Genomic DNA, 72,089 nt, shown 5'->3' on the forward strand with positions numbered 1-72,089 from the left:
CTTAATGATTTTTAAACGAGACATATATGTAACGATTATCGTTGTAAAGACATTTAATGTATATATATCATATTAAGAGATATTCATACATGATAATATCATGATAATATAATAATTTAAAATCTCATTTGATATTATAAACATTGGGTTAACAACATTTAACAAGATCGTTAACCTAAAAGTTTCAAAACAACACTTACATGTAACGACTAACGATGACTTAACGACTCAGTTAAAATGTATATACATGTAGTGTTTTAATATGTATTTATACACTTTTGAAAGACTTCAATACACTTATCAAAATACTTCTACATAACAAAAATTCTTACAATTACATCCTAGTTCAGTTTCATCAACAATTCTACTCGTATGCACCCGTATTCGTACTCGTACAATACACAGCTTTTAGATGTATGTACTATTGGTATATACACTCCAATGATCAGCTCTTAACAGCCCATGTGAGTCACCTAACACATGTGGGAACCATCATTTGGCAACTAGCATGAAATATCTCATAAAATTACAAAAATATGAGTAATCATTCATGACTTATTTACATGAAAACAAAATTACATATCCTTTATATCTAATCCATACACCAACGAGCAAAAACACCTACAAACACTTTCATTCTTCAATTTTCTTCATCTAATTGATCTCTCTCAAGTTCTATCTTCAAGTTCTAAGTGTTCTTCATAAATTCTACAAGTTCTAGTTACATAAAATCAAGAATACTTTCAAGTTTGCTAGCTCACTTCCAATCTTGTAAGGTGATCATCCAACCTCAAGAAATCTTTGTTTCTTACAGTAGGTTATCATTCTAATACAAGGTAATAATCATATTCAAACTTTGGTTCAATTTCTATAACTATAACAATCTTATTTCAAGTGATGATCTTACTTGAACTTGTTTTCGTGTCATGATTCTGCTTCAAGAACTTCAAGCCATCCAAGGATCCGTTGAAGCTAGATCCATTTTTCTCTTTTCTAGTAGGTTTATCCAAGGAACTTAAGGTAGTAATGATGTTCATAACATCATTCGATTCATACATATAAAGCTATCTTATTCGAAGGTTTAAACTTGTAATCACTAGAACATAGTTTAGTTAATTCTAAACTTGTTCGCAAACAAAAGTTAATCCTTCTAACTTGACTTTTAAAATCAACTAAACACATGTTCTATATCTATATGATATGCTAACTTAATGATTTAAAACCTGGAAACACGAAAAACACCGTAAAACCGGATTTACGCCGTCGTAGTAACACCGCGGGCTGTTTTGGGTTAGTTAATTAAAAACTATGATAAACTATGATTTAAAAGTTGTTATTCTGAGAAAATGATTTTTATTATGAACATGAAACTATATCCAAAAATTATGGTTAAACTTAAAGTGGAAGTATGTTTTCTAAAATGGTCATCTAGACGTCGTTCTTTCGACTGAAATGACTACCTTTACAAAAACGACTTGTAACTTATTTTTCCGACTATAAACCTATACTTTTTCTGTTTAGATTCATAAAATAGAGTTCAATATGAAACCATAGCAATTTGATTCACTCAAAACGGATTTAAAATGAAGAAGTTATGGGTAAAACAAGATTGGATAATTTTTCTCATTTTAGCTACGTGAAAATTGGTAACAAATATATTCCAACCATAACTTAATTAACTTGTATTGTATATTATGTAATCTTGAGATACCATAGACACGTATACAATGTTTCGACCTATCATGTCGACACATCTATATATATTTCAGAACAACCATAGACACTCTATATGTGAATGTTGGAGTTAGCTATACAGGGTTGAGGTTGATTCCAAAATATGTATAGTTTGAGTTGTGATCAATACTGAGATACGTATACACTGGGTCGTGGATTGATTCAAGATAATATTTATCGATTTATTTCTGTATATCTAACTGTGGACAACTAGTTGTAGGTTACTAACGAGGACAGCTGACTTAATAAACTTAAAACATCAAAATATATTAAAAGTGTTGTAAATATATTTTGAACATACTTTGATATATATGTATATATTGTTATAGGTTCGTGAATCAACCAGTGGCCAAGTCTTACTTCCCGACGAAGTAAAAATCTGTGAAAGTGAGTTATAGTCCCACTTTTAAAAAAATAATCTAATATTTTTGGGATGAGAATACATGCAGGTTTTATAAATGATTTACAAAATAGACACAAGTACGTGAACTACATTCTATGGTTGAATTATCGAAATCGAATATGCCCCTTTTTATTAAGTCTGGTAATCTAATAATTAGGGAACAGACACCCTAATTGACGCAAATCCTAAAGATAGATCTATTGGGCCTAACAAACCCCATCCAAAGTACCGGATGCTTTAGTACTTCGAAATTTATATCATATCCGAAGGGTGTCCCGGAATGATGGGGATATTCTTATATATATGCATCTTGTTAATGTCGGTTACCAGGTGTTCATCATATGAATGATTTTTATCTCTATATATGGGATGTGTATTGAAATATGAAATCTTGTGGTCTATTGTTACGATTTGATATATATAGGTTAAACCTATAACTCACCAACATTTTTGTTGATGTTTTAAGCATGTTTATTCTCAGGTGATTATTAAGAGCTTCCGCTGTCGCATACTTAAATAAGGACGAGATTTGGAGTCCATGCTTGTATGATATTGTGTAAAAACTGCATTCAAGAAACTTATTTTGTTGTAACATATTTGTATTGTAAACCATTATGTAATGGTCGTGTGTAAACAGGATATTTTAGATTATCATTATTTGATAATCTACGCAAAGCTTTTTAAACCTTTATTGATGAAATAAAGGTTATGGTTTGTTTTAAAATGAATGCAGTCTTTGAAAAACGTCTCATATAGAGGTCAAAACCTCGCAACGAAATCAATTAATATGGAACATTTTTAATCAATAAGAACGGGACATTTCAGTTATTATCGTCCTTCCACCAATAAACGTGATTAAAGCCTTTTATAAAGTCGACATTATAAGGGTAATTAATTATCTGTGTTTATACATTGGTCAAGGTATGAACCCATCAAAAATACTATAAAGTACATGGGGAATTATCGTAGGACCAAATCAATACATTGGTCAAGAGTATAAGACTCGAGGAAATACTGTTGCAACAGTAGAGTACAGTGTTGATGTACTATAGGACCACTTGAGCATGGTCAAAGTTAGAAGCTATGAAACCACTATAAGTCTAGTACATGGTGGATAACTAAGGGATTTATTGGGTAGATTTAAGTAAGGGCTGGTTTAAATCATAAATGGGAGTTTAACACACTACAATAGAAACTAAGCTTATAAATCTTTAAGGATGACTAAGAACTATTAGAGGTTCTAATTTGTCTACAAACCCTTAGATTTTACCAAACCATTGACAGAAAAGAATTCAAAACACAATCATAACCACTCACTTGGGTGATGCACTAAGGTGTTAAGAAAGGTTGGATATTATATGTATATGGCTATGCTACTTTATTCGTGCACCCATGGTATGCATTGCATCCAAGATGGGCCGCTTATATCCTTAAACCGGATAAAGCATCGGGAGTTGAGCATAGTCCATCCGATCAGAATCTTCAAAGCCTAGTTCCTCGTTACATGCTAACTGAGAAACTGCTTAGTAGGGAATCTAGTGTTCACACCAAGGTATATCTATCCAAGGAGTGTCTGATAATCATCCCGACACTACGTTATCTTAAATCATTGTGAACCACGTCTTCTCTGTCCTTAGATGTTGCATGCTAACTATCTTATTTTAATTATATTACTTTAATATCTTAATTACAATTATATAAACTATTCAACCCAACTATTGCCTTTACACAATTTGATATTCTGCATAAAAGTGGTGTCTAGAATAAACCGGTTGGACTTGGTTGTTGGATTTTCCGAACAGTCACCAATTTATTGGGACCAAAAGGATCCTGCCTCTCCACATTAGATATACCTGGCCACTAGTCATGGATACTGAATTGTGTACCAACCCATCTTACTCACTAAATTATCTGAATAAGCTCCGTTTCAAATTCGACCGCTCAAGGAACGACCCTAGGTCATATTTGCCCTTGCTAACCCATAGGAAGGAATAATAGATTTAGGCCCACCATATATTAATTAAACAATCAACTTCTTCTGTTGATATCTTGAATTAACGTTTTGCGACCTAACGACACCGCATAAATAAACCGTCTGATTTAGGCATATCAATTTCATTCTTCAAATTCCCTTCTTTCAAAACTCCTTGTTGCGCCTCCTTTATTCGAGTATTAAGGTTAGTATGAATAATAATATTCATAGCTTTTACTCGAATAGGTTCTCTGTACTTTCTACTTAAGGCATCGGCCACCACATTTGCCTTTCCCGGGTGGTAACGAATCTCAAAGTCGTAATCATTTAACAGCTCAATCCACCTACGCTGTCTCATGTTCAGTTGTTTTTGATCAAATATATGTTGGAGACTTTTGTGGTCGGTATATATGGTACATTTGACCCTATATAGATAGTGCCTCCATATCTTTAATGCAAAAACAATAGCGCCCAATTCCAAATCATGAGTCGTATAATTCTGCTCATGAATCTTCAATTGTCTAGACGCATAAGCAATTACCTTATTTCGTTGCATTAATACACAACCGAGACCTTGCTTTGAAGCGTCACAATAAATCACAAAATCATTATTCCCTTTAGGCAATGACAATATAGGTGTTGTAATTAGCTTTTTCTTCAACAATTGAAACGCTTTCTCTTGTTCCTCCTTCCATTCAAATTTCTTCCATTTATGCGTTAATGCAGTCAAGGGTTTTGCTATTTTGGAAAAATCTTGGATGAATCTTCTGTAGTAACCAGCCAATCCTAAAAATTGACGTATCTGCGTAGGAGTTTTCAGTGTTTCCCACTTCTCAACTGTTTCAATCTTTGCCGGATCAACTTGAATACCTTCTTTGCTCACTATATGACCGAGGAATTGAACTTCTTTCAACCAAAATGCACACTTTGAAAATTTAGCGTACAATTTTTCCTTCCTCAATAATTCTAGCACTTTTCTCAAATGTTCTTCATGCTCTTGATCATTCTTTGAGTAAATAAGTATGTCATCAATGAAAACAATGACAAACTTGTCAAGATATAGTCCACACACTCGTTCATGAGGTCCATAAACACAGCTGGTGCGTTAGTCAATCCAAACGGCATAACCATAAACTCTTAATGACCGTAACGAGTTCTAAAAGCAGTCTTTGGAATATCATCCTCCTTCACCCACATTTGATGATACCCGGAACGTAAATCAATCTTCAAATAAACTGACGAACCTTGTAGTTGATCAAATAAATCGTCGATTCTCGGTAGTGGATAAAGGTTCTTGATGGTAAGTTTGTTCAACTCTCGGTAGTCTATACATAACCTGAATGTACCATCCTTCTTTTTGACAAACAACACCAGAGCTCCCCACGGTGATGTACTTGGTCGAATGAAACCACGCTCTAAAAGTTCTTGTAATTGACTTTGTAATTCCTTCATTTCGCTAGGTGCGAGTCTGTAAGGAGCACGATCTATCGGTGCATCTCCTGGTACAAGGTCTATTTGAAATTCAACGGATCGGTGTGGAGGTAGTCCCGGTAATTCTTTCGGAAATACATCGGGAAATTCTTTTACGACGGGAACATCACTGATGTTATTTTCTTCGGGTTTGACTTCCTCGATGTGTGCTAGAATGACATAGCAACCTTTTCTTATTAGTTTTTACGCCTTCAAACTACTAATAAGATTTAACTTCGCGTTGCTCTTTTTCTCCGTACACCATTAAGGGTTATCCTTTTTCACGTACGATGCGAATTACGTTTTTGTAACATACGACCTCTGCTCTCTCCTTTTTCAACCAGTCCATACCAATTATCACATCAAAACTCCCTAACTCTACTGGTATCAATTTAATCTTAAAGGTTTCGCCAACCAGTTTAATTTCTCGATTCCAACATATTTTATCTGCTGTAATTAATTTACCGTTTGCTAATTCGAGTAAAAATTTATTATCCAAAGGTGTTAATGGACAACTTAATTTGGCACAAAAATCTTTACTCATATAGCTTCTATCCGCACCCGAATCAAATAAAACATAAGCAGGTTTATCATCAATAAGAAACGTACCCGTAACAAGCTCTGGGTCATCATGCGCTTCTGCCGCATTGATATTGAAGACTCTTCCGCGTTTTTACCCATTCTTATCCAATTCGTCTGGACATGCAGTTTTGCAATGGCCCGTCTTTCCGCACCCAAAACAAGTAATGGCGGCATTAAACGTTCCGACATTATTTGTTCCTTTAATTCTGTTGGCCTTTGGTCCGTAGACTCCACACTTTGCAGCACTGTGACCTGTTCTGCTGCATTTTATGCATAACTCCCTACAATAATTATCCGGATGATATTTCTCACACCTTAGGCATCTGGTTTTCTGCCTTTTGCTGTCATTATTGTTGTTGTTGGGACGGTTGTTGTTGTTATTGGGACGATTGTTGTTGTTTTTAGGACGGTTGTTGTAGTTGTTGTTGTTGTTATTGGGACGGTTGTTGCATTGGTGACCCTTATCACTATTTTCTTCCCACTTCCTCTTGACTTGTTTCATTTTGGCCTCCTCGGGCACCTGCTCTTTAATCCTTCCCTCGATCTGGTTTATAAGTTTGTGAGCCATTCGGCTTGCCTTTTGCATTGAAGTAGGCACGCTCGCACTCACATTCTCCTGAATTCTCTCTGGTAACCCCTTTACAAATGCATCGATCTGCTCTTCTTCATCTTCGAACACTCTTGGACACAATAAACACAACTCGGTGAATCGTCGTTCGTATGTGGTGATATCGAATCCATGCGCTCGTAATTCTCCAAGCTCTGTTTTGAGCTTATTGACTTCATTTCTGGGACAGTACTGCTCATTCATCAAGTGTTTGAATGCTGACCACGGTAGTGTGTAAGCAGTATCTTGTCCCACCTGTTCGAGATAGGTGTTCCACCATGTTAACGCAGTACCTGTAAAGGTATGTTTGGCGTACTTTACCTTGTCTTCTTCAGCACATTTGCTTTTAGCAAAACCAGATTCTACCTTCTCAGCCCATCGTTTCAGTCCGACTGGTCCTTCAGTTCCATCGAATTCCAGAGGTTTACAAGAAGTGAAAGCCTTATAGGAGCATCCTAGAAGGTTTCCTGTGGAGTTAACTCCACTGCTAGACCCTGAGTTATTGTTGTTGTTTTGCATTGCAGCCTGTACTGCGGCTATGTTTGCAGCAAGGAATGCACGAAAATCTTCTTCGCTCATATTCAAGTTCTGTCGAGTAGTCGGTGCCATTTCCTTCAAAAATAGCCAAAAGAGTTAAGTTAATCATATAGAATATTATGAGTAGTCAATAGTATTTCATAGCATAATATGAACTTATTTATAAAAGCCTTTTCTTCGTATTAGCGGTTTATAATTTTAGTTCGGGTTGTACCTACCCGTTAAATTTCATACTTAATAGCTAGCACAAAAATTAACTACTACTATTGAAATAATATTCTATCATGAAAAACTTAATTCAATAACATTTCACGCTTAAACTTTCGATACAATATCATACAATCATACAATACCGTTATTTTACATACAACATGAAATAAGGCGCACAATGACCATAATACCAAGCAGCTGTTAGGACAATTCTAGTGAAACTCAAACTATTCAGTGAAGGAAATAAAGACACATAATTCATAAGACCAGAAACAAGTCATGCATTCGGGTTTCACTAGTACTATTTCCCACCCTTGATCAAGTGGGGAATAACCATTGTGACCGTTAGCAAGGCAGCACGTTGTAATGTTGTTAAAAGGACGGGGGTTACGTAATATCCAACAGTGCCATAATAAGTTAAAAACCTTATCACTTACCCCAACTACTGAATCTGTCACTTGTGGGAATGTTTCATTAAGAAGTTGCAAACCGATGTTCTTTTTCTCAATTTGATGAGAGGCGAACATCACTAACCCATAAACGTAACATGCTTCCTTAAGTTGCATGTTTGAAGCCCTTTTTAATGAATGAAATCCTATATTGGGATATTCGGAGTCAAAATAGGCCCTCAACCCGTGGCAGAAAATTGCATTAGGGTTTCCTACACACATAGCCTTATATAAAATATGACGTAACTTAAGGTTTCCCCAATGCGATATACACCACCTATCGAAGGAAAGCCTTTTATAAACCAAGGCATGCCTGGAACGTCTTTCAAACGTCTTACAAACTAATTTTGCCATAAACAATTGAGCCGAGGAATCCTGACCAACTCTAGACAAGATTTCATCAATCATATCCCGTGGTAGGTCTTATAAAATATTCGGTTGTCTATCCTTAACGTCCATTTTGTATTTTTATACTGTAAAAGAGATGAAAAATTAGATCTTGTAAAGGATGATAGAATACAAACATTACAAACAATTTTTACATACAGCATAAAAATACAAGCACACTAAAGTACATATATTACACAGCATGATTACAATTCTTTATTCTGACTCACTTGTTTCCTCCTCCTCGGACTTGGTGCGTTTTGCTAATTTCCTAGGGATACATGGTGCTCCTCTAATATGAGCCGTCGTTTTCACAAATGGTTTAGAAAAACCTAGTGGCTTAGATGTTCCCGGGTTATAGTTAAATTTTAAGAAATACGGGTGTTTACGATATATCCCATCGGGATATTTCATGTTAACATAAAGTTCATCGGTTTTGGACTCAGAATTTTCTATTTTGATAGCTTTTCCCTATTTGTTTTCTTTTGCTATTTTAAATTGGGTCGGGGTAATTTCTATAACATCATCGGAATCCTCGTCGGGATCTGATTCATCAGAAAATTGGTAATTTTCCCAATATTTTTGCTTCCTCGGCGGAAACACCATTGACCATTTTTAACTTTGGTCCATTGGTTGAGGATTTTCTTTTATTTATCTGTTTTTCTGTGGTTCTTAATATTTCCTCCTCCGGAACCTCTTCTTCCGATTCCTCTTCTTCCAGTTCTTCTTCTTCCGATTCCTCTTCTTCCGGTTCCTCTTCTTCCGGTTCTTCTTCTTCTTTCGGAATTTGTGAATCTTCCCAAAATACATTCGAATCTTCATTATTATTAGGTGAGTCGATGGGATTTGTACTAGAGATAGACATCTATCACACAATAGCAAGCACGTTAAGAGATTAATATATGACATATTATTCACATGTTAACAATATATAGTTTCCAACAAACGTGTTAAGCAATCGTTTTTAAAGAAAAACATGGTCAAAGTCCAGACTCACTAATGCATCCTTACAAATTCGATAAGACACATTAATGTAAATTTCTGGTTCTCTAAGACCAACGCTTGGATACCAACTGAAATGTCTCGTTCATATGAATTATAAACGTTTCATATTAATTGGTTTCGTTGCGAGGTTTTGACCTCTATATGAGACGTTTTTCAAAGACTGCATTCGTTTTTAAAACAAACCATAACCTTTATTTTATCGGCAAAGGTTTAAAGGACATAGCGTAGATTATCAAATAATGATAATATAAAATATAGCGTTTACACACGACCATTACATAATGGTTTACATTAATATGTTACAACAAAAGGTAATTCCGAATGCAGTTTTTAAACAATATAATACAAGCATGCTGACTCCAAATCTTGTCTTTAATTAGCATGCAACAGCGGAAGCTCTTAATAATCACCTGAGAATAAACATGCTTAAAACGTCAACAAAAATGTTGGTGAGTTATAGGTTTAACCTATATATATCAAATTGTAATTAATAGGCCATAAGATTTCATTTAATAAATAATCATACACTCGCAAGTGTATAAAAATCATTCGTATGATGAACACCTGGTAACCGACATTAACAAAATGCATCTAGAATATCCCCATATATACAGGTACTCTCATCTGTATATAAAAATCGAAGTACTAAAACATCCATAACCTGGATGGGGCTTGTTGGGCCTGATAGATCTATCTTTAGGATTCGCGTCAATTTGGGGGTTTGTTCCCAAATTCTTAGGCTACCAAGCTTTAAAGGGTGATATCCGGTATAATGATTCAATCATAGAATATAGTTTCAAGTACTTGCACCTATTTTGAAAAACATTAATAAAACTGCATGTGTTCTCATCCCGAAAATATTCGTTAGTAAAAATGGGACTATAACTCACTTTCACAGATTTTTACTACGTCGGAAATAAGACTTGGCCACGGGTCGATTCACGAACCTATAACAAATATATACATACATATCAAAGTATGATCGAAATATATTCACAACATATTTTATTACGTTTTAACGATTTAAATTTGTTAAGTTAACAGTCCAACGTTAGTAGTCCACAATTAGTTGTCCACAGTTACTAGTACAGAAATAAATCAATATATATTATCTTAAATCAATCCACAACCCAGTGTATACAAGTCTCAGACTCGATCACAACTCAAGGTATATATATTATTTTGGAATCAACCTCAACTCTGTATAGCTAACTCGAGCATTACCGCATATAGAGTGTCTATGGTTATTCCAAATAATATATATAGATGACGTCGATATGATATGTCAAAACATTGTATACGTGTCTATGGTATATCAAGATTACATAATATATGTTAGAATACATGTATAATACAATATAAGTTAGTTAAGTTATGGTTAGTATAGATTTGTTATAAAATTTTCGTAGCTAAAACTAGTAATTTTAACCAATTTTGTTTTACCCATAATTTCTTCGTTATAAATTCGTTTTGAGTGAATCAAGTTGCTATGGTTTCATAATGAATTGAAATTTATGAAACTAAACAAAATAAATATAAGTTTATAGTCAGAAATACAAGTTACAAGTTGTTTTTGAAAGGGGTAGTCATTTCCGTCGAAAGAACGACATCTTAATGACCATTTTGAAAAACATACTTCCTCTTTGAGTTTAACCATGATTTTTGTATATAGTATCATGTTCATAATAAAAATCATTTTCTCAGAATAATAACTTTTAAATCAAAGTTTATCATAGTTTTTAATTAACTAACCCAAAACAGCCCGCGGTGTTACTACGACGGCGTAAATCCGGTTTTACGGTGTTTTTCGTGTTTCCAGGTTTTAAATCATTAAGTTAGCATATCATATAGATATAGAACATGTGTTTAGTTGATTTTAAAAGTCAAGTTAGAAGGATTAACTTTTGTTTGCGAACAAGTTTAGAATTAACTAAACTATGTTCTAGTGATTACAAGTTTAAACCTTCGAATAAGATAGCTTTATATGTATGAATTGAATGATGTTATGAACATCATTACTACCTTAATTTCCTTGGATAAACCTACTGGAAAAGAGAAAAATGGATCTAGCTTCAATGGATCCTTGGATGGCTCGAAGTTCTTGAAGCAGAATCATGACACGAAAACAAGTTCAAGTAAGATCATCACTTGAAATAAGATTGTTATAGTTATAGAAATTGAACCAAAGTTTGAATATGATTATTACCTTGTATTAGAATGATAACCTACTATAAGAAACAAAGATTTCTTGAGGTTGGATGATCACCTTACAAGATTGGAAGTGAGCTAGCAAACTTGAAAGTATTCTTGATTTTATGAAACTAGAACTTTTGGAATTTATGAAGAACACTTAGAACTTGAAGATAGAACTTGAGAGAGATCAATTAGATGAAGAAAATTGAAGAATGAAAGTGTTTGTAGGTGTTTTTGGTCGTTGGTGTATGGATTAGATATAAAGGATATGTAATTTTGTTTTCATGTAAATAAGTCATGAATGATTACTCATATTTTTGTAATTTTATGAGATATTTCATGCTAGTTGCCAAATGATGGTTCCCACATGTGTTAGGTGACTCACATGGGCTGCTAAGAGCTGATCATTGGAGTGTATATACCAATAGTACATACATCTAAAAGCTGTGTATTGTACGAGTACGAATACGGGTGCATACGAGTAGAATTGTTGATGAAACTGAACGAGGATGTAATTGTAAGCATTTTTGTTAAGTAGAAGTATTTTGATAAGTGTATTGAAGTCTTTCAAATGTGTATAAATACATATTAAAACACTACATGTATATACATTTTAACTGAGTCGTTAAGTCATCGTTAGTCGTTACATGTAAGTGTTGTTTTGAAACCTTTAGGTTAACGATCTTGTTAAATGTTGTTAACCCAATGTTTATAATATCAAATGAGATTTTAAATTATTATATTATCATGATATTATCATGTATGAATATCTCTTAATATGATATATATACATTAAATGTCTTTACAACGATAATCGTTACATATATGTCTCGTTTAAAAATCATTAAGTTAGTAGTCTTGTTTTTACATATGTAGTTCATTGTTAATATACTTTATGATATGTTTTCTTATCATAGTATCATGTTAACTATATATATATATATATCCATATATATGTCATCATATAGTTTTTACAATTTTTAACGTTCGTGAATCACCGATCAACTTGGGTGGTCAATTGTCTATATGAAACATATTTCAATAAATCAAGTCTTAACAAGTTTGATTGCTTAACATGTTGGAAACATTTAATCATGTAAATATCAATCTCAATTAATATATATAAACATGGAAAAGTTCGGGTCACTACAGTACCTACCCGTTAAATAAATTTCGTCCCGAAATTTTAAGCTGTTGAAGGTGTTGACGAATCTTCTGGAAATAGATGCGGGTATTTCTTCTTCATCTGATCTTCACGCTCCCAGGTGAACTCGAGTCCTCTACAAGCATTCCATCGAACCTTAACAATTGGTATCTTGTTTTGCTTAAGTCTTTTAACCTCACGATCCATTATTTCGACGGGTTCTTCGATGAATTGAAGTTTTTCGTTGATTTGGATTTCATCTAACGGAATAGTGAGATCTTCTTTAGCAAAACATTTCTTTAAATTCGAGACGTGGAAAGTGTTATGTACAGCCGCGAGTTGTTGAGGTAACTCTAGTCGGTAAGCTACTGGTCCGACACGATCAATAATCTTGAATGGTCCAATATACCTTGGATTTAATTTCCCTCGTTTACCAAATCGAACAACGCCTTTCCAAGGTGCAACTTTAAGCATGACCATCTCTCCAATTTCAAATTCTATATCTTTTCTTTTAATGTCAGCGTAGCTCTTTTGTCGACTTTGGGCGGTTTTCAACCGTTGTTGAATTTGGATGATCTTCTCGGTAGTTTCTTGTATAATCTCCGGACCCGTAATCTGTCTATCCCCCACTTCACTCCAACAAATCGGAGACCTGCACTTTCTACCATAAAGTGCTTCAAACGGCGCCATCTCAATGCTTGAATGGTAGCTGTTGTTGTAGGAAAATTCTGCTAACGGTAGATGTCGATCCCAACTGTTTCCGAAATCAATAACACATGCTCGTAGCATGTCTTCAAGCGTTTGTATCGTCCTTTCGCTCTGCCCATCAGTTTGTGGATGATAGGCAGTACTCATGTCTAGACGAGTTCCTAATGCTTGCTGTAATGTCTGCCAGAATCTTGAAATAAATCTGCCATCCCTATCAGAGATAATAGAGATTGGTATTCCATGTCTGGAGACGACTTCCTTCAAATACAGTCGTGCTAACTTCTCCATCTTGTCATCTTCTCTTATTGGTAGGAAGTGTGCTGATTTGGTGAGACGATCAACTATTACCCAAATAGTATCAAAACCACTTGCAGTCCTTGGCAATTTAGTGATGAAATCCATGGTAATGTTTTCCCATTTCCATTCCGGGATTTCGGGTTGTTGAAGTAGACCTGATGGTTTCTGATGCTCAGCTTTGACCTTAGAACACGTCAAACATTCTCCTACGTATTTAGCAACATCGGCTTTCATACCCGGCCACCAAAAATGTTTCTTGAGATCCTTGTACATCTTCCCCGTTCCAGGATGTATTGAGTATCTGGTTTTATGAGCTTCTCTAAGTACCATTTCTCTCATATCTCCAAATTTTGGTACCCAAATCCTTTCAGCCCTATACCGGGTTCCGTCTTCCCGAATATTAAGATGTTTCTCCGATCCTTTGGGTATTTCATCCTTTAAATTTCCCTCTTTTAAAACTCCTTGTTGCGCCTCCTTTATTTGAGTAGTAATGTTATTATGAATCATTATATTCATAGATTTTACTCGAATGGGTTCTCTGTCCTTCCTGCTCAAGGCATCGGCTACCACATTTGCCTTCCCCGGGTGGTAACGAATCTCAAAGTCGTAATCATTCAATAATTCAATCCACCTACGCTGCCTCATATTCAGTTGTTTCTGATTAAATATGTGTTGAAGACTTTTGTGGTCGGTATATATAATACTTTTGACCCCATATAAGTAGTGCCTCCAAGTCTTTAATGCAAAAACAACCGCGCCTAATTCCAAATCATGCGTCGTATAATTTTGTTCGTGAATCTTCAATTGTCTAGACGCATAAGCAATCACCTTCGTTCGTTGCATTAATACACAACCGAGACCTTGCTTTGATGCATCACAATAAATCACAAAATCATCATTCCCTTCAGGCAATGACAATATAGGTGCCGTAGTTAGCTTTTTCTTCAATAACTGAAACGCTTTCTCTTGTTCATCATTCCATTCAAATTTCTTCCCTTTATGCGTTAATGCAGTCAAGGGTTTTGCAATTCTGGAAAAGTCTTGGATGAACCTTCTGTAGTAACCAGCTAGTCCTAAAAACTGGCGTATGTGTTTCGGAGTTTTCGGGGTTTCCCACTTTTCAACAGTTTCTATCTTTGCCGGATCCACCTTAATACCTTCTTTGTTCACTATGTGACCGAGGAATTGAACTTCTTCCAACCAAAATGCACACTTTGAAAACTTAGCGTACAATTCTTCCTTCCTCAATACTTCTAACACCTTTCTCAAATGTTCACCGTGTTCTTGGTCATTCTTTGAGTAAATAAGTATGTCATCAATGAAAACAATGACAAACTTGTCAAGGTATGGTCCACACACTCGGTTCATAAGGTCCATGAACACAGCTGGTGCATTAGTTAAACCAAACGGCATGACCATAAACTCGTAATGACCGTAACGTGTTCTGAAAGCAGTCTTTGGAATATCATCTTCTTTCACCCGCATTTGATGATACCCGGAACGTAAGTCAATCTTTGAATAAACAGACGAGCCTTGTAGTTGATCAAATAAGTCGTCGATTCTCGGTAGTGGGTAGCGGTTCTTGATGGTAAGTTTGTTCAACTCTCGGTAGTCGATACACAACCTGAATGTACCATCTTTCTTCTTGACAAACAAAACAGGAGCTCCCCACGGTGATGTGCTTGGTCGAATGAAACCACGCTCTAAAAGTTCTTGTAATTGGCTTTGCAGTTCTTTCATCTCGCTGGGTGCGAGTCTGTAAGGAGCACGAGTTATTGGTGCAGCTCCTGGTACAAGATCTATTTGAAATTCAACGGATCGATGTGGGGGTAATCCCGGTAATTCTTTCGGAAATACATCGGGAAATTCTTTTGCAATGGGAACATCATTGATGCTCTTTTCTTCAGTTTGTACTTTCTCGACGTGTGCTAGAACAGCATAGCAACCTTTTCTTATTAGTTTTTGTGCCTTCAAATTACTAATAAGATGTAGCTTCGTGTTGCCCTTTTCTCCGTACACCATTAAGGGTTTTCCTTTTTCTCGTATAATGCGAATTGCATTTTTGTAACAAACGATCTCCGCTTTCACTTCTTTCAACCAGTCCATACCGATTATCACATCAAAACTCCCTAACTCTACTGGTATCAAATCAATCTTAAATGTTTCGCTAACCAATTTAATTTCTCGATTCCGACATATATTATCTGCTGAAATTAATTTACCATTTGCTAATTCGAGTAAAAATTTACTATCCAAAGGCGTCAATGGACAACTTAATTTAGCACAAAAATCTCTACTCATATAGCTTCTATCCGCACCCGAATCAAATAAAACGTAAGCAGATTTATTGTCAATAAGAAACGTACCCGTAACAAGCTCCGGGTCTTCCTGTGCCTCTACCGCATTAATATTGAAAACTCTTCCACGGCCTTGTCCATTCGTGTTCTCCTGGTTCGGGCAATTTCTAATAATGTGGCCTGGTTTTCCACATTTATAACAAACTACATTGGCATAACTTGCTCCGACACTACTTGCTCCGCCATTACTCGTTCCGACACCATTTGTTCCTTTCGTTCTATTAACCCCTGGTCCGTAGACCTCACACTTCGCCGCGCTATGACCATATCTTTTACACTTGTTGCAAAATTTGGTGCAGAACCCCGAGTGATTCTTTTCACACCTTTGGCATAGCTGCTTCTGATTGTTGTTGTTGTTGCGGTTATTATTGTTGTTGGGATGATTGTTGTAGTTGCTGTTATTGTTGTTGTTGTTGTTGTTAGGCCGTTTGTTGTAGTTGCGATTGATGTTGCGATTGTTGGGATAATTGTTGCGATTATTGTTGTAATTGCTGTTGTTGTTGTATTGGTGATTCTTATCACCGTTTTCCTCCCACTTTCTTTTGACTTGCTTCACATTGGCCTCTTCAGCAGTCTGTTCTTTAATTCTTTCTTCAATCTGGTTCACTAGTTTGTGAGCCATTCTACATGCCTGTTGTATGGAGGCGGGCTCGTGTGAACTTATATCTTCTTGGATTCTTTCCGGTAATCCTTTCACAAACGCGTCGATCTTCTCTTCCTCATCTTCGAATTCTCCCGGACACAATAGGCACAATTCTGTGAATCGTCTTTCGTACGTGGTAATATCAAATCCTTGGGTTCGTAACCCTCTAAGTTCTGTCTTGAGCTTATTGACCTCGGTTCTGGGACGGTACTTCTCGTTCATCAAGTGCTTGAATGCTGACCACGGTAGTGCATACGCATCGTCTTGTCCCACTTGCTCTAGATAGGTATTCCACCATGTTAACGCAGAACCTGTGAAGGTATGCGTAGCGTACTTCACTTTGTCCTCTTCAGTACACTTACTTATGGCAAACACCGATTCAACCTTCTCGGTCCACCGTTTCAATCCGATCGGTCCTTCGGTTCCATCAAATTCCAAAGGTTTGCAGGCAGTGAATTCTTTGTAGGTGCATCCTACACGATTTCCTGTACTGCTAGATCCAAGATTATTGTTGGTATGTAGCGCAGCCTGTACTGCGGCTATGTTTGAAGCTAGAAAAGTACGGAATTCCTCTTCATTCATATTCACGGTGTGTCGAGTAGTCGGTGCCATTTCCTTCAAAATAGTTAAATGGAACAAGTTAATCATACAGAATATTAAGAGTAGTTAATAGTATTTTGTAGCATAATATGAACTCATTTATAAAAGCTTTTTCTTCATATTAGCGTTTTATAAGTTTAAATTCGGGTAGTACCTACCCGTTAAGTTCATACTTAGTAGCTAATATACAATTCAACTACTACAATTCTATATGAAAAACTGATTATAATAATATTTCGCGTTCAAACTTTTATACAATATTTTACAAACTTACAATACCGCTTATTTTACATAAAGCATGAAATATAGCACACAATAACTTTGATACAAGATAGTTGTGAAGACAATTCTAGCTAGTACGCAAGTCGTTCAGCAAAGGCAATAAAGACACGTAATTCATACGTCCAGAAACAAGTCATGCATTCTGGTTTTACTAGGACTACTTCCCATCCTTGGTCTTGTGCAACATAACCGTTATGGCCGTTGATAAGACAGCGTGTTGTAACGTCATCAAAGGGACGAGGGTTACGTAATGTCCAACAGTCCCGTAATAATCTAAAAACCTCATTTCTTACCCCAATTACCGACTCCGTCACTTGTGGAAACGTTTTGTTTAATAGTTGTAGCCCGATGTTCTTGTTCTCACTTTGGTGAGAAGCGAACATTACTAATCCGTAAGCATAACATGCTTCTTTATGTTGCATGTTAGCCGCTTTTTCTAAATCACGAAGTCCAATATTCGGATATATTGAGTCAAAATAATTTCTTAACCCGTTGCGTAAAATAGCATTTGGGTTCCCCGCAATATATGCGTCAAAGTAAACACATCGTAACTTATGGGTTTCCCAATGTGATATCCCCCATCTTTCAAACGAAAGTCTCTTATAAACCAAGACATTCTTGGAACGTTCTTCGAATGTCTTACAAACTGATCTCGCCTTAAATAGTTGTGCCGAAGAATTCTGGCCGACTCTAGACAAGATTTCATCAATCATGTCTCCGGGTAGGTCTCTTAAAATATTGGGTTGTCTATCCATTTTGTGTTTTTAAACTGTAAAATAGACAAGAGTTAGATTCATAAAAAAATACTTATTAATACAAGCAATTTTTACATATATCATAAAGCATAAGAACACTATATTACATATATTACACCACACGAATACAACTATCTTATTCCGACTCGCTCATTTCTTCTTCTTCGGTTTTGGTTCGTTTTGCCAAGTTTCTAGGGATATATGATGTTCCCCTAATACGAGCCGTCGTTGTCCACATTGGTTTAGAAAAACCTGGTGGTTTAGAGGTTCCCGGGTCATTGTTACAACTTAAGGACTTCGGGGGTTGACGATACATATAAAGTTCATCGGGGTTGGAATTAGATTTCTCTATTTTTATGCCCTTTCCCTTATTATTTTCTTTTGCCTTTTTAAATTCAGTTGGGGTAATTTCTATAACATCATCGGAATTCTCGTCGGAATCCGATTCATCGGAGAATTGGTAATCCTCCCAATATTTTGCTTCCTTGGCGGAAACACCATTGACCATAATTAACTTTGGTCGGTTGGTTGAGGATTTTCTTTTACTTAACCGTTTTATTATTTCCCCCACCGGTTCTATTTCTTCATCCGGTTCCGATTCTTCTTCCGGTTCCGATTCTTCTTCCGGTTCCGACTCTTCTTCCGGTTCCTCTTCGGGAACTTGTGAATCAGTCCACAAATCATTCCAATTTACATTTGACTCTTCATTATTATTAGGTGAGTCAATGGGACTTGTTCTAGAGGTAGACATCTATCACATAATATCAAACACGTTAAGAGATTAATATATCACATAATATTCATATGTTAAAAATATATAGTTTCCAACAAAAATGTTAAGCAATCATTTTTAAAGAAAACACGGTCGAAGTCCAGACTCACTAATGCATCCTAACAAACTCGATAAGACACACTAATGCAAATTTTCTGGTTCTCTAAGACCAACGCTCGGATACCAACTGAAATGTCCCGTTCTTATTGATTAAAAACGTTCCATATTAATTGATTTCGTTGCGAGGTTTTGACCTCTATATGAGACGTTTTTCAAAGACTGCATTCATTTTTAAAACAAACCATAACCTTTATTTCATAAATAAAGGTTTAAAAAGCTTTACGTAGATTATCAAATAATGATAATCTAAAATATCCTGTTTACACACGACCATTACATAATGGTTTACAATATAAATATGTTACATCGAAATCAGTTTCTTGAATGCAGTTTTTACACAATATCATACAAACATGGACTCCAAATCTTGTCCTTATTTTAGTATGCAATAGCGGAAGCTCTTAATATTCACCTGAGAATAAACATGCTTTAAACGTCAACAAAAATTTTGGTGAGTTATAGGTTTAACCAATATATATCAAATCGTAACAATAGACCACAAGATTTCATATTTCAATACACATCCCATACATATAGATAAAAATCATTCATATGGTGAACACCTGGTAACCGACAATAACAAGATGCATATATAAGAATATCCCCATCATTCCGGGACACCCTTCGGATATGATATAAATTTCGAAGTACTAAAGCTTCCGGTACTTTGGATGGGGTTTGTTAGGCCCAATAGATCTATCTTTAGGATTAGGGTGTCTGTTCCCTAATTCTTAGATTACCAGACTTAATAAAAAGGGGCATATTCGATTTCGATAATTCAACCATAGAATGTAGTTTCACGTACTTGTGTCTATTTTGTAAATCATTTATAAAACCTGCATGTATTCTCATCCCAAAAATATTAGATTTTAAAAGTGGGACTATAACTCACTTTCACAGATTTTTACTTCGTCGGGAAGTAAGACTTGGCCACTGTTGATTCACGAACCTATAACAATATATACATATATATTAAAGTATGTCCAAAATATATTTACAACACTTTTAATATATTTTGATGTTTTAAGTTTATTAAGTCAGCTGTCCTCGTTAGTAACCTATAACTAGTTGTCCACAGTTATATGTACAGAAATAAATCGATAAATATTATCTTGAATCAATCCACGACCCAGTGTATACGTATCTCAGTATTGATCACAACTCAAACTATATATGTTTTGGAATCAACCTCAACCCTGTATAGCTAACTCCAACATTCACATATAGAGTGTCTATGGTTGTTCCGAAATATATATAGATGTGTCGACATGATAGGTCGAAACATTGTATACGTGTCTATGGTATCTCAAGATTACATAATATACAATACAAGTTGATTAAGTTATGGTTGGAATAGATTTGTTACCAATTTTCACGTAGCTAAAATGAGAAAAATTATCCAATCTTGTTTTACCCATAACTTCTTCATTTTAAATCCGTTTTGTGTGAATCAAATTGCTATGGTTTCATATTGAACTCTATTTTATGAATCTAAACAGAAAAAGTATAGGTTTATAGTCGGAAAAATAAGTTACAAGTCGTTTTTGTAAAGGTAGTCATTTCAGTCGAAAGAACGACGTCTAGATGACCATTTTAGAAAACATACTTCCACTTTGAGTTTAACCATAATTTTTGGATATAGTTTCATGTTCATAATAAAAATCATTTTCTCAGAATAATAACTTTTAAATCAAAGTTTATCATAGTTTTTAATTAACTAACCCAAAACAGCCCGCGGTGTTACTACGACGGCGTAAATCCGGTTTTACGGTGTTTTTCGTGTTTCCAGGTTTTAAATCATTAAGTTAGCATATCATATAGATATAGAACATGTGTTTAGTTGATTTTAAAAGTCAAGTTAGAAGGATTAACTTTTGTTTGCGAACAAGTTTAGAATTAACTAAACTATGTTCTAGTGATTACAAGTTTAAACCTTCGAATAAGATAGCTTTATATGTATGAATTGAATGATGTTATGAACATCATTACTACCTTAATTTCCTTGGATAAACCTACTGGAAAAGAGAAAAATGGATCTAGCTTCAATGGATCCTTGGATGGCTCGAAGTTCTTGAAGCAGAATCATGACACGAAAACAAGTTCAAGTAAGATCATCACTTGAAATAAGATTGTTATAGTTATAGAAATTGAACCAAAGTTTGAATATGATTATTACCTTGTATTAGAATGATAACCTACTATAAGAAACAAAGATTTATTGAGGTTGGATGATCACCTTACAAGATTGGAAGTGAGCTAGCAAACTTGAAAGTATTCTTGATTTTATGAAACTAGAACTTTTGGAATTTATGAAGAACACTTAGAACTTGAAGATAGAACTTGAGAGAGATCAATTAGATGAAGAAAATTGAAGAATGAAAGTGTTTGTAGGTGTTTTTGGTCGTTGGTGTATGGATTAGATATAAAGGATATGTAATTTTGTTTTCATGTAAATAAGTCATGAATGATTACTCATATTTTTGTAATTTTATGAGATATTTCATGCTAGTTGCCAAATGATGGTTCCCACATGTGTTAGGTGACTCACATGGGCTGCTAAGAGCTGATCATTGGAGTGTATATACCAATAGTACATACATCTAAAAGCTGTGTATTGTACGAGTACGAATACGGGTGCATACGAGTAGAATTGTTGATGAAACTGAACGAGGATGTAATTGTAAGCATTTTTGTTAAGTAGAAGTATTTTGATAAGTGTATTGAAGTCTTTCAAAAGTGTATAAATACATATTAAAACACTACATGTATATACATTTTAACTGAGTCGTTAAGTCATCGTTAGTCGTTACATGTAAGTGTTGTTTTGAAACCTTTAGGTTAACGATCTTGTTAAATGTTGTTAACCCAATGTTTATAATATCAAATGAGATTTTAAATTATTATATTATCATGATATTATCATGTATGAATATCTCTTAATATGATATATATACATTAAATGTCTTTACAACGATAATCGTTACATATATGTCTCGTTTAAAAATCATTAAGTTAGTAGTCTTGTTTTTACATATGTAGTTCATTGTTAATATACTTTATGATATGTTTTCTTATCATAGTATCATGTTAACTATATATATATATATATCCATATATATGTCATCATATAGTTTTTACAATTTTTAACGTTCGTGAATCACCGATCAACTTGGGTGGTCAATTGTCTATATGAAACATATTTCAATAAATCAAGTCTTAACAAGTTTGATTGCTTAACATGTTGGAAACATTTAATCATGTAAATATCAATCTCAATTAATATATATAAACATGGAAAAGTTCGGGTCACTACAGTCCTTAAGTTGTAACAATGACCCGGGAACCTCTAAACCACCAGGTTTTTCTAAACCAATGTGGAAAACGACGGCTCGTATTAGGGGAACATCATATATCCCTAGAAACTTGGCAAAACGAACCAAAATCAAAGAAGAAGAAACAAGCGAGTCGGAATAAGATAGTTGTATTCGTGTGGTGTAATATATGTAATATAGTGTGCTTATGCTTTATGATATATGTAAAAATTGCTTGTATTAATAAGTATTTTTTTTTTTTATGAATCTAACTTTTGTCTATTTTACAGTATAAAAACACAAAATGGATAGACAACCCAATATTTTAAGAGACCTACCCGGAGACATGATTGATGAAATCTTGTCTAGAGTCGGTCAGAATTCTTCGGCACAACTATTTAAGGCGAGAGCAGTTTGTAAGACATTCGAAGAACGTTCCAAGAATGCCTTGGTTTATAAAAGGCTTTCGTTCGAAAGATGGGGGATATCACATTGGGAAATCCATAAGTTACGATGTGTTTACTTTGACGCATATATTGCGGGGAACCCAAATGCTATTTTACGCAATGGGTTAAGAAATTATTTTGACTCATTATATCCGAATATTGGAGTTCGTGATTTAGAAAAAGCGGCTAACATGCAACATAAAGAAGCATGTTATGCTTACGGATTAGTAATGTTCTCTTCTCACCAAAGTGAGAACAAGAACATCGGGCTACAACTATTAAACAAAACGTTCCCACAAGTGACGGAGTCGGTAATTGGGGTAAGAAATGAGGTTTTTAGATTGTTACGGGACTGTTGGACATTACGTAACCCTCGTCCCTTTGACGACGTTACAACACGCTGTCTTATCAACGGCCATAACGGTTTTGTTCCACAAGACCAAGGATGGGAAGTAATCCTAGTAAAACCAGAATGCATGACTTGTTTCTGGACGTATGAATTACGTGTCTTTATTGCCTTTGCTGAACGACTTGTGTACTAGCTAGAATTATCTTCACAACCATCTTGTATCAAATTTATTGTGTGCTATATTTCATGCTATATGTAAAATAAGCGGTATTGTAAGTTTGTAAAATATTGTGTAAAAGTTTGAACGCGAAATATTATTATAATCAGTTTTTCATATAGAATTGTAGTAGTTGAATTGTATATTAGCTACTAAGTATGAACTTAACGGGTAGGTACTACCCGAATTTAAACTTATAAAACGCTAATATGAAGAAAAAGCTTTTATAAATGAGTTCATATTATGCTACGAAATACTATTAACTACTCTTAATATTCTGTATGATTAACTTGTTCCATTTGACTATTTTGAAGGAAATGGCACCGACTACTCGACACACCGTGAATATGAATGAAGAGGAATTCCGTACTTTTCTAGCTTCAATCATAGCCGCAGTACAGGCTGCGCTACATACCAATAATAACCTTGGATCTAGCAGTACAGGAAATCGTGTAGGATGCACCTACAAAGAATTCACTGCCTGCAAACCTTTGGAATTTGATGGAACCGAAGGACCGATCGGATTGAAACGGTGGACCGAGAAGGTCGAATCGGTGTTTGCCATTAGTAAGTGTACTGAAGAGGACAAAGTAAAGTACGCTATGCATACCTTCACAGGTTCTGCGTTAACATGGTGGAATACCTATCTAGAGCAAGTGGGACAAGACGATGCGTACGCACTACCGTGGTCAGCATTCAAGCACTTGATGAACGAGAAGTACCGTCCCAGAACCGAGGTCAATAAGCTCAAGACAGAACTTAGAGGGTTACGAACCCAAGGATTTGATATTACCACATACGAAAGACTATTCATAGAATTGTGCCTATTGTGTCCGGGAGCATTCGAAGATGAGGAAGAGAAGATCGACGCGTTTGTGAAAGGATTACCGGAAAGAATCCAAGAAGATATAAGTTCACACGAGCCCGCCTCAATACAACAGGCATGTAGAATGGCTCACAAACTAGTGAACCAGATAGAAGAAAGAATTAAAGAACAGACTGCTGAAGAGGCCAATGTGAAGCAAGTCAAAAGAAAGTGGGAGGAAAACGGTGATAAGAATCACCAATACAACAACAACAGCAATTACAACAATAATCGCAACAATTATCCCAACAATCGCAACATCAATCGCAACTACAACAAACGGCCCAACAACAACAACAACAACAACAACAGCAACTACAACAATCATCCCAACAACAATAATAACCGCAACAACAACAACAATCAGAAGCAGCTATGCCAAAGGTGTGAAAAGTATCACTCGGGGTTCTGCACCAAATTTTGCAACAAGTGTAAAAGAAATGGTCATAGCGCGGCGAAGTGTGAGGTCTACGGACCAGGGGTTAATAGAACGAAAGGAACAAATGGTGTCGGAACGAGTAATGGCGGAGCAAGTAGTGTCGGAGCAAGTTATGCCAATGTAGTTTGTTATAAATGTGGAAAACCGGGCCACATTATTAGAAATTGCCCGAACCAGGAGAACACGAATGGACAAGGCCGCGGAAGAGTTTTCAATATTAATGCGGGAGAGGCACAGGAAGACCCGGAGCTTGTTACGGGTACGGTTCTTATTGACAATAAATCTGCTTACGTTTTATTTGATTCGGGTGCGGATAGAAGCTATATGAGTAGAGATTTTTGTGCTAAATTAAGTTGTCCATTGACGCCTTTGGATAGTAAATTTTTACTCGAATTAGCAAATGGTAAATTAATTTCAGCAGATAATATATGTCGGAATCGAGAAATTAAACTGGTTAGCGAAACATTTAAGATTGATTTGATACCAGTAGAGTTAGGGAGTTTTGATGTGATAATCGGTATGGACTGGTTGAAAGAAGTGAAAGCAGAGATCGTTTGTTACAAAAATGCAATTCGCATTATACGAGAAAAAGGAAAACCCTTAATGGTGTACGGAGAAAAGGGCAACACGAAGCTACATCTTATTAGTAATTTGAAGGCACAAAAACTAATAAGAAAAGGTTGCTATGCTGTTCTAGCACACGTCGAGAAAGTACAAACTGAAGAAAAGAGCATTAATGATGTTCCCATTGCAAAAGCATTTCCCGATGTATTTCCGAAAGAATTACCGGGATTACCCCCACATCGATCCGTTGAATTTCAAATAGATCTTGTACCAGGAGCTGCACTAATAGCTCATGCTCCTTACAGACTCGCACCCAGCGAGATGAAAGAACTGCAAAGCCAATTACAAGAACTTTTAGAGCGTGGTTTTATTCGACCAAGCACATCACCGTGGGGAGCTCCTGTTTTGTTTGTCAAGAAGAAAGATGGTACATTCAGGTTGTGTATCCACTACCGAGAGTTGAACAAACTTACCATCAAGAACCGCTACCCACTACCGAGAATCGATGACTTATTTGATCAACTACAAGGCTCGTCTGTTTATTCAAAGATTGACTTACCTTCCGGGTATCATCAAATGCGGGTGAAAGAAGATGATATTCCAAAGACTGCTTTCAGAACACGTTACGGTCATTACGAGTTTATGGTCATGCCGTTTGGTTTAACTAATGCACCAGCTGTGTTCATGGACCTTATGAACCGAGTGTTTGGACCATACCTTGACAAGTTTGTCATTGTTTTCATTGATGACATACTTATTTACTCAAAGAATGACCAAGAACACGGTGAACATTTGAGAAAGGTGTTAGAAGTATTGAGGAAGGAAGAATTGTACGCTAAGTTTTCAAAGTGTGCATTTTGGTTGGAAGAAGTTCAATTCCTCGGTCACATAGTGAACAAAGAAGGTATTAAGGTGGATCCGGCAAAGATAGAAACTGTTGAAAAGTGGAAAACCCCAAAAACTCCGAAACACATACGCCAGTTTTTAGGACTAGCTGGTTACTACAGAAGGTTCATCCAAGACTTTTCCAGAATAGCAAAACCCTTGACTGCATTAACGCATAAAGGGAAGAAATTTGAATGGAATGATGAACAAGAGAAAGCGTTTCAGTTATTGAAGAAAAAGCTAACTACGGCACCTATATTGTCATTGCCTGAAGGGAATGATGATTTTGTGATTTATTGTGACGCATCAAAGCAAGGTCTCGGTTGTGTATTAATGCAATGAACGAAGGTGATTTCTTATGCGTCTAGACAATTGAAGATTCACGAACAAAATTATACGACGCATGATTTGGAATTAGGCGCGGTTGTTTTTGCATTAAAGACTTGGAGGCACTACTTATATGGGGTCAAAAGTATTATATATACCGACCACAAAAGTCTTCAACACATATTTAATCAGAAACAACTGAATATGAGGCAGCGTAGGTGGATTGAATTGTTGAATGATTACGACTTTGAGATTCGTTACCACCCGGGGAAGGCAAATGTGGTAGCTGATGCCTTGAGCAGGAAGGACAGAGAACCCATTCGAGTAAAATCTATGAATATAATGATTCATAATAACCTTACTACTCAAATAAAGGAGGCGCAACAAGGAGTTTTAAAAGAGGGAAATTTAAAGGATGAAATACCCAAAGGATTGGAGAAGCACCTTAATATTTGGGAAGACGGAACCCGGTATAGGGCTGAAAAGATTTGGGTACCAAAATTTGGAGATATGAGAGAAATGGTACTTAGAGAAGCTCATAAAACCAGATACTCAATACATCCTGGAACGGGGAAGATGTACAAGGATCTCAAGAAACATTTTTGGTGGCCGGGTATGAAAGCCGATGTTGCTAAATATGTAGGAGAATGTTTGACGTGTTCTAAGGTCAAAGCTGAGCATCAGAAACCATCAGGTCTACTTCAACAACCCGAAATCCCGGAATGGAAATGGGAAAACATTACCATGGATTTCATCACTAAATTGCCAAGGACTGCAAGTGGTTTTGATACTATTTGGGTAATAGTTGATCGTCTCACCAAATCAGCACACTTCCTGCCAATAAGAGAAGATGACAAGATGGAGAAGTTAGCACGACTGTATTTGAAGGAAGTCGTCTCCAGACATGGAATACCAATCTCTATTATCTCTTATAGGGATGGTAGATTTATTTCAAGATTCTGGCAGAAATTACAGCAAGCATTAGGAACTCGTCTAGACATGAGTACTGCCTATCATCCACAAACTGATGGGCAGAGCGAAATGACGATACAAACGCTTGAAGACATGCTACGAGCATGTGTTATTGATTTCGGAAACAGTTGGGATCGACATCTACCGTTAGCAAAATTTTCCTACAACAACAGCTACCATTCAAGCATTGAGATGGTGCCGTTTGAAGCACTTTATGGTAGAAAGTGCAGGTCTCCGATTTGTTGGAGTGAAGTGGGGGATAGACAGATTACGGGTCCGGAGATTATACAAGAAACTACCGAGAAGATCATCCAAATTCAACAACGGTTGAAAACCGCCCAAAGTCGACAAAAGAGCTACGCTGACATTAAAAGAAAAGATATAGAATTTGAAATTGGAGAGATGGTCATGCTTAAAGTTGCACCTTGGAAAGGCGTTGTTCGATTTGGTAAACGAGGGAAATTAAATCCAAGGTATATTGGACCATTCAAGATTATTGATCGTGTCGGACCAGTAGCTTACCGACTTGAGTTACCTCAACAACTCGCGGCTGTACATAACACTTTCCACGTCTCGAATTTGAAGAAATGTTTTGCTAAAGAAGATCTCACTATTCCGTTAGATGAAATCCAAATCAACGAAAAACTTCAATTCATCGAAGAACCCGTCGAAATAATGGATCGTGAGGTTAAAAGACTTAAGCAAAACAAGATACCAATTGTTAAAGTTCAATGGAATGCTCGTAGAGGACCCGAGTTCACCTGGGATCGTGAAGATCAGATGAAGAAGAAATACCCGCATCTATTTCCAGAAGATTCGTCAACACCTTCAACAGCTTAAAATTTTGGGACGAAATTTATTTAACGGGTAGGTACTGTAGTGACCCGAACTTTTCCATGTTTATATATATTAATTTAGATTGATATTTACATGATTAAATGTTTCCAACATGTTAAGCAATCAAACTTGTTAAGACTTGATTAACTGAAATAGGTTTCATATAGACAATTGACCACCCAAGTTGACCGGTGATTCACGAACGTTAAAACTTGTAAAAACTATACGATGACATATATATGGTTATATATATAGTTAACATGATTGTATTACAAGTATGTATCTCATTAGGTATTTTAACAATGAGTTATATACATAAAAATGAGACTATTAATTTAAGAAACTCGAAAACGATATATATAACGATTATCGTTATAACAACGTCTTACTAGGTACATATGAATCATATTAAGATATTGATACACTTGGTTAATTATGTTAAATAATAAGTAAATATATTATTAAGTGTATTAACAATGAAATACATATGTAAAAATAAGACTACTAACTTAATGATTTCGAAACGAGACATATATGTAACGATTATCGTTGTAACGACATTTAACTGTATATATATCATACTAAGATATATTATATATCATAATATCATGATAATATAAAAATTTAACATCTCATTTGTTATAATAAACAATGGGTTAACAACATTCAACAAGATCGTTAACCTAAAGGTTTCAAAACAACATTTACATGTAACGACTAACGATGACTTAACGACTCAGTTAAAATGTATATACATGTAGTGTTTTAATATGTATTCATAAACTTTTGAAAGACTTCAAGACACTTATCAAAATACTTCTACTTAACAAAAATGCTTACAATTACATCCTCGTTCAGTTTCATCAACAATTCTACTCGTATGCACCTGTATTCGTACTCGTACAATACACAGCTTTTAGATGTATGTACTATTGGTATATACACTCCAATGATCAGCTCTTAGCAGCCCATGTGAGTCACCTAACACATGTGGGAACCATCATTTGGCAACTAGCATGAAATATCTCATAAAATTACAAAAATATGAGTAATCATTCATGACTTATTTACATGAAAACAAAATTACATATCCTTTATATCTAATCCATACACCAACGACCAAAAACACCTACAAACACTTTCATTCTTCAATTTTCTTCATCTAATTGATCTCTCTCAAGTTCTATCTTCAAGTTCTAAGTGTTCTTCATAAATTCTACAAGTTCTAGTTACATAAAATCAAGAATACTTTCAAGTTTGCTAGCTCACTTCCAATCTTGTAAGGTGATCATCCAACCTCAAGAAATCTTTGTTTCTTACAGTAGGTTATCATTCTAATACAAGAACTTCGAGCCATCCAAGGATCCATTGAAGCTAGATCCATTTTTCTCTTTTCCAGTAGGTTTATCCAAGGAACTTAAGGTTCGTGAATCAACCAGTGGCCAAGTCTTACTTCCCGACGAAGTAAAAATCTGTGAAAGTGAGTTATAGTCCCACTTTTAAAATCTAATATTTTTGGGATGAGAATACATGCAGGTTTTATAAATGATTTACAAAATAGACACAAGTACGTGAAACTACATTCTATGGTTGAATTATCGAAATCGAATATGCCCTTTTTTATTAAGTCTGGTAATCTAAGAATTAGGGAACAGACACCCTAATTGACGCGAATCCTAAAGATAGATCTATTGGGTCTAACAAACCCCATCCAAAGTACCGGATGCTTTAGTACTTCGAAATTTATATCATATCCGAAGGGTGTCCCGGAATGATGGGGATATTCTTATATATGCATCTTGTTAATGTCGGTTACCAGGTGTTCACCATATGAATGATTTTTATCTCTATGTATGGGATGTGTATTGAAATATGAAATCTTGTGGTCTATTATTATGATTTGATATATATACGTTAAACCTATAACTCACCAACATTTTTGTTGACGTTTTAAGCATGTTTATTCTCAGGTGATTATTAAGAGCTTCCGCTGTCGCATACTTAAATAAGGACGAGATTTGGAGTCCATGCTTGTATGATATTGTGTAAAAAACTGCATTCAAGAAACTTATTTTGTTGTAACATATTTATATTATAAACCATTATGTAATGGTCGTGTGTAAACAGGATATTTTAGATTATCATTATTTGATAATCTACGTAAAGCTTTTTAATCCTTTATTGATGAAATAAAGGTTATGGTTTGTTTTAAAATGAATGCAGTCTTTGAAAAACGTCTCATATAGAGGTCAAAACCTCGCAACGAAATCAATTAATATGGAACGTTTTTAATCAATAAGAACGGGACATTTCATTCTACACCCTAAATCTAAACCCTAAACCCTAAAATATAAACCCTAAAACCCTAAAATCTAAACCCTAAATCTAAACTCTAACTTAATTTGATAAAAATTGATGTAGAACAAGTGTAGAACAGCATGTTCTACATATTGTTCTTTTCTTTTTTTTTTTAAAGCAAGTGTATTTCATTACTACCCACTGAATGTACAATTTTATGGCCTCATCAAGAGTGCCAATAGTCCTCGAGATACAATACTACCGAAATATTTACATTACAATACAAAATAAAATAAAACTCGCGTATTAGCCGATGCCCTACTTGTTCGATTGTGTGACATAATACCCCGGGTTAATAAGCCATTGACTCCACTCAAGATTACTTTTCTTTAAACGTTTAGAGATCCATTGAAAGCTTTTGAGTTGCACCTCGTTAAGGATGTTAGCATGGTTCCAACTAGCTTTTGTAAACACATTTTTGTTCCTTACATTCCAAATTGAGTATGTGACTACCCACATTGTCGCCTGCCATATAGTTTTACCCATTGCATAGTTGATCGAGCTCGGGACGGCTGAGAGCGCAGCATTCACGGTAGAAATGTCGACGTCTATGTTCCACCATCTTTCTATACCTTTCCATACTTTGTTAACCTCGTTGCAATATAGAAGGGCATGGCTTACTGATTCAGTCTCGGTATTGCAAAGTGGACACAATACCGAATCAAGATCCATTCCCCTCTTATCTAGCTCAACTCTTACTGGAATTCTTTGAAGTAAGGATCTCCAAATAAAAATATTGACCTTTTGCGGAATTGCTTTGTTGACAATGGTTTCGGTAACAGATGGATGACTTGTGAACTTTTGTTGTTCTACCAAAGATGCAAGTATTTTTGTTGTGAATCTGCCATCATTACTGCATATCCATAGCCATTCATCCAATGATTTCCCGCTAGATTGTAGTGATGATAACAAGTTGGTTAATGCATTTAGTTCACCCATTGATCTTCCTCTAGGATAGCGTGACCATTCCCAGCTAAAGTTGCGAGTACCATACACGAATTGAAGCCGATCCTTAAAAGTAGCTTCCTTATTAACCTCAAGTGCATACAATCTTCCGAATTGGTTTTTCAACGAACCGTGACCTGTCCAATCTTCATACCAAGATGAAGTGTCTGCTCCCTCGCCAATCCGTTTATAAAAAGAACCCGTGAAGTCAATCCCCGTCGTGTCTATGCATTTTCCTGCTTGAATGATATGCCTCCATGTTGTTCCCATTTTTGTAATCCTTCCATTGTTAGGACAAGATAGCCCTCCCTCTTTCCCATAGATACTAGTAATGACCCGCACCCAAAAAGAATCTTTTTCGATTTTGAATCGCCGCCACCACTTCTCAAGAAGAGCTAGATTTTTAGACTCAAGACTTCCGATGTTTAACCCCCCCCCCCCCCCTTCCCAATAAGGTAGTAGAACATGAACCCATTTGACCTAACTCAACTTTTTTCCCTCCCCTGTCCCACCCCAAAAGAAAGCGCACCTTAGAGATTCGAGAAGTTTGATCACGCTTGCTGGAGCCCGGAATAAAGAGAAGAAGTACAGAGGTATGCTACTTAACACCGATTTTATCAAAGTAAGTCGACCCCCGAATGATAAGTGTTTTGCTTTCCAATCAGATAGACGCTTTTTAAATTTATCCACCACGCTTTGCCACTCGTTTGATTTGTGCATTTGGACACCGATAGAAATTCCGAGATAGTTAGATGGAAAGTTTCCCGATTTGCAGCCAAATTTGGACGCCATGTTTGCCACGATGTTCTCTTCGACTCCAATACCAAAGAGATTGCTCTTTTGAGAGTTAATTTTTAGCCTCGATAGGTCCTGAAAACACAGTAGAATCTTCATGATGTTTTAGATGTTTTCAAGACTCCATTCGCCAAATATAATAGTGTCGTCAGCGTATTGGAGATTCGATACAACGACATCATTATTACCCACTTTTACTCCTTTGAAACAGCCCGAGGAAAGTGCATGATTGATGAGGACATTAAGTCCTTTCACAGCTAAAATGAAGAGGTAAGGAGACAATGGATCCCCTTGCCTTACACCGAGTTCAGGATTAAATTCTCTTGAAGGTGACCCGTTTACTAAAACTGAAATTATGGCTGAAGTAAGACACACTTTTATCCAATTGATCCAACGGTTACCGAAGCCCAAACATCGCATAATACCTAATAAGAAATCCCATTTGATACAGTCGAATGCCTTTTCAAAGTCTAATTTGAGAATAAACCCCTTAGATTTCTTCCTTTTCAGATCATCTATGGTTTCATTAGCGATGAGTACACCGTCCAAAATAAATCTACCCTTTAAGAACCCACTTTGTTTCACATTGATGAGCTTTGGTATTACCTTTGCAAGACGAATGGAAAGTGTTTTAGCTATGATTTTGTAATAGCTTCCCACCAAACTAATGGGTATGTATTCGTTCAGTCCCAACGGATTGGAGTTTTTTGGAATCAGAGTAGTAAAAGAAGAATTACAACCTCGTGAAAATTCAGCATTTGACCAAAACCATTCCACCACTTTTAAGAGATCCTCTTTGATGAGCCAAATGAATTTTTTGAAGAACTTGAGATTAAAACCTTCTGGTCAAATGAGAACTTTTTGGGATTAAGCAAACAATACATATTGTTCGACTATGTCTATTATTTGTTCGGCTGCGTCCTTTTTTTTTTTGCTCAACTACCTTAGTTCTCATAGTTCACAATCCCAAAAAGTTTTCATTTGATCCTTCTAATATATATATATATATATATATATATATATATATATATATATATAGGAATATTCAAATGAATTCCTGTTAAGATGAGATCCAGAGGAGCAATCAGAGTGCGATATGTGACACGACAATCACATGTGATTGGAAAAAAAAAATTTAAAAATTTTCAAATTTTTTTTTCAAAATTTTTTTTTCAAAATAATTTTTTTCGAATTTTTTTTTCAATCACATGTGATTGGATTTGACATGCAGAATCACATGTGATTCTACATTCCAATCACATGTAATTGTAAAATTCAATCACATGTGATTGTAAAACTCAATCACATGTGATTCTGCATTTCAAATTGAATCATATGTAATTGAAAAAATAAATTGAATTTATTTTTTCAATCACATGTGGAAAAAAAAAATTTCAATCACATATAATTGGATTTGAAATGCAGAATCATATGTGATTGGGTTTTACAATCACATGTGATTTGATTTGACATGTTAAATTTTTTTAGAAAAACAAATTTTTTCAAAAAAAAAAAATTTTTGAATAAAAAATTTAGAAAAAAAATTAAAAAAAGAAATTTAATATTTTTTTTCAATCACAATTGATTGTCGCGCCACATGTCACGCTCTGATTGGTCCGTTATATATATATATATATATATATATATATATATATATATATATATATATATATATATATATATATGGAGAGGATCCAGTAAGAAATTTTTTAGTGTGAGAACTCTAGGAACTCAAAAATACACTGAAATTCGAACAAAAGGGGGCACGGACGAGCAAAAAGGGGAGACGGACGGACAAAAATCACGGTAGTCAAACAACAAAAAACACGGACGGACGTTTTTTTTGTTCAAATTACCAAAATATAGAACACATTTTTGTTCGACTACCGATGTGTTCTACATTTTTTTTGTTCGACTATCAAAAATGTAGAACACATTTTGTTCGACTTTCATTTTTTTTGTTCGACTATCTACTTTTTTATTCGCCGGCCTTTTTTTTGGTCAAATATCACGTTATTTTGTTCGAATTTCCCTTTTTTTTGTTCGTCCGCCAACTTTTTTGCTCGAATTTCCCCTTTTTTATTCGAATTTCAGTGTATTTTTGAGTTCTCAGAGTTCTCACGCTAAAAAAGTTTTCATTTGATCCCTCACTATATATATATATATATATATATATATATATATATATATATATATATATATATAGGGGTAGGATCAATAGGGAAGTAACCAATCGGGGGGAAGCGGGGGGAAGCAAATTTTTTTTTTCGTTTTTTGAAAAAACTTTGTTCACGAACATTATAGATGAGATGAAAATATGAAAATTTAGTAGAGACACTTTGTGATAAATGTTTTTATTTTGGCGGAAAAACGCTCGAAGAAGTAATATATAAAATTATCTTGTTTTTCGAGCGTATTTTGAGGTTTTAGCTATTGTGGTTTAGATATTAGGGTTTAGATATTAGGGTTTAGAAATTTAGGGTTTAGGGTTTAGATTTAGGGTTTAGATTTAGGATTTAGATTGAGTTTTTAACACGAACGGTTTAGAGTTTAGGGTTTAGGGTTTAGGGTTTAGGGTTTGGTGTTTTTGGTTTATGGAATAAACCCAAAACACCAAACCCTAAACCCTAAACTCTAAATCGGGCTAAATTTTACTTCACAAAACATGAAGGAAAAAAAAAAAAACGTTCATATTCTTCACGAACAATATTATCTTGAATGTTATTTTTGTCGATCGTTTTCCCGCCTAAATAATAACATTCATCACGAAGTGTCTCTTCTAAATGTTCATATTTTCGTGTGATCTTGATGCCGGAAAAAAAAATTTCAAATAAAACGGAAAAAAAATAAAATTTTGCTTCCCCCGCTTCCCCCGATTGGTTACTTCTTCATTGATTATGCCCATATATATATATATATGATTTCACGAACAGGGCATCTTTTAATTAGTCAAACCATTATATATCCAAGATCATATATGTACTCAAATTTCTATATTAAAATGCAAACTTTTGTTGGTCTTATCTGCATTTATGTTGTTCAGGACAACCTTAGACGAATACTCGAGCGCTCTAAATGGTATTACAATGGAATTACTGAAGTTAATATCTGTAAATCTTGAACTCGGTCACGAAGAAATTCGCAAAATGTATGAGAATGGGATACAGGGTTTCAGAATTAACTACTATCCACCGTGTCCTGAAGCCGAGAAGGTTTTAGGATTGACACCTCATTCGGATGCAACGGGGCTAACCCTATTGGTTCAAGTGAACGAAGTTCAAGGGCTACAGATCAAGAAGAATTCAAAATGGGTGCCCATTAAACCGGTTCATGGATCCATTATTGTAAACATTGGTGACGTGATGGAGGTAATCTGTCAATCTTATTTTTAATACTTCCATTTTCCTTTTTTTTTCAAAAGCAATAATAGACAACACCGATCATCTTGTGTTTTTTTATAGGAGGGAAAAGGATATTGACTCATACTTGTTAGTAGGATGATATACAACTATGTTTGACTCCGCCCCTAAATTAATGAGTGATGATAAATCTACTCAAGCTTTTGATTATTTCACCATTTTTATACAGTTGTAGTTGTTGTATGCACTGTACAACTGTTAAAATATAAATATGAGTGGATGAATGGTATCGGGTCGGGTTTAGGTAATCCCGGACTCAAACTCAATTAAGAAAACCCGCCTCAAACCCGGCCCGAAACCCGTCGGGTCCCTATTTAGTTACATACTATCGGGTTTCGGGTTTATCCACGGCCCGATTAGTCATTTTGTATCTATTTTCCAATGAGTTACCAAATTAAAATATCGAAAAATAACTTAACTGGTTCATGTTTAAAGTATTATAAAATATCACATACAAAAAGTTGATTGAAAAGTTTCTAAAATACTCAAATACACAAAGTATATAAAATATCACATCTCGAAAACTTGTTGTATATGATTATATTGAATAAAATTATAATCTTTTTCTAAACAAATAAGAGAAATCTGTCATACATTAACAATATAATAGTAATACTAAAATTTTACATAAAAATTATTATTAAAATTCCTCGGGCCGGGTATACGAGTATGTGGGTCGGGTATACGGGTCAGGTAAACGGGTTTGTATCCAAAATCATACCCGAACCCGAAATTTTTTTTGTAACCATCCCCATACCCGGTCCATGACCCAACCGACTCGGGTCAGACCCGACCCAATTATAACGAATTTCGAATTTTCCCATCGGGTACGGCTCATTTTGCCCTCCCTAAGTGGATCAATAAAATTATTAAGTGGAAATATCACCTCCCCAAATTAATAGTTACATTTAGACTTTTTGATTTTTTTTCTTCAACTTTAATATTAAATTTATTTGTTTGTGTTATATACTAATTTTATATAATAAACTGGTTTTTAAATATGTTTTTTATTATTATAAGTTTTATCGAAAATTATATAGAAGGTAAACAAATAAATTTAAAGTAGATGAAGAAAAAATAGTTCAAAAGTCAAACTGAGAGTATTAATTCGAACAGATGTAGTAACATTTTGGACAATTTTTGACACATTTGACCCTTTGAGCCATTTATGAAGTTTATGTGTGTTTCGATTAAGCATTGAGTACTTCATAATCTAAATGATTGAACCTTGTTCTAAATTACAAAAACATGTTTAATCGATGATTATTCTCAAATATACCATATTAACCTTTCACATTAAAAATCAAAGTTTATAGTTGTTTGAAGGGTAATAATATAATGAGGTTTCAAAATAAAATGAAGGAGAATAATGGATAAAAGATAAATTCAACTATAAATGCTTTAGAATATGTTTTAGTTTCATTCAACACTGATTTTTATTTCATTCAATACCACAAGTCATTCAAAGGTTCCAAACAAACGTGCTAAATGTTGAACGATTCAAGATTCAACGTTGAATCATTCTATTTAAAGACAATCAAACATTTGTCTTAGTTTTTTCTCAATGTCATAATTCGAAGTGTTAGCTTTTTAGGTTTCAAATTTGCCATTATTCTGCCTCCGTATAATTGCTTAATGCTTATTTTTATTTGGATTCATAAACGGTATGTATATTAATTTCAGTTATGTTTGAAATAAACAGATTATGAGTAATGGAACATACAAGAGTGTAGAGCATAGGGCTGTAGTTGACTTCAATAATAAACGTCTTTCGATTGTGGCCATTCATAATCCAGATCTAGAAGTCATGATCGGGCCTTTAACGCAGCTCCTTAAAGAAACCACACCGAAGTATAAGACGATGAACGGAGTTGAATACATAAAGATGATCCTTAACAACAAACTTGATGGCAAAAGTAATCTTGATCAAATGAAGATTTGAGAGATTCTTTTGTTATTATAATAAAGTTTAAATGTAAGGAACATACTCTATAAGTTTTGCATTTCAAAATAATCTATCTATCTATCTGCATCTCTAAATCAGTAAGGTACATCTGACGTGTCAGACTACCATTTCTCCTCACATTTATCTTTTTTCTTATTACTACCATGTAAGACCACTCCCAACGGTGAGCCATCGGGCCGCCCTCCTTGCACTTCCTCGAGGGCGCCGATGGCATTGTACCGCCATGGCTCCTCCCTCCCTCGTACTCAAGCTCCTCGCCCTGGAAAATTTCCTCATATCCACGAGAGTGAGGGCGAAGTTTTGTGGTTTTTTCAATTTTCAGTGCATTTTTTTTTCCTTTTTTTTGCTGTAAATTTATATATCATGAAAAATGGAAGTTTAAAAAAAGGTGGGTGAGGTTGAGGAAGGGGTGAGGTTGAAGATGAGTTTGGTAGGTGTAATTTATTTAATTTTGTATTTTATATTTTTATTTATATGGGACCCACTACAAAATTGATAGTTGCTAAAAATTGGGAGTTCTATACTAGTAGTATACGTGTAGTCTTCTTTTGATTTTTGTTTTTGTTTTTTTTTTTTAATCATTATTTCATATATTTGATTGGTAAATTATTGATTTTTAACTCTAACTTAGTTTTAATAATAATACATAAAGTAAATAAAAAAATTGAGGAAGTATGTCATGGTTGGCAATGGTGTGTTATGGGAGTGTTATGGGAGGAAGTGGTGAGAAAAGAGGAGAGAGAAAGCTGATGTGGCGCTGAGGAAGTGCCCATGACGGCGTCATGATTGGGAGTGGTCTAAGTAAATAAAAAAATATGCATGGTTCCTTATATGTATACTCCATTGTAAGATTTTTCTACGTAGGCCTGCGAATTCGCGGGTACTACACTAGTTAACTAATAACGCCACGTGTCCTCTACCTAATTCCAACCTAATTACAATTATTAACACACAATACAATCCTTTCATTCATGCAGTTTTAAAAAACATGAACATATCAAAACCGATCAAAAAATCGTCATTTTCGTATCCTATACTAAACAAATTCAATCACAAATATCACCAATCATTCTTCCATGTTATTGAAAATCGATTGTACAATTGTGGTGAATATTAGGGTTTGAGGGTCGTTCAGAATTCAGCATCACCGGAATCAGGTTGGCGTCCAAAGAGGTGCACCAGCATCGGAAGTCGTTGGATTGATCGGAAGTCAGTACAGAATTTATCATCAATCTACAAAACCCAAATTTTTCTTCCAAAAACACAAGGCTAATATCATACGCCAAGTAGTTGATCACAATCTTGATATCCGAGAACAGTAGCCGGATTATGGTTTCAAATAACATAGAATTAACTTTCGTTTCTCTACTTTTAGTTCCTCTTCATTGTGTTATTGATCTCAATTAGGTATGTTTCTTTTTGTTTGTTAATATTACTAATGTTCTGTACCACTGAGTTAGGATTTCAATTACTATAATAATGGAGTTAGTTTATAAAATTAATCGTAAAATTAAGGTTTCAATTTGTGCATTAGAGGATTTAATTAATAATACTGTGAGGTTAGTTTAAATTTTGTTTTGAATGTTTCAATTGATAATGATAATGGTATGTTTTTTTTTACTTATTCTGTATTGATGTTCTAATACTATTAATAATGTTAGTTGTATCTAACTGTTTAATGAACTCAACTAATAAGTTTAAAGTTTTGTGTAGGAGTAGTTGCTTCATATGAGATTTACTTATATTCAACCCATTATGATTTTATTCGATTTAGGTTTTTTTTTTTTTTTTTTTTTTTTAATGAGTTAATTTTTGATTGATTCTAATAACGATTATGAATTAGGGTTCCTGTACATACGATGAACAGGTTACACACACACACCTAGAGATCGATTGTGATATTTAATGAAGCAGACAATATGATTATAAATCGTTCATTCTTACCGTTGTGATAATCATAATCTGTAATCCTTATGATTGTGAAAATCGTAAGCTGTTCTTACAGGATGTTGTATGATTGTGCCGAAACTGTTTTAGGCAGTTGTCATTCCAAACCTGTGTGGTAAAGTGAAATTTTAAAATAAAGTACTCTGCACTTCAACTGTTTGATGAAATGTCAATTTGAATTTCTTGTGCTTTACTTCGTAGTCACTAATTCATTGGAGAGTGTGAACTAATGGAGAAATTCAACAAGAAAGAATGGTTTATGAAATTTCATTAATTGGAAGTTTACATAACACAAACACTAAAATTATGGATTTGAGGTTTTGAGCAAGTCTCATGTACATTCTAAAGAGAGTGTGGTTTTCGAGCTTTGAATTGATCAGCTTTTTGATAATGTGTGTGAAATGCGGAGTCCTGATCAATCGCCATCTCGACTTACTTACGCTATATTTTGTAGGCTTGATATGAACTATCAACGGTATTGTACACATCTATTGAGATTTTGCTTATATATGTCGACTGGAGTTTAAATGTGTGTTCAACCAGTGATCTAATATCTATTATATCCTTCCATGTTCAGGAATATTCCTCACATACATTAAGGTGAGATTAAAAAGACAAGGAACCATGGTCAGGTATGTATCACTATCTGGATGTAACTGATTCGTAGCTATACTATGGTTCAGAATTAACACTAGAGAAACTTGCATTTCTAACAATCACTGAGCATAGTATCTCATTCCTATTAACTAACACTTTCTTTGTTATTATTCATAATACTAATCAGTTATATGATTGCTTTAGGTTCTTATTCCATGACTAATTTTTATTTTATATGATTGCTTATTAATAAGTGGTAAGATTGGTGGATCGGGTAGGGTGGGTTTAACATTTCGAAATGGGTCCAGGTCTATATGGGCAGTCGAACTTGAACTTAGTATTATATATTTATATTGCATGTTTAATGGGGAACCATAGCCCTGCCCCGCTATCCTTGAGAACGGGTCAAAGGGGTCGGGTCAAGTTGAGCTGAAAAACTTTTTCTCCATACTTCTTATTTTAACGAACTATCAAAGTAATCAAATATAATTACAGAAAATTTGTTACTGAAAGAAGTTGCATAACACGATATTATGCGTTACGTTGCAGTTTCCACATAATTCATGTTTTAACGTACTATAACGAGCTTCTGTTTTGGTACAGGTATTGAAAGGGAATATAAGATTTCTTCTTTTTTTTTTTTTTTTTTTTTTGCAGGATTTGACCTTTATTGGTTGATGATGTCGCTGCCCATGAAACACAGGCTGTTACTTTTCCTACGTCAATCGAAAATCTTGGCTGATGCGTTGAGATAAGTTTTATGCATCATATCCTACATGAAGTGAATTTAAAGCTTTGTACGATCAAGGTGAGTGTATTGCTTCAATATGAAAGGTGTTGGATATCTTGAATTTAGCATATTTTTTCTGTTACATATTGTTTCACTGGCTTGCTAATAATTGATATAATTGTCTTTCACTGTAAGGTTTGAATGAAAGTTATAAATTTTACATATTTGTTGTGATATGATGTTATTGTTACTGTAATATACCTGTTTTGACTTGATACTATATCTTTGGTTATTTGTATCTGAACTCTGAAGATTTGACAAATCAAAATCATGGCTGGGTATATATACATTGTATACTGTGTACTGTATATATTGTATACAATTGAGGTGTTTTATGTCTTTAAGTATTCTAAATATTTTAAATTTTTAGATAAGAGATTGTTGTTCCAGTTGGGTTAGCTGCACCTGCACCTGCTCTTGGTGAGCCAGTGGACTGTGTTTCAGCTTGTGTTGAGAAAATCACTTTCACATGGTGGTCTTGTGCGATGACTTTATGAGGCTGCAAAGTTGATGCATGCTGCCTAGCATCGTGTATGACATACTGAAAAACTACCTTTGACTAATCACTTTTGCATTCCATTCAGGTTCATTAGCTTTGAATAAGGCTGAACCCGTAGCTAAAGAGGTATACAATATCGTGACATTTCGTTAGGTTACTTCATGCTTAATGTTTTGTTTCTTGAAAAATATGGGCTTCAAAATGATCATGAAACACCAGTGGATAACCATTTTGAATCATCATTTGATAGCTTGATGTTAGAATATGGGGCATTCATGCCGTTTACTCTTGGTATGATTCGAACGACTTCGCTATATACAATTTCACTTTTCTGCTTCATAAAGACGACCTCATGAAGTACTTCGAGCCTAAATTACGCAGATTGTTCTTCGACAGATAATTGTAAGTCCAACCTCTCAATTTTTGTGTAACAATTAAACATTTTTTTTCTTCTTTTTTTTTGAGGTCTCAATTACAAGAACTCAGTTTAATTTAGGGTATGTTTTAGCTCAAGTGGGTCAAATGTGTCCAAAGTCATACCCCTTTCAAGAACTCAGTTTAATTGGATTATTATTTGATGTCATTGACACTGGTGGGTGAAAAGTGATTGGAGCGGATACAAAGAACTAGGTATAGTACTCTACTATTTATAATATAAGTTATACCTTAAATAAATTATTCAGTTATTATTATTATTAGTTAAACAATTATTTCTTATAATTTTCAAAACACTTTCATGCCATCAAAATCGGTTATTCCTTTTATATAAAGAGCGGGTATATGTTTGTTATTATTCTATATGACGTAATTACCTACAAAACACATACCCCTTTCATGCCATTCGAAATGGCCTCATCAACATACATTAGCTTTCATCTTAACAACACAAAGTTGGTCTAATAAACTGCAGTAATTTAGCAAGAATCGAAAGAAGTGCTCAAAAGCAAGCGAAATCAGGCACAGAAAATGCGGGTTGGTATGAAAACTGGTACGCACCCTTCCCCGCATAGTGGTTGTATTTAATACGTTTGAGCTTCATAGAACCAGATTTTAAAATTAATCTTCTTACGTGGGAGAAATACGATGCAAAAGGGTGGACTGCAAAAGGTGCACATAAATACGGTAGACTAAATGAGCAATCATGGTGCGAGAATTGGGGCGAAAACTACGAGGGAAGAGGATCTGTTCTTAAATGGTATTTTTTTAACCACCATGATTTGATGATTATACTTTTCGATGTTTGGAGTTTGATTTTGTGTTTCTTATTTTTTTATTTTTTCTTTTAGCACGGACAAATGGGTTGAGACGGAACTTGGAACCAAGTGGGGAGACAAGTGGGAAGAGAAATTTTTTGCGGTATTGGTTCTCGTCAAGGAGAAATGTGGCATGTATCGCCTGGCGGTGATCGTACGTCTTAGTCTTCTTTATTAGCACTTGTGAAGTTATTTTGGCAAATGTCTATAATACCCTTCAATACTGACTGAATAATTGCTAAATATTTTCTACTGTGTACTCAGGATGGTCAAGGATGTGGGGTGAAGAACACTTCGGCAACGGGTATGTTCATCGAACAAATGAATAATCTTCATTCATATTGTTGGTCATTTCAACTACATATCGGTTTCTAGAGGCGGCAATATTGACCCATTCACATACATTGAGTTGACTTTCCTAACTACTTACTCTAAGGATACAGAAAATGGATTCATATACATTAGTATTTTTCAAAAAAGGTGTTTCACTATTCAAAACTACAAAAATGTTAGATCATGGGTGCAATAATATAATTTTAATTATATTAGAACCTTAATAATCTATATATAAGGCTGAAGTCGCGATATATATGTGTTTGGGGGCTAGCCTACACAACCCGACCCATTTTGACCTGAACCTAAAAGCCTTTTTTGATATCGCTCACCTCAGTCCTCACCCTTTTGGAATTTGCCACCCCTTATGCTTCAGAATAAAGAATCTGACACGGATGTTTTGGTTTATAGCAGCAAGGTGCACAAGTATGGAAAAAGTACCATTGGTGAAAGTTGGGATATCGTTGTGGATGAAGAAACGTATTACGAGTAAGTTGTTTTTTTTTTTTTTTTTGTTTTATTATAAACCGAGTCAATTGATTTGCATTATTTACAAGCTTATGCCGAACCTAACCTGCTCCTTAAACCATCTTGTAATTGAAGGGCTGAACCTCATTACGGGTGGGCTGATGTTGTTGGTGACTCGAGCCAGCTGCTTTCAATCCAATCTAAATTAGTAGCATTAATCTATGTGTTTTGCGTAAAACAAAAATACTTAAGCAGTTCACCCACAACAATACTTGTGATTAGCGATGGCAATGGATCGGGTGCGCCTATATCCATATCCATATCCATTTAACTTTTAAAATCCATATCCATATCCATATCCATATCCATATCCATTTAAATATAATTCATCCATCCATATCCATATCCGTTGGATTAAGCGGGTAATCGGGTATCCGTCGGATGCTAAGTTTTTAAAAAAATATTCCTATTATGCAATGTAATCATCAAAATATTTTTAACAAAGATGTGTAATATATGTACGATATATGAATTTAATACTATTCACATAGTTGTATCTTCGTAATCTATATTTTTGATAACATTTTAATGATTTATAGTGTACACATATAAGGATATTTAAATATATATATATATATATATATATATATATATATATATATATATATATATATATATATATATATATATATATATATATATATATATATATATATATATATATATGCATATATTTAAGTAAACATGTATATATTTTTATGTATATATGTATTTCGGGTGATAAATGGATATATCCATGGATGATAAATTGTCATCCATATCCGATCCACTAATTTTTCACATCATCCATATCCATATCCATTTATCATCCGTTTAGATCATTCATATTCATCTAAATGGATCAATCGGATGGATATCCAATGGATCGAACATCCATTGCCATCCCTACTTGTGATACCGTCTTCATCATATCCTTAATATAATATATTTTTATTCAAGTTTGTTTGTTGAAGGGTTCCCGTGCAACGCACGGGCTCTTAAATCTAAGTATATAATAATACGAGTAATAAAATAATTCATGGGGTAACATGGATAAGTTAGGAAGAATTGTGACTTCATCAATAACTATGCTGTAATTGTTTATTGTATTCGTATCATTTGTATGATTTGCATTGGTTTGTTTGTTGTCGAGCCATCTTTACATTAATTTGATTCACCCCTTTACATATGTTTCTTTTGAACATTGAAATGAGGATATTATGGAGTATGTGTTGTGTAACACCGTATTGTTTTTTAATTTTTATATAAAACACAGCGAAAGATTAATTTATATGAATTCCCTTATATATAAGCATGATTATTAAAAATCCATTTGTAAAATACATCATTACAAAACCTTGGTGTTACATTAATAAAACCGTTTTACATAAATAGGTGTAACAACCCGACATCTTAAATCCCTTAGACGCGTACAAAAAAAAAAATTTCTATGTCAGTGCATTTGGACGGCGTCCAGCTCAGAAAGGTGGGACCCAGCTCAAAACAACTGGGACGGCGTCCAAGCAATTGGGACGGCGTCCCAATGGTCTTCCAGCTACTGATCACGGGTCCATCTCACACGAGCGGAAAATCCGCTTCCCGACACTTTCAAACGAAAACCTTTTTACCACAAGTCAATATAAGTGAAACTAAGAGATTTTCATCATCAAATCAAGTTTTACATCAACGGGCCCACATCGCCCATTTTACGAGTTTCGTTCAAAAATAAAAGTTTCGACCAAATATAAGTTTAAGTTCCAAACGACACTAGAGCATGGTGTTTGGGGTTAAACTACCCAATCTCGGTCGAACTCCAAAAGCTAACACCCAAAAGCATCCCCTAACAAAACAAGCGGGAGATCACTAATCCAATTGAACGCTCTTACCCTTGTCAAAGCCCGAGCCTATAAAAAAAAGGTAAACAACGAGAGGGTAAGCAAAGCTTAGTGAATGCAATAATTATACGAATACATATATAATTATACCTACTTGCATACACTTACACAACCGCAAATATGCTAGCAAACAACATTAGCTTATCGTCGCAATAACAAGCTATAATTCACCAATACCCCCAAGCTAGCATAACATCCACATATAAATATAACTCGAATAATATAATATGCTTACAACACAAATAACCATGGTTAACCAATAGTAAAGGGAACGGCACTCGCGAAAACGCCATCGGTGTTCACAACATCCGTTAGGGCACTTAACACCTCGCACCACTAACCCCTAGGGTGGCACCTTAACACCTCGGCACTTCACCCCGAGTGGCATCTTAACACCTCGATGCTTCACTCATTATTTTACGGAGTGGTGTCTTAACACCTCGGCACTACACTCCTAGGTGACATCTTAACACCTCGATGCTACACCCGAGTGGCATCTTAACACCTCGATGCTACACTCTTCACGTGAAACGTGGTGTCTTAACACCTCGACACTACACATTTCACGCTACAACAAATAGATACATTATATACCTACGCATATAATTATTCCACTCACCTCAAAGTCTTGTGAAAAGATACCCGAGCTTGCGACACCTCAAAGTAACGTACCTATCACGTTATACATATTATCAAACGCAAACTCAAGTCGGTCAACTAATTCTTTCACCATTCCTAGGTCATTTTGACCCAAAGTGCAATCCCGACCCATTTTTCACCATTAACCCTAATAATGGGTCAACTTCACCAAAAACCCTAACTCTAGTCAAATATGGTCTTATTACATTTTTAAATCACCAATTTAACTCATTTTCACACATGCAAGACCACTTAGGTCATTAAAGACCCATTTAACCCATTTCAAGGTCAACACACCCATTTGGGTCATTCACAACCCAAATGACACCCACTAACATTAACTATAAGTGTACTAGTGATTTGCTAGGCCTTTAAGACCCATTTACCCTTTCAAAACCCTAAGTTAGTCACCATTTGGGTCTTCATAACCCAAACTTACCCAAAACCCCCAAATTACTCACAAATGGATTTTATGTGCAAAACTAACCCAAACCCTAACCCTTAAAAACATTAAACTAAGGTAATCAAGTTTAGGGCTTACCACCACAATCAAAACAAAGCTAACGAGGAGATGAACAACTTTAATGCTCGAGCTAAAACCCGAAACACGCTTCTTCTTCTTCGATTTGAGCTTTCTCACACTTGAATCACACTCTCTCACTAGGATTTAAGTGGATGAAGTTTGGTGGTTAGAAATGGAGTAATGAGGCTCAACCAAACTGATCTAGGGCCTTTAATTCGTCCACCAAGTGAAATTACCAATTTACCCATCTAAAATATTTAAAAACCCAATTCTGGCTCGACAGATCATCTGGACGGCGTCCAGATTTCTGGACGGCGTCCAGGCCTTCATAATGGGACGACGTCCCAGATGTTTGGACGGCGTCCAAACCAAAAAGAAAACAGGATCTTACAACTCTCCCCCACTTGAACCGGATTGCGACCTCGCAATCCACGCCGCATGACAAGCAGGAAGATAAACCAAAACAAACTCTTCGGGCTCCTAAGTAAACTCGGAGCCTATACTTCGACGCCATTGGACTTTAAAAGTCCTCACCTCCTTATTTCTCAATTTCTTAACCTTTTCATCAAGTATAGCAACCGGCTCCTCAACATACTCTAACTTATTATTTAGCTCAATCTCGTCTAACGACACCCACGAAGAATCATCCGCAAGACACTTACGGAGATGGGAAACATGAAATGTATTATGGATCCCCGCAAGTTCTTCGGGTAATTCCAAACGATAAGCAACTTCGCCAACACGAGCTAAAACTTTGAATGGCCCAATAAACCGAGGAGCTAACTTTCCCCGTTTTCGAAATCGAATAATACCTTTCCATGGCGAAACCTTAAGTATCACCATGTCACCTTCTTGAAATTCGATCGTTCGTCTACGTTTATCGGCATACGACTTTTGTCTATCTTGAGCCTTCTTCAAGTGATCCCGAATAATATCAATCTTGTTATTCGTCTCCAAAACCAAATAGGTACTCCCGATTTCCTTTTGTCCCACTTCACCCCAACAAATTGGGGTTCGACACCTACGCCCATAAAGCATCTCATATGGCGGCATCCCGATACTAGTATGATAACTATTATTGTACGAGAATTCCACCAAAGGTAAGTGCTCGTCCCAACTACCACCAAAATCAATAATACACGCCCGTAACATATACTCCAAAGTTTGATTCGTACGTTCGGTTTGACCGTCCGTTTGAGGATGATACGCCGTGCTCAATTTCAATTGTGTACCCATATCTTCGTGAAACTTTTCCCAAAACCGAGATGTAAAACGAGTATCTCTATCCGAAACAATAGATATAGGAACCCCGTGTCGAGAGACCACTTCCTTGATAAACAACTTAGCCAAGGCCTCCGACGATATTGCTTCTTTAATGGGAAGAAACAAAGCACTTTTCGTCAACCGGTCAACTATCACCCAAATCGTATCAAATTGGGTTCTCGCCGTTTTAGGTAACTTTGTTATGAAATCCATGGTAATGTGCTCCTATTTTCATTTCGGAATTTCTAACGGTTGCAATTTACCATACGACTTTTGGTATTCGGCTTTTACTTGCAAACACGTGACGCATTGCTCAACATATTTCACAACATCCCGTTTCATGCCCGGCCACCAATAATCTTTCTTCAAATCATGATACATTTTCGTCGCACCCGGATGAATGGAATATTTGGACTTATGTGCTTCATCAAGTAGCACCCGCCGGTAATCACCCATCTTAGGCACCCACACCCTTCCTTAAAAAGACAACAAACCACGCGAGCCCATAGTAATTGATGGATGCGCAGGTGCTCTACTAATAGGTGCATGTATTTGGCATGATTCACATTGCTTAACTATGCGTGCAGTATCCGCGTACATGGTGGGCCAATAATATCCTAGCCGCATTATTTTTGACACAATGGACATGTGCCCCGAATGGAGTGCGCATGCACCTTCATGCACCTCGCGTACAACTTCCTCTGCCTCTTTCGGGCCAATGCACCTTAAGTGCGGTCCCAAATAATTCTTTCGATATAGGACGTCACCCTCAAGGGCATACAGCGGTGCCTTAACGAGGACTTTCTTTGCATCAGCGGAATCCGCAGGAGATGTGCCATCCCGCAGAAAAGCCACAATGGGCGTCATCCATGTTGAGCTTGATTCCTCAACTGGTGCCACTAAAGGCATCATAACAATGGATTTCGCATTGAGTTCTTCTATTAGAAATTTCTTTCCCATATGATCAAAAGCCAAGGCAGCCAGTTTGCTTAGCGCATCCGCCTTCTTATTTTGCCCACGCATTACGTGGGAGATTTGAAAAGCTTCAAATTGGTCAGCGAGGTTGTGAACAAGCGATAGATATTACTGCATGGCTATGTCATGCGCTTCGAAATCTCCGCTGACCTGACTGCATACTAGCTTTGAATCCACATATGCGTGCAAAATTTTAACATTTAACTTATGCGCAATGCGCATACCTGCTAACAGAGCCTCATACTCTGCTTCGTTGTTCGTAACAGCAAAATTAAACCACAGTGCGTATGTATGCTCTTCGCCATCTGGGCCTGTTAAAATTATACCCGCACCTGCACCAGATGCGCTGCACGCACCATCGGTGTACAATTCCCATGGTGACAAACTTGGTGCAGGTGGATCCTGATGTTCTGCTGACGCCTCGACATCCGCAGGTAATTCTGCTAGGTAATCAGCAAGTATTTGACCCTTAACCGCACTGCGCGAAGAGAAATTTATTTCATGTTCACCTAATTCAACTGCCCACTTAGCCATTCGGCCAGAAATCTCAGGCTTGTATAACACCTGAAAGAAAAATGATTGCGTTAGTCAATGCGGTAACCCCGGTCATTGCCGCAAAGTAGGCGTTTACCAACCTGTTTGATTGGTTGATCAGTTAGAACCATGATTGGATGTGCTTGAAAATATCGGCGCAAACGCCGCGCCGTATGGACCAGCGCATATACAAGCTTTTCTATTGGTGAGTAGTTTACTTCGCTTGATGTCAGCGTCTTGCTTACGAAGCAGACCGGCATTTGCGTCTGAGAAAAACCTCAGTCGTTAAATTTCTACGATATAAATAAAGCATGTAAATTAATGGATTACCTTTCCGCGATCCGCGATGAGGACTGAGCTGACAGCTTCCTTCGATGCCGCGAGGTACAGCGTTAGCGTTTCTCCTGATACTGGCGCAGTAAGTGTTGGTAATTCTGCAAGCACCTTTTTCATCTCCTGAAAGGCTGATTCTGCTTCCTGAGTCCATACGAAGTCTTTTTTCTTCAAACAATTTTTCAAAGTATTGAAGAATGGTAACTGTCGTTCTGCGGCTTTCGACAGAAACCGTGTGATAGCCGCAAGCTTCCCCGTTAGACTCTGCACATCTTTCTTTGTCTTCGGAGATGGCAAATTATCAATGGCTTCAATCTTTTTAGGATTGGCCTTGATACCCCGCGCTGTCACCACATGACCTAAAAACTTGCCTTCCTCTTCCCCAAAACTACATTTAAGCGGGTTAAGCTTCATGTTGATCCTGCGCAGAGATGCAAACGTTTCTAGGATGTCCGTGAGCATGTCTTCTTCGGTGTTACTTTTAATTACCAAGTCGTCGACGTACGCTTCAAGATATCTACCGATTTGGTGCTTGAATGCTGCGTCAATTACACGCTGATAGGTCGCGCCAGCATTCTTTAAACCGAAAGGCATCTTCGTGTAACAATAAATACCCTGCGGCGTATGAAAAGCAGTCTTGTCCTCATCTTCCGCAGCCATTAAGATTTGGTGATAACCCTTGTATGCGTCCAGAAAACACTTGTACCTAAATCCCGATAGTGATTCTACCTTCCAGTCTATCTCCGGAAGAGGGTAATTGTCCTTGGGACATGCCTTATTAATATCTTTGAAATCAACGCACATCCTCCAGTTACCGTCAGCCTTTTTTACCAATACAGTATTTGCAACCCATGTCTGATAACGCACTTCCCGCAGAATGCTTGCTTTGACAAGGTTGTCCACCTTTGCGCACAACCAATCACTGCGGTCTAGAGCCATATGCCGCTTCTTTTGCCTAACGGGTGTCAATGATGGATTAACATTTAACTTATATTCCGCAATATCACGCGGAACCCCAGTCATGTCTGACTCACGCCACGCGAAAACATCTGCGTTTGCGGACAAAATTCCATGCAATTTGGCCTTTGTTTCGGCTGACAAGCCTGCGCCGATTTTAATTCGCTTATCCGGATGCAAGCGATTTGCTATGACTGCACAATTTGCCAGTTGCTCTCCCACGCTAGGAGTGCTTATAGGCGCAACTGAGCCACACAACTCGGTTGTTTGATGTGACGCAACCGTGGCAACGCCTCCTACTGTGGGAAACTTGATCAAACCATGCACTACCGATGGTATGATGTTGAAACGCCGTATGAAGTTTCTCCCTAGCAGTGCGTTATATCGTGAAGTTGAACGAACCACATAAAAATTGACCAATTCATGCTTGATCATCTGCGGGTTCCTGTCATCCGCAAGCTCTACCATTAATTCTATTCGGCCTAGCGGCCACGAGTTTTCTCCGGAAAACCCTGATAGCGTAATATCAGGCTGGCGTAACTGCGCTTTGACTTCTGCCGGAAGGAAACTATAACAATGCTCATACATAATATCGACACCGCTGCCAGTGTCAACATGCATGCGCTTAACCTGGATTCCGCAATCAGGGATGCGACACTTGATGATAATGGGCTCATTAATAGAATCAATTGACATTACAGGAGGGAAAGTGATTGGGAGAAGCTCCCAATCTTGGTGATCATTGTACTTTCTCCGCTGGCTGATTTTCTCTACGTCAACCATGTTAATGGTTAAGTCGGCATCTTTCGCTTTGTCCACTTTCTGCCATGCGAAAGTTTTAGACTTCGAACCCCCTTCTGCGGCCTTTCCCTTATCCTTTTTAGGTGGTTTTAGATGATCCAATTTGCCCGCGCGAAGCGCCTCCAGAACCCGTTCCATCAAGTTTTTACACCGATTGGTGTCGTGACCATAATCGTCATGAAATTCACAATACTTTGTTTTGTCCCGCTTGCCAAATTCTGTAAGCGGAGTTGGAACCGCGAAGGTCGCGCATACTGGCTCTGTTGCCAAAATTTCCTTGGGCGTTTTGGACAAACTTTTGAGCAGCGCATAGTTCTGATTATTGATGTCGCGCTGATTATTGTTTCGATAATTGCCACTTGATTTCCCTTTATCATTCCTGATAGGACCACCGCTAGGATACCTTCTGCGAGAGTTGTTACCACGATTTTGATCGCGCGAACGATCATCATCGTCCTTCCTCTCGTTGCGTGAGCTAGCTGTTGGGATGTCATTATCTTCGCCACTCCGCATATAGTCGTGGCATTCATTAAGCGCCTCAGCATAAGTTGTTAGGACTGTATGGCGCAGACGCCTTACCAGTGTTGGATGACGTTCTGAGTTTATACCATGTATGAGTCCGGAAATCTGTTGCTCTGGTTTGAGATCTGGTATACGCAGGCACTCATTAGTATACCTTGTGAGAAATTCGCCCAAAGATTCTTTGGACTTCTGCACGATGTCATGGCATTCAATGTGAGTGCGCTTGCGTGGTCTCTGATTCTGATATTGCAGCAAAAACTTTGTCCGTAGATCCATAAACCTGGCAATACTACCCGCCGGCAACTTATTAAACCACTCACGAGCAATACCCTGTAGTGTCATAGGAAATATCTGACACGCAACCGGATCCACCCAGCCTTGAGTGCGCATTGCGCCTTCGAAACGCTGTAAAAAATCATCTGGATCGGTCAGGCCATTGTAAGTACCCAAAGTGCTAGGTATCTTTGGTGCTGATGGAAACGGGTATGCGTATATATGCGGAGAAAACTTGTCAAAGGTTGTCGGTAGCTCGAAGGGTGGTTTAACAGGATCCCCTTTCAAGTTTGCAAAGAAACGCTTCATCATGTCCTGAACAAAGTCAGGTTGTGAAAATAAGTGAACCATATCAGGAGGTGCAGCCTGCATGAATTGACTTGCAAGATTTGCCTGCCCTTGAACATTTTGCCAAGGTTAACCCTGCGTCTGCGGATATAACCAAGGCTGTTGCGTTGGAAAAGAGGGATAACTTTGAAGACGCAGAGTACACAGGTGGCTGTAAAGGAAGCGAAACCTGTGGCGCAGATATCTGCGAAACTTGAGGATACACACTTAAAAGCCCAACTGTATGCGCTGTGCTTTGCTGCTGCGCTGTTATCGGCGCCCAATGAGAGTTTGCATATGGGATGACACCAAATCCCCAACTATTAAGTAACACCTGCGCATCCGCAGGAGTTAAAAATTGTGAAACTGGGCGCGGTGGTTGCCAAGGTTGCAACGGTGTAAATGACGAATTCTGCTGAATGCTCTGCGTATGCAGAGGTATTGAAACAGTGGTACTGTAAATAGGCACCTGGCCGCAGCAAACCACATGCGGCCCCGTTGTTCCACCGCTAGTGCCTGCAAAGATGACCCTTGGATCCACTGACGAAAAGTCCAACCGCGTGGTTGTGACTGGTGAGTTTGCTCTTGGCGGTGTAACCCCGTCTGAATATATCGGCTTGTACCTCTGAAAGGGTTCGCCGGATATAGGTGGAGGGTACATCGTGTACCCCGCCTGAATAGCGGCCCCCGTAGTCATAACCGATGTCTGTTGACTACCAGACGGTGCGTTCTGAACATCTGTTTGGGTATGTTCCGATGATTCCTCGGAAGTCATGATACTGTTAAAGAAAAAATTCAAAAATTTTGTAAATAACGAGTCATACAATTCAAAATCTTAAAAGAAAAAGCAATTAAACAGTCTTGAATTAATTCGACTCTCAATGAAAGCACCACTTGATCATGCATATTTTAACCGTGGGGTTTAATATGCCTGCTCAATACATAAGGAGGGGTTTAAGGATCTTAGAACGTGGCTCTCCGGTCCGGCTATCGTGAATAACCCTGGCCGACATGATGATGTCGGCAGGGTGGCCAAGTGATTAAGTCCACCTCTGATAACGGTCGTCGATCAAGAGGCCCCAAATAAGGTCGTAGGTACTAGCTTACGAAAGACTAACCTGTTAACCTTGAAGAGATGCTGAATGATGTTGTTTTGCGTAATGTATCTCGTGTGCGATAGTTACGTAATATGTCGTGTCTGGTAAATGATGATTAGGGTTTCTATTTATAGGCAAACCCTAATTCTAGAACCGTCCCAGATCACGTTAATCTCATCCATAACTGACTCCCCCGAATCACGGATATAATTATGGAAAAGATATTTACTTGACAGCTAAGCAACCGCCGTACCGGGAACAAAGGAATCAGATATGTGAATCACGCATACGCACACTATTAAGCACACGCATACGCACACTATTAAGCGCCGCATGCATATGAGGTGCGCATGCGGGTTGCGGTATCATTAGTAATGAACTCCGATTGGCCCACGATTCGTTCCGCATGCTTGTTGTGAACGTAAGCCTCTATTTGAATCTCGCCAAGCCTCTCAAGAAAAATCGTTGGAAATAATCAAACGTAACGATCCCACTTTTATCGCCGGATGTTGACTCTTTCGACTCAACGCATCCGCGACAACATTCGCCTTACCCGGATGATAAAGTATCTCACAATCATAATCTTTCACCACATCCATCCACCTACGTTGGCGATAATTCAAATCTCGTTGATTAAAGAGATGTTTCAAACTCTTATGATCCGAATAAATCGTACACTTGACACCATACAAGTAATGGCGCCAAATTTTCAACGCATGCACAACCGCCGCCAACTCAAGATCATGAGTCGGATATCTCGTTTCATGTTCCTTTAATTGTCGAGAGGCATAAGCGATGACTTTACCTCTTTGCATTAGAACACACCCGAGATCATTTAAGGAAGCATCACAATAAACCACCATATCTTCTACCCCTTCCGGCAACACTAACACCGGAGCTTGACACAACTTCTCTTTTAACAATTGAAAAGCAATCTCTTGCTCGTTCTCCCAATTAAACCTAGCATTCTTTCTCGTCAACTTCGTCAATGGAGAAGCAATCTTAGAAAAGTCTTGGATAAACCGACGATAATAACCGGCCAACCCGAGAAAACTTCGGATTTCCGTAGGCGTAGTCGGTCGTCCCCAACTCTTCACCGTCTCGATCTTCCCCGGATCTACTTGAATACCGTCTTTGTTCACAATATGACCAAGGAATTGGACTTCCCTTAGCCAAAATTCACATTTGGAGAACTTTGCGTACAACTTCTCCTTTCGTAACGTCTTCAATACCTCACGCAAATGACGTTCATGTTCGTTCATACTTTTTGAATAGACTAGTATGTCGTCAATGAACACTATTACCGACTTGTCCAACATAGGTTGGCACACTCGGTTCATAAGATCCATGAATGCCGCCGGTGCATTCGTAAGACCAAAAGGCATAACCACGAACTCAAAATGCCCAAAACGCGTTCGAAAAGCCGTTTTCTCAATGTCTTTCTCACAGACCCGCATTTGGTGATAGCCGGACCGTACGTCTATTTTAGAGAAATACGTTGCACCTTGAAGTTGATCAAACAAATCGTCAATCCTAGGTAACGGATAACGATTCTTGATCGTCACTTTATTCAACTCTCGGTAATCGATGCACATCCGCATACTACCATCTTTCTTCTTCACAAATAACACCGGAGCACCCCATGGCGAAGCACTCGGTCGGATAAAACCCTTCTCAAGCAACTCTTGGGTTTGATTTAACAACTCTTGCATTTCCGTCGGCGCTAAACGGTAAGGAGTTTTAGCAATGGGAATAGCTCCCGGAACCAACTCAATGCGAAATTCAACTTGTCTTTCCACCGGAACACCCGGTAACTCGTCCGGAAAAACGTCTTCGAATTCACTAACCACCAGAATTTCACGAATGGGTGGTGGCTCATCACGAGTATCAACAACATGAGCAAGGAAAGCCATGCCACCACTAACAACAAAACGACGTGCCCGTGCAAAAGTGCATATCGGCACCGGTCTCCTTCGCTTATCACCATGAATAATCAACTCTCCCCCACTTGGGGTCTTCACACGAATAAACTTATCATGGCATGCAATATCGACTCTATAACGATCGAGCCAATTCATACCAACGACAATATCAAAATCGCCCAAGGTCATTGGAATGAGATTAATTTTAAAGGTTTCGGCACCGAAAACAACATCACAATTTTCACACACATCAACCACTAGCACCGTCTTGCCGTCCGCTATTTCGACTTCTACCGGACGACTTAACTTAGCTAACGGTCTATCAAGTTTAGGCACAAATTTAGGAGACACAAACGACAAATTTGCACCGCTATCAAATAGAATTCTTGCCGGATTAGAATTAACCACGAAAGTACCTGAGACAACTTCGTTTGATTGCTTGGCTTCATCATTGGTCATCAAATAATTTCGACCCCTAGCCGTACCCGCCGCCTTCTCTAATCGCTTCACATTATCGTTTCGCAAATCTGGACACTCCGGCTTCTTATGCCCTTCTTTTCCGCAATTAAAACAAGTGACCTTGTTTCCGAAAGATGGTTTAGGACATTCACGAGCCATATGGCCCGGTTGCCCACAATTGTAGCACGCATAAGAAAAACCCCCGGAAGCGCCCTTCTTCACGCTATTAACACTCTCGGAACCCTTCTTGTTCTTGTTCTTCTTGTTTGAAAAGTTAGAATGACTAGAACCTTCAAACTTTCTTTTGAAAAACGTGAAATCGCTTTTTCTTGGAACATCCGGCTCAAAACCCCGGGCCAATTCAAATAACTCATCAAAAGACTTAGCCATACCCCGACTAATCTTGCCCTTGAACTCATCATTCAAAGTACGGTAGAAATCTTTCATTAGCTTGTGATCGTCACCCACATATTCCGGACAAAAACGAGTTTTTGCCAAAAAGGTAGACTTGAGTGTGACCAAGTCCATTGAACCTTGTTGCAAATGGTGCAACTCGTCCCGGATTCTATCAAGATCGGAAGAAGTTCGGTATTCTTTGAAGAATTCCTTCTTAAACTCCTCCCATGTCAAGTTCATGCATTGCTCTTCACCATATAAGTTGATTTTGTCGTCCCACCACAACTTGGCTTCTTCCCTCAACATACTAGAACCATACCTCGCCTTCCTTTCGGGAGGACACTCCACGGTACGGAAAGCCCCCTCGATATCGGAAATTCAACACGTGCTTTTCAACGGATCTCGCACCCCATTAAACATCGGAGGTTGAGTATCCTTGAAATTTTTTGTAGTGGAAGTCCCGCCTTCCACCCCCACCATTACCTTCACCCCCTTCGCCTCGAGGATAAATGTTTCTAGCCTCTAAAGCCTCCTCTATTGCGGCTTTCATTCAATCATTGATCATTTCGGTCACTTGTCCATTGACCGACTCTTGGAAGACCTTTCGAACGTCGTCAAGAAAATCCCTCTTTAGCCTTTTAAAGATGGCCTCAACCTTGACCGTGAGTTCAACGTCCTCACTCGTACCTCCATCATTGGTGTCGTCTCCATTTCTCATCTTCATTCTATAAAACGAAGTAAATTAAGCAACAAAACGAAAGGACTTAACCCATATGTATATACATATACACCACACTACCCCGTCTTGCTCAACAATCGTCGTACATCGCTTGTTTGACACGATTTGAACCCGTAACAATGGTAGCTAATCATTGTTACGCGAGCACATCGCATTAACTCACTAGTACCACGTCTATCTCGCTTGACGATTTTAAATACCACATAAAACAATAGCGCATGATTAGTTCACATAAACCTATGCACTAACCAAAACCCCATCCGACCCAAAGTCATACAAGTCCCGCATAACGCGCACACAAAAGTCTAAGTCTAGGCGCCTATCTCAAATCACCTAAATCCCTTAGACCATCCTCTGATACCACTTGTAACAACCCGACATCTTAAATCCCTTAGACGCGTACCAAAAAAAAAAATTCTATGTCAGTGCATCTGGACGGCGTCCAGAATCCTGGACGGCGTCCAACTCAGAAAGGTGGGACGGCGTCCAAAGTTTGGGACGGCGTCCAGCTCAAAACAACGGGGGCGACGTCCAAGCAATTGGGACGGCGTCCCAATGGTCTTCCAGCTACTGATCACGGGTCCATCTCACACGAGCGGAAAACCCGCTTCCCGACACTTTCAAACGAAAACCTTTTTACCACAAGTCAATATAAGTGAAACTAAGAGATTTTCATCATCAAATCAAGTTTTACATCAACGGGCCCACATCGCCCATTTTACGAGTTTCGTTCAAAAATAAAAGTTTCGACCAAATATAAGTTTAAGTTCCAAACGACACTAGAGCATGGTGTTTGGGGTTAAACTACCCAATCTCGGTCGAACTCCAAAAGCTAACACCCAAAAGCATCCCCTAACAAAACAAGCGGGAGATCACTAATCCAATTGAACGCTCTTACCCTTGTCAACGCCCGAGCCTATAAAAAAAAGTTAAACAACGAGAGGGTAAGCAAAGCTTAGTGAATGCAATAATTATACGAATACATATATAATTATACCTACTTGCATACACTTACACAACCGCAAACATGCTAGCAAAAAACATTAGCTTATCGTCGCAATAACAAGCTATAATTCACCAATACCCCCAAGCTAGCATAACATCCACATATAAATATAACTCGAATAATATAATATGCTTACAACACAAATAACCATGGTTAACCAATAGTACAAGGGAACGGCGCTCGCGATAACGCCATCGGTGTTCACAACATCCGTTAGGGCACTTAACACCTCGCACCACTAACCTCTAGGGTGGCACCTTAACACCTCGGCACTTCACCCCGAGTGGCATCTTAACACCTCGATGCTTCACTCATTATTTTACGGAGTGGTGTCTTAACACCTCGGCACTACACTCCTAGGTGGCATCTTAACACCTCGATGCTACACCCGAGTGGCATCTTAACACCTCGATGCTACACTCTTCACGTGAAACGTGGTGTCTTAACACCTCGACACTACACATTTCACGCTACAACATATAGATACATTATATACCTACGCATATAATTATTCCACTCACCTCAAAGTCTTGTGAAAAGATACCCGAGCTTGCGAAACCTCAAAGTAACGTACCTATCACGTTATACATATTATCAAACGCAAACTCAAGTCGGTCAACCAATTCTTTCACCATTCCTAAGTCATTTTGACCCAAAGTGCAATCCCGACCCATTTTGCACCATTAACCCTAATAATGGGTCAACTTCATCAAAAACCCTAACTCTAGTCAAATATGGTCTTATTACATTTTTAAATCACCAATTTAACTCATTTTCACACATGCAAGACCACTTAGGTCATTAAAGACCCATTTAACCCATTTCAAGGTCAACACACCCATTTGGGTCATTCACAACCCAAATGACACCCATTAACATTAACTATAAGTGTACTAGTGATTTGCTAGGCCTTTAAGACCCATTTACCCTTTCAAAACCCTAGGTTAGTCACCATTTGGGTCTTCATGACCCAAACTTACCCGAAACCCCAAATTACTCACAAATGGGTTTTATGTGCAACACTAACCCAAACCCTAACCCTTAAACACATTAAACTAAAGTAATCAAGTTTAGGGCTTACCACCACAATCAAAACGAAGCTAACGAGGAGATGAACAACTTTAATGCTCGAGCTAAAACCCGAAACACGCATCTTCTTCTCCGATTTGAGCTTTCTCACACTTGAATCACACTCTCTCACTAGGATTTAAGTGGATGAAGTTTGGTGGTTAGAAATGGAGTAATGAGGCTCAACCAAACTGATCTAGGGCCTTTAATTCCTCCACCAAGTGAGATTACCAATTTACCCATCTAAAATATTTAAAAACCCAATTCTGGCTCGACAGATCATCTGGACGGCGTCCAGATTTCTGGACGGCGTCCAGGCCTTCATAATGGGACGACGTCCCAGATGTTTGGACGGCGTCCAAACCAAAAAGAAAACAGGATCTTACAATAGGATTGGACATCAGAGCCAAAACCCGCAAGGGAGCAAATGTAGGGGGATTAGGACAAAGCTAAGTGACAGAACTACCTGACAGGTCTAACATACAGTACCAACTTGTACCTAACAACAACTAACAGCAGCATACAACCGGCAACAACAATAATAGTGTTCTAACTAGAGGACCGGCGTCCAGGCCTGACCTGCGACCCTAACTGATCAGGATAGAGTCTACCGATAGTCCTAACTACTTGATCTCCAGCATAGCCATCCTAACGCAACGAATGCGTTATTTTGAACTATACTCAACGAACATTAGTCTAAAGGACCCAACCCGTCCAATCGAGGTTGACCTCCTTGAGATGAACCCAAGCAATCGAGATTCACCTCTTGAGCAAAAACCGGCCAATAGAGGTTCTAACAACAAAAGGGCACAACCAGGCAACAGACAACCATCATCTCAACTACTATAGCTAACAGATGGTAACTCTACATTATACAGTTAATCATGCAATGCTAATACTACATAATCAACTAACAACAATACAACTTAACAGCACAACTTGCTACTTTAAACTACACTCGGTGATAGTCCCACTCACCGATAAACTGTAACTACTCATGTATCTAACTACTGAGTAGCTTCTTGATTAGACACACGGACATCATACATCAATCGACTGTCAGAGACAGTCGGCTGACTGTCAACACACCGTCAGTCGATGGTATCCCCGTCGGTCGATTGTCATAATGAAACTCCATCGGTCGATGAACATACACCATCAGTCTTCTATCTCTGACCATCAGTTAACTGTTAACGACCCTCGATCGATGGTCAACGACCATCGGCCGACTGTGTTCTTTAGCAGGAGCTGCTACAAAAGTGACGGGTTTAAAGCTCAAATCACCAAATCTTGATCCTCGACTCGTTTTTTTTACCTCAAATCCAAACACATCTTGTACACAAAATGTTTTGAGACATAAAACCCCAAGTTTTAAGCTCAAACAATAACAAATAGCACTAATTTGACACCAAAATACAATTTCACAATACCTAACTTTAGAACCCATTTTGACACAGATTTAAGCACGAAATTGAACAATTTTTACCTTGATTAAACACCTGAAATCACTAGACACATATTGCAACCAAAATCAGACTTCTAAAATAAGATTTGATGATTATGGTTCAAGGTGGTGTAGAAGTTAGGTATGGGGTGTAGGTTTGAGAAGTGTCTGGAACAAAATGAGAGATAAGAGCTGATACCTAACTTAAAATAAGTTAAAAACTCATACGCCATGACACACGGGTATTTATAAATCTTTCGTACTTCGTTAGGCGGCCCTAATGAGGTCCAAATTAAACAAGAAATATTTTGTGACCCTTGTCACAAAACGGATACAACAATACTATTAATTAATATAAACAATTAATTAAAATGAAACACATATAATATCACACATGGGTAATTTGGTCCATTCCTACCAGGCCCGGTCACTGGATGTTAATATCTACCCCTTAATATCTACACCAAAATACATTCAGTCCTCAGTTCTTCACCTTCGTCTTGAATTTCTGAAGGTACTTCCACCATTGTTTTTCAACAAGTCATACAAAGCAATCATCCTTCATCAATAATTAACATCCAAAACAACTGAATTACTCAGAAACTCCTTCACGAAAAATAGACAGCTACAACTTTTCAGGGTCAGCTTATAATATTTTGTCCAATTCACGCCATTTTACCACTTGCCGTCATCACTTTCTCTTTTTGTCACGACATTAGACCCCTTACACTCGATTAAATCCACTCAAATCTCTAAGCACATGTAACGGATCATTATTTAATTTAGTTAGTTTAATATTTAAGTCCTCAGAACTTGTCCTGAATACATCCAAAAAGTCAGGGCAATTCATCAAACATTCAATCATACCTTAATCCAACATATAATTCAAGGTCCATATATGTTCAAAATCATCTACCATTTCCTTCAATTTCCGACAATTTCTATATAAATTACCACAATATACTTCTGTTGGCCAGATACAAGTAAATTGGCTTAACTCATACATTTATTCTGAGTCATAAGACAAGGAAAATCATAATCAGTCCACCTGTCAACATCAACCCGTACTCTCCAGTCAAGCATCAACAATGAAGTCTTTCAAGTCTTAAAACTTGGTCAGTCCATCTCAACTGTCAAATCAATTAAAACCCCATGTCTAAAGTCATAGTTATCAAGTCTGGTATCACATCTCCATCAAAGCATAGGAATATGGTCACATCATTTTGGTTCACTTTTCAAACCAAGTCCAATAATCTACTTGGTCTTTCAGTTAAAATTTATATCTGGAAACTATCTCAACTCAGGTCAAGGTTTCATTTAGTCCATCAAGTCAACTAAATGACACTACATCTAGAGGCATTCTAAAGATCTCAGCAATCACGTGCATACAAATACCAACACAAACTAGATGTACAACTAAAATAGTACAAAGGGGTTAAAAACATACCGGTGTTCTCATCATAAGCAGCATCCGCATCTGCAATCATCTGATAAGCTCTCGCCTCAGCTATAGGAGGAGTTTTTCTCTTCCATCCCGCGGTAGCAGCATCAGAACCTTTTACCGACATTGATTATGCCCCTGACCCTACCCCAGAACTCGCTCCTCTAGGTATCGGACACTGACTCGGACTATGCACCACTTGATGACATAACAAACACACATCCTCTTTGAACAAACACGATTGAATCTAGTCTCCCACAATTCCACACCTCGGACATCTTTTTGTTAAATTTGAACACGGACCATTATGTAAAGCTTTATAATAATAACACTAAGAGTTTTGGCTCGACAGTGAACTACTCTACTCGAACTTCCTTTCTGATGCAATCCACCCGATTTCTTGGTCTTCGAACTCGATCGACTTACCACTAGATGTTGTTAAGATGTAGTATACCCTATCATGCTATTTATAGCAGTTTTTACATCACCCTCTGTTTTTTAGCCCACTAAAAATCTTGTGACAACGTCGATGCAAACCTAGTGACCGTTCTATACTTCGGATTTATAGAACAGGATATACTGTTGCATGAACCTCAACTTGTCATTGAACTCATAGATCACATCATTTATCGACATTTGTATGTCATCCTCATCCCAAGAAACTGTAACAGAATGAAATCTATCAACATTTGTATGTCATCCTGATCCCAAGAAACTGTAACAGACTGTAACAAACTAAAACTATAACCCTTATGTGTGCATTATTATTTGCTTTTATTATAATAATGTGTTTATTATTAAGTATGTATGTATTAAGAGCAGTTTGTGACAAGGGTCATAGAACATGTTCTTTTGTTGAAATTGGACTCTGTTAGGGTTGCCTAAAGAACTACAAAAGATATCAGATAACTGATAAATACCCATGTGTTGTGGAGGATAGGTTCTAAACCCTTTAAGTGTACCTAATCTGCTTCATATTTTCACTTCTTGAAACTTCTAAAAGAAAACCCATAACTAGTTTATATCAGCTCAAATCCTAAGTGAGTCTAATTGTGTAATTGGATCAAAAAGCTTTAGAAACTGTTATCTTGCATCTTAGTGATCATCAAACCAGGTTAGTTTGCTTGAATCTGGATTTGATTCTTGGTATAATTGGGTTTTGGGTTTAAAATGGGTTTTGTGCTTTAATTAACTTTAATCTTGGTATTTTTGTGATGTTTGTGTTGATTATTTCTTGTTTAGTGATCTATATGGGTTGTTTATGCTTCGTGATCAAGCAATTTCCAGAAATATCACAAACTGTGATTTTTGGGTTGAAACCTGTCAAAACAGCTGATGCTGCTGCTGTTCTTCATCAATCGCACGAATGAGCATTCACACGTACGGTTGAGGTGATCAACAGTGTGGTGAACCATGCGAATGAGTGGTTAATGGGATTGTTGTTTTGATTGAGATGACCTCTACGGTTAAGATGTGACTCGTCCGAGTCACTGGTCACTCGTGTGATGAACCGTACAAATTAGTTGATTCTGTGTTAGGTGTTAGGTCATAGATCAAACATACGAGTGCGTTGTTAACCGCATGTTTGAGGGTTCTCATACGTGCAAGTGAGGGTGTTACTCGTACGGTAAATAGATTTGTTTGTTTAAATGCTTAAGTGTTATTGATGTTATTGTCTTGTTGTTGGATGATATCAAGACACGATTACTGACTATGTTTTGTCTATTCTCAGGAGTAAAATGTAAAGAGAAAGCTCAGTAGTTAGAACCTGAGCCATTTCTAGTAATTAGTGAGTGAGTCTATCTCCAGATAGATTTTAAGTAGTAAGTCATGCTACTATGAATTTCTGTAATTACCTTGTGTAGTGTAATGATTTTCATGCTAGTTGGATAGTTGCATAATTTGTGATTTGTATGTTGCATATGTACACTGTTTTTGACACCAACTGAGTCAGAAAGGTTGAGGACCAATCGAGTCAGAATGGTTAAGGTCCGTATGAGGTCAACCGAGTCAAAAATGTTGGGTCTAAGTCTTGCAGTCAGTGCAATATAGCATAGAAGAATTCATGGATTTCGTTTGGAAAGTTATGCAGTGGAATTGGTAGGAGAGACTATCGGTAGACTCTAGCCGGATCATCTAGTTCGTGTGCCCGTATAAGTCGCTGATCCTCATATTGTCTTAGTTTGTATGCTTGTTGGTTATAAACATAATTGTTGCTTGATGTATGATGGTTTTCTTAAGCTTAGTCTGTAGATAGATTCCATTCATTTAGCGATGTACTAATCCCCCACATTCCCCATGCAGGTTTAGATACTGTTGTCAGGGATCGGTGGTGACGTTAGACACATGTTTGACGTTGTGAACTCTGATGGGAATGATTGTAATTAATGTTTTGTAGTAAGTAACACTGTAATGTATTTATAAACTTAAATTACATGGTTTTGTGTAATAATTTCATAATGTTGTGGTCACATTATTTTATATTAAATTTTTCTGCTGTAATTAAAAAAATAAAATAAAATGGCCGGTTTTACAACTTGGTATTAGAGCATGGTTTGACAACAAGTACATGTGTGTATCTTGTTCTTAAACATTGAGTGTAGTCAAACATGTCTATGGGTGGGGCTAAGTGAATGCAGGATATGTATGCGTTATTTGTGTTAAGCTAACCAGTTATCCACTAAGCTTTTGTGTAAGCTATTTTGTAGCACAGATATGGCAGATAGAGATGCGAATGCTACTAGCCCAAAAAACCCCAGAACATTCGGAGCACCTGATGTTGAGTACGATCGAGATGACGACCAACAGAGTTATATTTTGGAGTTAGAAAGTAAACTAGAAGAAGCTCAAGATAGAGTTGTTGAGCTTGAATTGGTAAACCCTGCGAGAAATGATGATACACCACCTGGATTTCCAACTTCTCAATCCCAAATAGTACTTAACATGAATCAGACTCAATTTCCATACCGAATGCAAAATCAGATACCCCAACAGTACTATATGCCACCACAAAACTCTTTTCCTTATCAAAATCCAATGATGATGAACTCGTACCAAATGTAGATGTTTCAAGAACCATTTGTTCAACCCCATAAGAAATGTACGTAAAATCAGTTCTTAGATTGCAAACCCCAGAGTATTTCGGAAGTTCTGACCTGACTATCACTATGAATTGGTTGATGGAGGTTGAAAGGGCTTTGGAATCTTGTCAATGTGAATTGGAGTTGCGGTTTGTGTACGCTAGTAGAATGCCCAAGGGAAGAGCTGTAGTTTGGTGGAATGCATTGATGTCAAGTATCCCAAAGGAGTATGTTAAACAGATTACTTGGGAACAATTCCAATGGAAACTATGTGAGCAATATTGTACCTCGTTTGACCTTAATCAACTGAAGACTGAGTTTTTAGAAATAAAAATAATGCCTCGAATAAAAATCAATGAAGTGATCGGAGAGTTTATGGATAAGTTTAGGTTTGTAGCTCAGTGGGTTTGTAGCTCAGTGGGTACCAGATGAAGCATCAAGGATTCAGCATTTTGTGAATGTGATCTTGCCAGAGTATAGAATGTCAATGAGAATGGCAACTAGTTTGTCCTAGGCCTTTGTTATGGCCAGAATGGTGGAAAGTGACTTGAAAGCGGCAAGTGGTATGATGACGGGGAGTATGATGACTCCGAGTGGTCAGACGGTTAGTCAAACCAGTGGTAAGTAAAAGAAATCGTTTGAGTTTAGATAGAAAAGTAAGAGTCGGTCGAGTGGTTTAGGGTCTGGATCAGGTCGGGGGGATTGGTGTCACTCTTGTAAGTCTATACACAGTGGTCAATGTTTAGAAGCAATGAGACGGTGTTTAAGATGTGGTGTTATTCGGCATGAGTCCCAAGCGTGTTCATTTCCAGGAAGTGTATGTTGAAGTTGTCATAAACCAGGGCATCGTGTAGTAAGTTATCCGTCAAACTATGTGATTCTGGGGAATGTTTAACGGTTCTGTCATAGAATGATCTAATTGACTTTATGTTCGGTTAAATGGGAATGTTCAGAAGACCAAGAAAGTGTTGTTGGTCCATTCCTCGTTTGTCTTCTAAGCGGTAACATTTGAAAAGAGTTATCCTGCCCATATCTTGCCTTTGATCTAGGCAATCCCGTGACTTAACCTTATGTTTTCGGTCTCGGTAAGCGGGATATCTTTATGAATTGCCCTCTCCAGTTATTATCTTTGGTTAGCTAGCTTTGTACATATTCAGAAGACGGGGTACACTATCAATTGGTTATTAGTATTTTTTTTTTTGACAACTTGTATGTAATTTTGTTGTCATGTCTATAAGAAAATATATGAAAGAGTAGTAAATATTTACATGCACATCAAAAGTCGGTACATAAATGCAAGTCTAATTCTTAAACTTAAGTCTTGTTTCCCATAGATTATTTCACGCTTCCAATCTCTTGACATGTTGATGTAAAGATAGCGACGTTTGATAATTTGAAATACCTTCCTGAAACAGCAGAAAAAACAACACAAACAATGACAACAACTGAGACGACCCGTCCTAATCCATAAGGACGAATACAATAACATATGATTACATCGCGAGGTATTTGACCTCTATATGATACATTTTACAAACATTGCATTCGTTTTTAAAAGACAAACTTTCTTTACATCGAAAGTTGACGGCATGCATACCATTTCATAATATATCCAACTATAATTGACTTAATAATAATCTTGATGAACTCAACGACTCGAATGCAACGTCTTTTGAAATATGTCATGAATGACTCCAAGTTAATCTCTAAAATGAGCAAATGTACAGCGGAAGATTTCTTTCATACCTGAGAATAAACATGCTTTAAAGTGTCAACCAAAAGGTTGGTGAGTTCATAAGTTTATCGTAAACAATAAAATTCATCATTTTGAAAGACCACAAGATTTAAATGCGGCATGGTACAAATGGGCCAGAATCCTATACCCACCTGTAATGTACATGCGATATCTTTTAAATACTGTACACCTTTCTCTTGTATGAAATCCTTTTTCATAAATCTTAGTAACCGTACACATATCTCGTGTACAAACTATAATACACATAACATGTGTATAAAAATCATTCTCTCGATACATAACATTCACATCAATTGGTGGCAATTATCATGTTCACGTAATTCAATATTGGCAATTATCATGTCCACATAATTCAATGGTGGCAATTATCATGTCCACATAATTCAATGGTGGCAATTATCATGTCCACATAATTCAATAATAATCCGCAGAACTTCTGTCTGCATAATAATTCATTCGAGGAATGTTTTGCTTGTGTCTATCTCTTCAAACATTTATAAAAGCATTTCATGTATTCGCAGTTCAATATTTCAAAATTATTTAATAAAGCAGTTGTAAAAACAGCGTATGTATTCTCAGTCCCAAAAATGTAAAGAGTAAAAGGGAATCAAATGAACTCACAATATTGTATTTTGTAGTAAAAATACATATGACGACATTGAACAAGTGTAGGGTTGGTCTCGGATTCACAAACCTATATCATTTGTATATATATTAAAACATGTAATCGTAATTGAACAAATTTTTATATTATATCCTAAATTATATATTATATATATATTTAGTTTATGTATATATTCAAAATGATTAATATTTATATAGTTATTTTAATATATATATATATATATATATATATATATATATATATATGTATATATATGTATATGTATATATATATATATATTAATATTTATATAGTTATTTTAATATATATATATATATATATATATACATATATATATATATATATATATATATATATATATATATATACATATATATATATATATATATATACATATATATATATATATATATACATATATATATATATATATATATATATATATATATATATATATATATATATATATATATATATATCTATATCTTATTTGTAATATATTAAAAATACTTAATTTGTTATTTATGAATATTTATATAAAATTGTTAATATAATATATTCATACTTATATGTAATAATACTTATGAGTATATTTTTATATACTTAATAATCTAGTAATTAAAAGTTGTATTTGATTATAATGATAATATTAATAATTACTTATAATAATAATTATAATAAAAGTCATAGTAATAACAATAGTGATATTAATAATAATACTTGTAACAATATTGATTTTACTGTTAATGATAGTCATGATACTGATTTTAGTAATTACATAATAATAATACTCATAATAATAATATTACCTATGTCAATATTAACAATTTTATTATTTATTAAAAGATACTAATACTAATATTTTTAAAAAAGATAATGATTTATATTACTTTCATAATAATAATAATAAACATGTTCATAATAATAATATTAAAGTTTTAAATTCAATAATCATATCATAATTAATACTTATGGTAATAATAATAATAATATATATAATACTTGTAATTATAATAACAATAATTATGATACTTATAATAATAATTATAATACTAATTCTAACAATAATATTAATGATCATAATGATAATAATTATAATAATAATAATAATAACAATAATAATTTATAATAACAATAATAATAATAATGATAATAATAATAATAATAATAATAATAATAATAATAATAATAATAATAATAATAATAATAATAATAATAATAATAATAATCAATAAATATAATAAATAAAGACTACCTTAGAATGTTTTTCCAAAAAAATTGCCCACGACCGGGCTGGAACCCATGACCTTTCGTAAACCCAAAAACATGCATAACCGTCTGAGCAAACTCATCTTTCTGGTATAATCCCCACATTAATTTCATTTATCCCATTTAATATTCTGTTTCTATTTTCTTCTTCTTCCTCACATATTCGATCGACCAGAGAAGATGTAATCAAGTTATTTGTTTACTAACCAAGTTTAAATTCCTTAATCGAACAGAAAGTATAAGTGGTTGATCAATTTAATTAGAAATAGAATAAGAATTAAAAAATGATAACTGTATAGCTCGTAAAAAAAACTCTTCATGAACTCAAACCTTGATTTAGATCTTTGGACGTTTTTAGGATATAATTATAACATGAAAAAGTTTTTAAATGGTCTATAGAAACTTTATGAACTATTAATTTCAACAGAAATGATTTGCAAAACCTCAATTTGATCCAAGAACACAGGTTTGACTTTTTAGAAAAAAAAAAGCTTTGACTTCGAAATTCAATATTAATATGATGAATTGAAGCTTGAAATTTTACAGAGAGATTAAATGAACGATTCCTAACAACATTACATTTATGGATTTTGAAATTGATTTTAAATTCGAGCTTATCAAAAATTTAAAACGCGAACAGAGTAAGCTTCCTGTGTTCTTCATTCTTTTGATTAAATTCCACAAATTGAACTAATTAAATTTGTTAACTGATAATGAGGACGTGAATTTGAGTGAATGTATTAATATCCTTGAATAATTCCTTTGGTTTATAGCAAAATTGGATCGACAGGGAAATTATTCCCCAGTATAGAAATAATAAAAAATAAAAATAAAAAGTGAAGTAGATGGCTAACGGAATTTGGAATTGATATGTGATTCTGTACTCTTGATATCGATATGTTCATCAATTAGGGAGACAAATTAAACACAGGAGATAGTGATTGAAAACAAATTACGAATATATCTGTATTTATATTAATATGTATTAATTAATCTAACAAAATATTGATGTATATATATTGTATTTGTATAAATATCAGTGATAATGCTAAAAAGGAACATATATTTCATAGCAATATCCTTCCAATATGTAAAGCTTTTAGTTACAATTGTTCTATTTTTATGTAATATTCGTTTAAATAAATAAGTGCAAAGACAAAAGAAGAAAATGACTGTGATGACCCGGGAATTTCTGACCAAATTTAAACTTTAATCTTTATATGTTTTCGACACTATAAGCAAAGTTTGTTAAATTAAATATCAAGGATTTTAAATTATGTTCATACATTCATTTAACCTCGACCAAATTTCAATGATTCACGTACCACTAAATGAACGTATATGATTAGATATGTTTATGTATAAATATATTAACTATTGGACGTTACGCGTTAAACTATTTTTTTTTCTAAGCTAAATAAAAATAAACTTTAAAAAATAAATACTTTTGAAAAAAAACTAAATGTTATATTATTAAATAAAAGATTTTGGATACAAACTTATATTTCTAAATATGTAACTATATATTTTTACTTAGTCATAAAACGTCCTAATTTAAAATAATATAATTTGGTAAACAACGAGTCACTGATTTATAGAAGCAAATGACCACAACACTCAAACTTTATAAGATACATTTTCACAAAGTAATTTTTTTGATAAAAAAAGTCAAATTAGTAATAAGGGTACACGTCGCGTAACGTAAAAGGCTAGTTTTCTAAACGTACGAAAGTGCGCTCGAAAAACCGAAAGTGGTACATGAGTCGTGAGACCACGACCGTGTCATTTTTGTAAAAATAATATTTTTACCATGAGCGTAAGTATAATATAATATTTAATTAATTCTAAAGATTAAATATATTATATATTAATTAATATATATAAATCTATTACGTAGTATGTATATGTAAAGGAAAAGTGTCGGCAGGCTTTGTAAATAAAACGTGTTGGACTCAAAAAGGTGGCTCATGTGATCGCATGAGGCCACCCTCACATTCTCATGCGATCGCATGAGGGGTTAGGTGCGGTACATATCGTTTAAATATCGAATTGCTGATTCAGTTAATTCATTTTTCATCCAACTCTATCGATCACTCTCTCTATATATTATTATATTTATTATTATTATTATTAATTATAATATTAATATTAATCCTAATATTATTATTAGTAATATTAGTGTTATTTTTAGTATTAGAATAGATAAAATACTACGACGAGGTTCTGCTCGCGTGATTTCAAAATAAGATTTTCGAGTAGGATAGGGCTAAGGAAATTATGGACTATAGCTATGGAGGTCATGGGTAATGTTCATGGGTGTGCTCGTGAGGTCAATTTAGTGTTTATCATCTCCGTTACGTCTACGTACCTTTCCTGCAATATTGAATCTCAATATTGATATGTAAGCACTCATAATTTAATTTTTACATATTAATAGTGTAACCCTGACTAGTGCTCGAGAAAATAGGATTATGGATGCTTGTACTTTTGATATTGCCCTTAGATAAATTATGTTGAATCTTAAATTTGTTACCTATGCGGTTGAGATAAGGCATAAGATATGCATGTCGTTGGAAAGCTAGCGAAAAATTAAGAACTTTTCCTTTAGATATCGAATGGATTCGATGAACGGATTAGAAGTTATTGTCAATTGAATTTTTGTAAAAATGATTGTTATTATCATCGTTATTATCGTCGTTATAGTTTTTATCCAATTATTATTATTATATTTATTATTATTATTATTATTATTATTATTATTATTATTATTATTATTATTATTATTATTATTATTATTATTATTATTATTATTATCATCAATAAAAAGTATAGTTTTATATAAAGTTTTATATTATTTACTTAATAATTTTTTTAAAAAATATTTAAAATATAAAACG

The 72,089-nt window shown here is 36.1% G+C and overlaps 2 protein-coding genes, 1 long non-coding RNA gene and 1 pseudogene across 3 annotated transcripts; 3 read left to right on the forward strand and 1 right to left on the reverse strand.

The window, feature by feature from the left end:
- Positions 1-31,055: 31,055 nt before the first annotated feature.
- Positions 31,056-32,012, reverse strand: LOC139888540 (uncharacterized). Its single transcript, XM_071871545.1, has one exon. The coding sequence runs from the start codon at positions 32,010-32,012 to the stop codon at positions 31,056-31,058; it is 957 nt and encodes a 318-aa protein (XP_071727646.1).
- Positions 32,013-35,569: 3,557 nt separating this feature from the next.
- LOC139888541 (oxoglutarate-dependent flavonoid 7-O-demethylase 1-like) lies at positions 35,570-37,898 on the forward strand. The gene is made up of 2 exons (XM_071871547.1): positions 35,570-35,905; positions 37,659-37,898. The coding sequence occupies exons 1-2, from the start codon at positions 35,570-35,572 to the stop codon at positions 37,896-37,898; spliced, it is 576 nt and encodes a 191-aa protein (XP_071727648.1).
- A 1,834-nt stretch (positions 37,899-39,732) lies between these two features.
- LOC139891673 (uncharacterized) lies at positions 39,733-41,990 on the forward strand. Its single transcript, XR_011773770.1, has 4 exons — positions 39,733-40,344; positions 40,447-40,501; positions 41,124-41,274; positions 41,627-41,990. It is a non-coding gene; the product is annotated as an uncharacterized lncRNA (long non-coding RNA).
- Positions 41,991-42,362: 372 nt separating this feature from the next.
- Positions 42,363-44,168, forward strand: LOC139888542 (protein EARLY STARVATION 1, chloroplastic-like; annotated as a pseudogene).
- Positions 44,169-72,089: the final 27,921 nt, after the last annotated feature.

The sequence above is a fragment of the Rutidosis leptorrhynchoides genome, chromosome 2 (genome assembly GCF_046630445.1).
Source record: "Rutidosis leptorrhynchoides isolate AG116_Rl617_1_P2 chromosome 2, CSIRO_AGI_Rlap_v1, whole genome shotgun sequence".
NCBI lineage: Eukaryota > Viridiplantae > Streptophyta > Magnoliopsida > Asterales > Asteraceae > Rutidosis > Rutidosis leptorrhynchoides.

Excerpts from the sequence above, each read along its gene's own strand:
- LOC139888541 (XM_071871547.1), top strand. The coding sequence starts at position 35,570 with ATGTTGTTCAGGACAACCTTAGACGAATACTCGAGCGCTCTAAATGGT. Across the intron at positions 35,906-37,658 it reads ACATTGGTGACGTGATGGAG|ATTATGAGTAATGGAACATA; the intron begins GTAATCTGTCAA and ends TGAAATAAACAG.
- LOC139888540 (XM_071871545.1), bottom strand. The coding sequence starts at position 32,012 with ATGGGAACAACATGGAGGCATATCATTCAAGCAGGAAAATGCATAGAC.